The 72,089-nt window shown below is 40.4% G+C and overlaps 2 protein-coding genes across 2 annotated transcripts; both read left to right on the top strand.

Moving 5' to 3' along the window:
* The first annotated feature begins 31,083 nt into the window (after positions 1-31,083).
* Positions 31,084-45,743, top strand: CLUL1 (clusterin like 1). The gene is made up of 8 exons (XM_039705969.1): positions 31,084-31,186; positions 32,512-32,660; positions 34,315-34,482; positions 36,439-36,883; positions 38,140-38,277; positions 42,306-42,520; positions 43,625-43,795; positions 45,656-45,743. The coding sequence occupies exons 1-7, from the start codon at positions 31,084-31,086 to the stop codon at positions 43,790-43,792; spliced, it is 1,386 nt and encodes a 461-aa protein (XP_039561903.1). The 3' UTR covers positions 43,793-43,795; positions 45,656-45,743.
* A 2,087-nt stretch (positions 45,744-47,830) lies between these two features.
* Positions 47,831-56,339, top strand: TYMS (thymidylate synthetase). Its single transcript, XM_039706173.1, has 7 exons — positions 47,831-48,110; positions 48,407-48,480; positions 49,756-49,930; positions 52,044-52,145; positions 53,371-53,546; positions 54,894-54,965; positions 55,838-56,339. The coding sequence occupies exons 1-7, from the start codon at positions 47,939-47,941 to the stop codon at positions 55,973-55,975; spliced, it is 909 nt and encodes a 302-aa protein (XP_039562107.1). The 5' UTR covers positions 47,831-47,938; the 3' UTR covers positions 55,976-56,339.
* The last annotated feature ends 15,750 nt before the right edge of the window (positions 56,340-72,089 follow it).

Below are 72,089 nucleotides of genomic sequence, written 5' to 3'. Positions count from 1 at the left end.
TCTCCAATTTCTGTTGTGTTGAAAGAATTTATCAGACTCTTTACTTCCAAAACAAACAGGAAATACTTGGATGGGAGTGACATACCAGATCTTTGCAAAAAACAGGAGACACTGTGATCAAGGAAAGAGGTTTCATTCAGTGATAGAAAGCAGCACACAGTAATGATTTTAAGAGATAGTAAAACCCAATAAGGGAATAAAATATTTCAGCTGTGTTGATAGTTTTTATTGCATTGTGCTATGTTGTCATCTGCTAACGGCATTATTGAATAAATTGCCATAAGTTATAAAATTTATTTTAAAATTAACACAAGACAAATAGAAACATAATTTCAGAATCCTGAAATGAATTTTCATAATGTATGCTGAAATATATTTTCTTGAAATAGTGCTTTTCTTGAAACATTTGTGCTGAAAAAGTTTGGGGTGGAGTTGATTTGTATCAACATATTTTAAAATGTTTCAAAGTTTGATGAAAAGAGCACTACTGCATTGGCAAATATTTTGATGAAAAAGCCAGCCTGTGTTTTAGGTACTGTTCTAAGACAGGATGGTAGTTTATTAAAACCTGCATAGGAAGGAGATGAACACATTTCAAGGACATGTGCAGACATGGATGCAAATATTGCTGCTAGTTTCCTGAGGCATGGGCCGAGCTGCCATTAGCCTTAATGGGAAAGATGCTATTTACTTTTCATGTTGTACAGGAGTGGGTATTGTTTAGTTCTTTAAAAGCCATTAAATATCTGCTTGAACTTCAAATGATCATTGGATCTGCTCATTTTAGAGTAGTCCTACTGCTTTTGCTCTTTCTGATGGTGCTAACTCTAGAGAGCCTGATAAGGAGGAACCTTTACAGATGTCCTTTGCCTTCAGCTTTCACATTCAACAGCTTGGAAGACCAGAAGCCATGGCTGAAAACCTTGCCTTCCTGAAATCAATGGGATACGTGCCACTGGATTCAGCAGAGTCGGGATTTCACTGCATGTTGAGATTACCTCTATTTATTTATTTATTTTATTGGCAGGAAGGAAAGCCGTGCAAATCCAGTCCAGTTAAACAAACATCTGATGGGTTTGGATGTGTAACTCCTGTTTGATGCTATTAGAGGCAAATTGTGCTGGGACCTGCCTGTACTTGCTGCAAGCAGGCTGCAGAGCAATCACTGATTCATAACAACACACAAAGTTCTTTGAAAGCCAGAATTTCCCATATATCTGTAAAGAAATAGTGTTGCAACACTACACTACTTTGATCTATCAAAGATCACTTTAGAGAGGGGAAGGAGATTCTATTGTATAATGGAGTAAACTTCATTCACACTCTTGTGCCCATATGCTGATGCTGACAAGCACCAGGAGGGGTATATACCCAAATAAATGCATTCAGGCATCCAGATATGAGTATCCAGGTAGTCTGCCTGGGACTCCTTGGCAGGTAGGACAAAGGATGCCACCTATGAAGTCCTTCCCACGTCCTGATTTCTTGTTAGATTGGTGGCAGTGATGTGGGTCTGTATGTGCCTCTTTCATACCATCTAGAAATCAGGTCATCAGTTATTCAGGCTGGGCACCTCCATGTCTCCCAGTCTGGGTGTCCTGGGGAGCTGCACACAGACCATCTGGGCTCTTCTTTACTGCAGTTCTCTACACGTTTGATGCAAAATTCAACACACTTTTTTTTGTTTACAATTGTGTCTCCCAGTCTGGGTGTCCTGGGAAGCTGCACACAGATCATCTGGGTTCTTCTTTACTGCATTCTCTACACGTTTGATGCAAAATTCAACACACTTTTTTTTGTTTGCAATTTTTTCAAGATCTATACAAAATTCAACTACTTGTGAAGAGATACAACCCCCTTTCACTTACTTTGCTTTGAAAGTGGCTCTGTTCTGCAGCTAAGAATAACTTTCCCTTTCAGGGAAAAAGATCCATCTTTTAATGGGTCGTTTGTCAAGATTGCAAAACCTCTCTGAATAATTCCTATGTTTATATATATTTTTTATATTACATCATATTGAGAGGTCTCAAGACATATTTTTACTTACTTTGCTTTGAAAGTGTTCTGCAGCTAAGAATAACTTTCCCTTTCAGGGAAAAAGATCCATCTTTTAATGGGTCGTTTGTCAAGATTGCAAAACCTCTCTGAATAATTCCTATGTTTATATATATTTTTTATATTACATCATATTGAGAGGTCTCAAGACATATTTTTGTGAGTTTATGCTATAAAGAATCATCTCTTTGAACCTAAATGCTTGGCTTTGTGATTATGAGACACACATTTGATGAGGCCCCTGGTGCTAAGCCCTCCAAGATGAGTAAAAGACATTACTTTTTGTCAAACTGTAAACATCACATACTTTTAAAAATATATTGGATAAAGAAACAAGACAGTAAAGAGGTATCTTGTATCTGTTGCATGTGAAAAACTATGTGAAGTGGACTAAATTAAAAACAAAACAGATAGCATTCTATTGCAGGAATGAATGAAGGCTTTAAAAATGAAATATAAGAACAACCTTCCACCCACAGAACCCAGTCCAAAAGCAAGATTTTGATTTATTTGATTCTACACATATTTTTGTCATTAAGCTTTGTAGCATATTTTAAACTTTTGCCGTGCTGTTATGCATGTTAAGACACTGACTCCCACATGGTGAGCTAATGGCAAAGAAAACACTTGTGGCACCAGGAAAAAGTGAAAGTCTTCAGCATGGACACAGAAGACTTAAATGCTCTCTCTGGCACATTCCCCTACATGAAGATGACACCACAGAGGATTTCTGAACTCTTCTCCCCTGTCTTAGGACACCTAAATGAACTCCTTTCAGTCATAACAGCAGAAAGGAGGACAGATTGTAACAAAACCACATTAAAAGAAGAAAGGAGGAAAAAAAAAAAAGGAAAAGTGAGCGAAGATCTTTAATTTTAGATAGCTGGGCAGACTTAGCTGCAGAGTTTTGGAATAAATAAGTCAAAACCACAAACGGTCATGAAAAAGAAGAAGAAAAGCTGTTGATAGTATCAGCAGAGTTGCATTAGCTGAGTATGTGCATGTGTGCATGCAAACATCAGGATTTCCAGGAAAAGAGCCCATACCCTTCTACAGAGCCCGTTCACATCTGCTGGAGTCCTACCACTGCTAGTACCTGCCCCAGCTCCTCTCTTGGAAGGCAAGAGGCTCCTTGGACTTCTTATTTTTAGAAACAGAAAAAAACATAATGCAATTTCTAACGAATATGCCAAAGTGTTGTCATATTTTGAGAGGCACAAATGGTAATTTTGGGTGCTATATAAAAATTAGGAGTCAATTATATCAGCATTTAATTAACTTTTTTATTTATTTATCTCACTTAAAGCTTGGCCATCCTATAGATTTGTTTACTCAGCTGTGCCTGTCCTGGGCCTGAAGAGGTGCAGAGATCAAGACAGCCACCCTACAGGAGCTCTTTTGAATTTTCTTCTATCTGGCACATGCAGTTTCCTTCAGTGGTGGGAGAGGTGGGACAAAGTGATCTGCAGCAGCACAAGTCCTTGGCCATTGCTCATCTCTTCTGTGCCCCAAGAGGGAGAGTTCCTTGTATAATATACCAGACAAGTACCAGCTTCTGGAGCAGAATCCAAGAGAGATGCAATTCCCTCCTAACCTAAATAAGTTGCAGCTACAGAGATGCCCATCTTCACTTCCAAGCAGAGCTATTTCATCAAATCTGTCCTACTTCCTTGTGGTGGAAGTGCTAGAGTTGTTGTGTTGGCCTATGGCTTTACAGAAAGCAGCATGAAAATAAACACCCCAAACTTACAGGCTTGTCCATACAAACTCTGTATCAATTGTGAGGTTTTTCAATCAAGCACTTTTACTGTGTGAGAAAAAACTCCCTTCATTGGTGAAATCTGTGCCTTCACTAAAGGTGTTTGCCAGTGCTATCACTCCTCCTTACTGAAGTACCATCTAACGGGTTGAGGGAGGAAAAAAGAAATCCAAGGATCACCTTGCCAAGGTAGTTTTTATTATGGTCAAATAGTATGAGTAGACTCCATACAGGATTTTTTATTTTCTCCTGCTTTGACTGCTTGCTTGTTTGAATCTGTGGGAATATGTGTGCGTGTGTGTGGTTTTTAATTTTTTTCGCAATCATTTCACTGTCTCCTTCTGATGTCTTGGAGACCACACATTAGGGAATACTGGGTGTAGACTAATTGTAAGGCTTTCCTACTAGCATGAATCTAAGCTTGAAATCCTTTCTGCTCTTTTATTTTTCTTCCCACAAGCAATATCAAAATGCCAACAGGCAGGGAATATTTTCTAATATTCTCATTTTTCATATTTATCTTGCATCATCCAATACACTCACATGCTGGAAGCAAAAACCCATTAGTGTATGGGACAAGCCAATGAGTTACTCTGAAGTGACCTAAGGGCTGCATCCTGGTAATAATCCTGCAGTTGCCTTCTATTTTCCTGCAAGGGTTGCAAGTAGGAGCCCACACCAAGTGGAACAGCAAGATCATGGCTTTGAGAATTTTTTTCTGATTTTTTAAGGTGCACCACAGTGGAGGCAAGATCACTGAAACACAGGCAAAGAAGGAATGAAATGCCACGGGAAAAAGAAAGGAAGATGTGTGTGCTTGGTTTAATAAATGCATCTTTGCGTTATGCTCCTTCAAAGTGCAGTAAATGAACACGGCACAGAAATAGTTCTTCATGTCTCCTTTAGATGTGGGATATTTGTTAACATTGTTAGATGGACACAAAGCCAGATGGCTTCATTTTGAATTGTTATATGGTGTTCTTTTTCCACTGTGCCTAACAAAAAATCATTTATGAAGCAAAAGCAAAAAAAAACCTCCTTATATTACGTAACTGGTAATTCGGCCTCAAAAAGAAGAAAAGAAAAAAAAAAGAAGACATTTGGGATCCCAGGGAAATATTATTGGATTGTTGGTGAAAATTTATTGCTTAAGACAAACATTGGATTAAATGACAACTATTATAATGGCACCTTCGTGGCCAGTACATGTATTCATGGGAAAGTGGTTAATATTCCCTGCAAAGCAGCTGAACTTTTCAGAGACAAAAAAATGTACAGTTTTTTTTTTTTTTTTCAGAGGCAGTTTTCTGAAAATTCACACTGCTGTATGTGCCAAAGAGTTCCGTGAACATCTTCTGCTACCAGAGCTTTCCCAATGGTCCCCAGCACCAAGAGCACAGCCCAGAGTCCATCAGGAACAGTGCTGTTGTGCGGGAAATAAGGGAAACTAAGCAGAGAGGAGCTGTGCATCATGTAATGTGATGTGATGGTGGCAGGGCCAGGAATAAACCTAGACCTCCTGGCTCCCTACCTTGTGATCTCCCTGCTAGACATCTTCCTGTTTTCCTTTGAAAATGTTGACAGCTTACTGGAGAGGAAAATCTACAAACATTACACATTCCACTGTGAAAAAAGGGGCTTTGTTATTTGATATAGGAACTCTTTTAATTATTGAGGTAACTTCACAGCATGAGGTCACAAAGGGCAAATTTGTTAGCAGCATTTATGAGTGATCTGTCCATGAGCAGCACACAAGTCCAGAAGAAATGGCTTGACATGCTGGAGTTTTCAATGCAGTCCCATTCAAGAACATTTTAAGAACAAGTATCATAACTTCTTTGACTGGAAATAGTGAAATTGGTACTGATCCAGTAAGAAAACTGACCTGAATTCTCATGCACCACTTGAATCAACACCAAAAACTGTTCCAGCTCCTGATTCTTTGGATTTTAGTTTCAGACAGACACAGATGCACACAAATCCAAAGAGACAGTTTTCCCTTTAGGAGCCAAAAATTTAAACAAAACTTTGTACACTTCCATCACACTGACTGTACTTCAACAGTTTAACTTTTCAGACAAACACAAACTTGTTATTAGAAGGACCTTTTAAACAACTGGATATTTAATTTGAATGCTTTCATTAGTCACAGAACATTTTTGTTGTGTCTGATGAATATTTCTATTGAATTAGTTCACAACAAGCCAGTTTTGTCTCTTCATTATAATGGGAATATTAAAGGGGTTAGAACTAAAATATGTTGCAGACCAAAACTCTTCACTCCATGAACACCAAACGCACAGTAAAAAGTATTCAGCCATGTAAAGAATATTATATGAAAACCTGATTGTTCTTGGTCAGTCACCTTTTTGTCTTATAACACTTAATGGTACAAGGCACATTGAATTCAGTGCAGTGACAGACTGGGAGAACCTGGAAAGTGCTCTTCTTAAAAAGCCTCTAGCAACAGCCTTCACCTAACAAGGCACAGCACACATCTTTGGGAATTCTGTATCACACTCAGAATTTTGGTTTGGGCCTCAATGAGGCTCACGGGTTTAATGGGGTATCGTGCTGGGATAACTCTGGAATCACTGGAACTTGTAATGAGCTCTGCACCCCTTTTCAAGCAGGTTATACAGTGACTGTGATATTACAGTGGCTGTGCTACAAAAAGATGCATTTTTTTCCATAGCTATATTAAACAAGGGCTACAGTAAGCAGTGCTGATGCAAATGACGACAGCAACTACAATGATGACATCATAAATATCAGCTCTTAAAGAATTCCATAAAGGGAGGCATGGATTTGTATCTTCATACTGGTGATGGAAAAACCCCCAACACACCATGTAGCTTCCTATGTTCAATCAAAGAGTGAAAGATGGAAATTCAGTCCAGCATCCTTCCCATTTCTGGCTGCAATATTCAATATATGCATGTGGGTATGTAATTCCTGGGGTTGATCCTGTACTTCAGATTTTCCTCATCATCTGCCTTGTCCTGGCTATTTGTAGCTCCTGGGAAAGGCTCTGAGGATGGCAGGGTTGGGGCTCCCAGGCACCAGGCCATGCAGTCTGCTGTGCCTGTGTTGCTGCTGTGGTGTCACCATCCGAGATCATGATGAGCTCTTCAGAGCTTGCTCCTATGCCAAGTTGCTAGGTCCTGGCTTGTATGGCCAGAGAAAGAGAGTTGTGACATCTCAGCCAAGAAAACCCTTCTCTACAGGCACTTGTGGTACACTACACAGCCACTACAGCTATGGCATTGCATGAGCAGTGAGTGGGGCATTGGTGCTCAAGTCCCTGTGTTATCCCAGCCTGCCCTGAAAGGGTCTCAGAAGAGCAGTGCTGGGCCATGCTCAAGTTGACCATTCCAGGCTTTTAGACTGGATTTCATGGCTTCATCTTCTCTTGAATATAGAGGATGCTAGGATTTGGCAGCTCCAGGTTGTAGGTGGTCCATGGGACTCATGAGGCTCTTGAACTTTGACATCACAGTGGCACCAGTGTCCCTCTTTAGCACTTTACGGCAGCTCTGAACGTGGCCAGCATGTGCTTTCCTAGCAAAATGATCTGTAAGGGTAGACCTTTATAATCAACCTTAGACATTCCCAAAGAAGGTATGGGGGGGCTGCACATGAGCCTAAGAGCCTGAAATTGAAATATCTCACCCTTGTAAACCTTCATGGTCCTGGCGGATGTTTGTGTGAACACAACACCGCACCTTCAGAAGCAGGGTTTGTTTTCTGCCTTCACTGACCTGAACCTGTGAAATACTTTGGATCTTCTATATCATATAGCAGGGTCAAGCATTTTAATTTATAGAGGGTCACAGTTGCTACTCCCCTTAAACACCAATGGAATTTTTCAATATCCTTGAAGTAAATCCCTTTTGCAAAACAGTAAATGCTAGTATGACAGTATGTCAAACACGGATTTGTTCTGAGATTATTTACTTACAATTAGACAACTGTGCTGGCTCTCAGAGAGACTAGTCAGCAAAATCAACATTATTTGAAAGAGCAGCGGGATGGCCAGTGTTTTAGAATCCAAGGAATGTGGTTTTCATAAATTCCACAGCCTGGTGAGATGCCACAGCACCAGCTAATTTGTTCTTCAAAGTTTTTTGGGGAGGATATTTTACACATATCTACATTTTAAAGGGTTTCCATTTTGTGAGGAAAAAAAGCTCTCCATTTTAAACATTGTGAGATGGATATTTTCCTATTAAGAACAAAGTATTTTCCATCCTTCTCTTTTTTTTTTCTTTGACATATGTGTATGTATACACCTATACAGCTCTTGGCAGGGCAGGGCAGGGCAGAACATGAACATAGAATCAGCTGTAGCTGTAGCAGCTGCCAGGAGTGAAATTACTGAACACAAAAGGACAGTCTGCTTGCAGCTCCAACCTGCTTCAGGTGACCACTAGCAATTTTGCATCTCACACTTCAGACTCTTCTTTGAAACTGCCTTTTCTTAATAAGCATTCCCTGTAAATCCTAGCTGTGTGGTTTGTCCATTCCTCAGCTGAAAACAAAAGGTACAGCCTATAGTTACATGCAGGGAGGCAGCTTTTAAGCAGACATTCTTCCTGGTGTATGTTTTCAATAAAACTTTAATTATCTTCTTTGCTAAAATGGCATGTTTGTCTTTGTGGACACAGAGTAGTTCAGCACATACTTGTAAAGAAGGGCAGGGACAGCAGAGAAGCTGCAAAGCCCACTTGGGAGTTAAATGGGTGTTTGGACATCTTTTACACACACATTGAGGGGCTGGCTTTTGATTTTGCACAACCCGACAGAGCAAAGGCAAAGCAGATGTAGAGAGCTCTTTTCCAGTGCCAGGGAGAACAGGAGACAGCAAATGGAGAGCTACTGGGGCAGAGCATCTGGATGGGGAAATGACAGTGAGCTGGGTGCCTCCCTTGCCTGGGTCACTGCTCAGGACACACAGACTCACTGCTGCTTTTGCTGCAGCCTTCAGAGCAGCAGTTTTGGCAGGGCCAACCCTTCCAGGGATCCCTGGTGAGACCTTTGTCCCTGCCTGCCTCTGCTCTGCTGTCCCCTTGCTCCCCACAGCAGCCCTGATTCTCCTGCCTCTTCTTTGAGACCATTCCTGGCCTCTTTTTTTTGTGGCCAGCTTGCTACACCCTCAGTGCCTCTGCTTATCTACCCATACCACCATTCTTTAATTTTCTCTGCAGAGTCAGGAGTCTGTATTTGTAGTATAAGAGACTCCATATATAAGTAATATTCTGGGCATTGCCATTATTTTTCAGCTTCATTAAAAACACTCCATGAAATCCCCCGAGTCTGATTACAATATCCCGTTAAGTTTTACTCAGTCTTTTCAAAATTTGCCTGACACTTAAAATCTAACTTCAGCATAGCTTCAGTATTTCTCATTTATCTCTCAGTGATGAATTCTGTGAGGAACCACATTCCCTCCCTTTCTATATCCATCACAATCAGTGAGGACTTGGCTCCAAATGGAGGAGAGCAGATAAATGTATCTGATAAAAGACAGCAATGCTTCACATCAGGTGTGTCAGGTAAGGAAGTACAAAAGAGAGAGGAAATCAGAATTTTTTCATGTATGTTACAAAGTGCTTTTCAAGTTGATCTTAAAGGGTAAAAGTGTGGGTGAAAAAGACAGCAGATTTTCCTTCCGATTTACACATTTGTATTCACTTGATAAACTAGGTACAGTCTTGCTGAAACATTAAAGACATTTTTTGCACTCTGTGTTCGCATAATGATGTGGAAACGCATGCCAGAAATAGTCTCAAGGGAGGAAAAAGAAACAGTGAACTAGGAAAGCAGGCTCCTGTTAGGGCAGATAATTAGAATATCTGAAGAGTGACAAGATTCCAGTGCCAAAACAGCTTCATTTCACCTTCATCATGGAGGAGGTTTCAGGAAGATGGAATATAACAAAGGCCTAAGAGAATTTCTCCTAGTTTCTGTTAAGCTTTTTGCAAAGAGCCCGTGTGCTATGAACTTTGCTTCACCAGCAGGCTCCCTCCCTTGCTAGTCTTCCCCATTTTCATGGTTTGAGCATCTGCTACTTTATTATCTATTCTTCAGAATTTGCAAGTAGGCATTGTCTACCACCTTGAGCATGTGAAATTTCAGGTGCATGCACCAGAACCAAACCACACACAAGAACCAGACCCAGACCAGCACCAGAGCTGGCTGTAGATGAGAGGGGTTCAACACTGCTGCCTGAGATCCACTCACACGAGCCAGCTCTATTTCACATGAGGAGATTCGGGGGTACAATAACCATCAGGACATATTTTCCGTTCAGGAAAGGAGGAGCCTCTTAGTGCAGATCTCTTCTTTACACTTGGTTGTGCAAGGGAAAGGGGAGAAGGAGGCAGCGGGCAGCAAGCAGCTGAAGAGCAGGAGAGTAGAGGGGATGTGTTTTGCTCTGCTCCATCATGTAGCCCTGCCCTGGTCCATTTGTTGTGCAATTTAAAACTGCCTGTCAGCAACATTATTTATGGGACTGCACAGGCTGAGTCTCAGAATCAGGAAGCCAAATCCAGTTTCCCTGATATCATTCTCCACCCAGACAATTACATTGTTAGCCTTATTTCTTAAGAAAACGATTCCTACGTGACTTTTGCAGCCTGTTTGTCCAAGAGTCTGTGTGTCAACTCTCAAGACCAGTGTGTCATCTTTTCTTAGAACTTTGCCCTGCAATTCACCCATTTCAATCAGATTTAGCTGAAAGACACAGGCTCAAAGTCGCTCGGCTCTCAAACATTTGATTGAACCATTTGTCCACATAGGAAAACAAGAGCCAGAGGAGCATCTGTTCCTGATGGGAATGCAGACAGAGCTCAGCCTTTGTTCAGTCTGGAAGTGGCCATCCAACCCATGCCCACGTGCACGTTAGGCTGGCCAGCTGGCATGCAGGCACGTCCCAGCCAGCCACAACTTCTGCTGCCCAGAAGATTTAGGAACACTGAAACATGCTGGAGGGGGTGTCCATATTGCAGTGGTGGAAGCATGTGGGATGTGAGGAGAATGGAAACGCCCTGTTCCCAAGGACACAAAGAGGAATTGGGGTGATTCACCAAAAGGCATAGAGGCTATGGGGTGCAAATCTCAGTCGAGGCACTTCCAGAGTGTGCACATCTGAGGTGAGGCTCCCTACAGAGCACCTCAGTCATTCCACGGCTCCTGGGCTCAGCATGACCTGGCACACATCCAGCTCAATTGTGAGACAGTGGTGGCACCTCCAGAGCAGAACTGAGCACATGTTTTGCTATTTTGTGTCAAAATGGCCTGGACAGCACACTGGAGATGAACCAGACGATGCATAAATTCACAGACCATAGTTAAGAATACTTAGGAAACAGCACTTTTGATAAAACAAGGACCCAAAGGAACCTTCAAATTGGAAATAGTAATAGGAAGGGTCCAGAGACATGTTGATAGCAGTAAGGGCTGCATTCCTTATCAGAAACCAAGGGGCTCTGATTTAGTCTATGGAATGACAGACATAAAAGGAATTCAAGAGGAATTTTCTGCCTGCACAGCAGTGGACAGAGCATGCAGGAAAAACAGGGAAAGAAGAAAAAGGTGTAGTATGCAAGCATGGAATGAAAACAGTTGTGGAATTTATCTAGAGACTCAGAAAGGGGCACACTTAATTAGAAAGGACTCCTAGCTTCCTTCTGTCCCAAAATGTCTCTCATTTGCCATTAGCAGCTCAGCAGGCGCTGTATGATACAATTACTCATTAAGTAAAGGAATTTCAAACCTTTGCCCTAAGAGGAGGCTGAACTTGTCACTCAAACTCAATCCTGCATCTTTTGATGAGCCTGAGCAATACTCAAACAAGGATCACAGAGCTGGGCTTTATTTTTGTTTTGTTGCAAGTGCCCAGGGATTGAAATGGAGAGTTTGCTCCTGGTTGTAAGTCTGTGTTACACTGCAGCTGTCCTGCACACACCATCCTCCTGCCTGCTCCGTGGGCTGACAGGCTACACTGATCTGCCTGAACTCATTTCCCTCATGAAATACATCAAATACAGCGTCCCCTTTCCTAACAAATCATTAGCTCTGAGTGTGATAACCATATTTTATATTTGGGCAGAAGGGAGGATGTGGGCAATGAGGTTACAGAGGTTTGTGGCCATGTCTGCACAAATGATTCATCTTTTGTATTTTCATACTGGTGTTGCTGTAACTTTTTTGGTTTAAGGGTACTGTTTTATTTTATTAGACTGAAGGATCAAATTAGAAAAATGAGTAGAGCTTTTAGATTTCTCTTCTTTTTTTCCCCACTCTGGCAGCTAGGCTAATAAAAGATACTTCCTCCCTCTACAAATCTAACTTTTCTGATTAAATCTCTACAAGCTAAATACTACACTGATTTACAGCACATTCAATATTATCCCTGTGTGCCACACTTTTCAATAACTAATAAATAAAAATACCAAGTTAATGTACAATCCAAGGCATTTAGAATAAAATCTTGGGATTAAACAGGAACACATGTAGCTCACATATCTTTATTTGAATAAAGTATATGGAAAAACTAACAAAGGTTACAATTTCAACTGATCTGTTTTCCTCAGAAAACCTTGCTGAGTAAGACACTGAAATGTTAAACTTTGTTTCTCTTTCCACTTCTGTTGCTTAAGGAATTTTCTACAATACTGTGGGATGTGTGTTGTAGGGAAAAAAATGCTGCTTAAACATTTCTTTGTAAGTCACTTTGATTCTCTTTTGTTATGCCAGAGATTTACTGTTTCTTTTGACATCACAGTGGCTGCTTTTGCAAGGACTGCCTGGGACAGCAGCAAAGCAATCCTGCTCACTTCCATCCCCATGTACAGAACAAAAAGCTGAGAGACACCAAGTAGTTTTGACAATTGTTTGGTGAATAACAAGGAATTAGTAAAATCATACAAAATTCTCAGGATGGGATTAAAAAAATAAAAAAGAAGGAGCACAGTTAGCCAGGCAAAATACAACTTAAGTTTGTGACCAAACCTAAAAGCAGCATCTCAGGTTTCTTTGGGAAGCCAGTGCCTGGGATCAGGTGTTCCTACAGGACGTACTCTGCAAGCCAAGTTTTCTCCACAAGGCTTGTCAGTGGGGGTGTTTGCTTTCCTCAGTGGAAATACCACCCAAATAATCCAAAAACAGACTGAACTTACCACATCTGATTTTTCATAGGATCCCTTAGTGGGCAGAAGTACTATCTCCCCTAGCAAAGCAGGTTATCTGTCAGGAGGCAAGCCATCACTCTGCAAACATCTGCCCTTTTACAGCAGGGCTACTTTTGTGCAACTCTATGGTTTCAGACAAATCCCACAGAAATCTCCATCAGGCAATTCCCCAGACACTGAACTAATAATGTTCATTGCTCAATATATTGAAATCCAAGCCTGAGCCTGGAGAATGGGTACTTTCCATCTCTAAATACTTCTTTTTGTACAACTGGTTGCAGAGGCACTAGTATTAGAGTCCCTGAGACTTCCACAAGAGCTTGCTCTAGTTAATAAGGCATACACTGAAAAAATGGAAAAGCAGATCCTAGTTTTTGGAAAAGCAGCCCAAAAGCCTTCAGAAAACATATATTACCTCCACAACCTAAATAGATAGAAAGAAAGTGCATTCAGAAAATATGATGAGGAAAGCAGTGAAGCAGGTGGCCTTAGACTTGGAGTTATGGAAAATGTGACAATGAGCAGAAATACCTTTATTTCTGGCATGTTAGGCAATGAAAATTTTCCTGTCCTGACTAACTGGGAAGAAGCTCAAATTAAGTGTGAGCTGGGTGTACTAAGCAGTTATTGCTATATTAGAGCCAATACTCCAGGGAAAGCAGAGCAGGCCTCATCTCTGCAAATATTCTGGGTTACTTGAAGAAGAAACTAGAGAATACAGTGAATGTCTCTGTTCTTCTCCAATTTAGGCTTGGTATGTCATCAGACAGGAGGAGGCATTTACTTAGAATAGGTGCTTCCTGGTGGAAAGTGCCTAATCTCTCAGATTTGTTGTACTTGATGTTTTGATGGTGTAGGATTAAATAAAAATAAAATGCAAGATAATGCACCATATACCAAATGCTCCCAAGGAATAAAAAGCATCTACCTTATTGTGATCCCATTGATAACATGCAGACATTGACTGCAGTTTGCTATTATCAACACAAAAGAATTTAAAGAGAGGATGGTGAACAAAACACACTGTTTTGTGAAAGAAACCCAAAGAGCTAGGCAAGAGGGATGGATTTATGGCATGTGGTCAAAACTCTTTACCCTGTGTGAATGAAGACAGGGTGCTCCTTCAGGGGTGGGAGCGTGGCAGTGTCTCAGCAGTGGACAATGTCACTATTGCAGCCTCATACCATTCAATACCATGCTGCCACCTCGACCCAAAGCATTCTAAAAGAGATAGAAAAGGTAGAAAATCCCATGAACACTTCTCCCAGCCCTAGGATTTCCCCAGGTAAGTTTTCCTCCCTGGGCAGTTCCATCTTTGCCATACAGATAGGGCCAACACATCTTCCTTTGGCATGGAGGGATTAGCTGCAACTCTTGAGGTGAATAATCCTGCCAGTGAAACTGCAAGATGATTTATAGAAAACATCTTTAAAAAACTTTTGATTGCAGAGGCTCTGCAGATATCTTGGAAAACTTGGAATGAAAAATGCAGCCACATAACTGGGTCCCTAATATAGATGCCCTCAGCTACATATGCAAATAGGGTTTTCATATAATCACAAAATGGAAGCTGTCTGGCAATAATTCTCTTTCATTTTGCTGTCAGTTTCTTGGCTACATGGAACACAATGAATAAGAAATGGAAGAGCAAGACCTTGGAGGATCCAGTTACAAAGTAAGAAATAAAAAAATTATGTGCTAAGGGTATACACTTGGTATTTCTGACAAATGTCCTCATTTAAGTGGACTTTTCACGTGATATGAATAAATGTTGTGAGCTGTTGACAAAAGTAATTTTTTCTCTTTTATCCATGACATGAAAATCCCTTTTCTATTTCTGCAGTAAGTCCAAACACCAAGGATAGCAGATGCTCTTTAACCACAGGAAACAATACAAACATTGAGTAAAGTACACTGCTTTGTTTGTTTGGGGTTTTTTTGTGCAAAGAGCGACTACCTTAAGTGCACATAACAGAGTGACTACAACTCCTTGGTTGCTTCCACTTAGAAGACTGTTGCTATTAGTTTCTCTTTAATATTGACTAGTGTTGAAATAAGTAGATCCTAAGGCTTTATTCTCTAAACTGCTTCCTGCTCTGACAACAGGTGTAAGTCAAGATGTATAAGGGATAAGAGAGCACTTTCCATGGTTATTTCAGTCCTTGATAATGTTTACTGGATTGCCAGAAGAGGATGCTTCTGATGAGGTTACACATGTGAAGATTCTTCTGGCAACCTCTCACATTGGTTCCTCATAGCAGAAGTGAAAGCATTTCATTGAAGAAGTTTCGGTTGAAATGTATCTATACTCATGTCTCTGAACAAAAAAGGAAATATCATGTATTAGCTCTGAAGCTAGAACAGGAAGGAAGCACTTCCTTGAGCTGAAAGGAATGGAAAGAGTACTTCCCCATGTGAAATTACAAGGAGGCAATGTAGACAGTAGCTATCAGCAAAATTGAGCACATATCGTTCATTTCCAAACCCACTTCCGTTCTTCAAGAAAACTGGAAGTGGATTTTGGGCACAATCTGACAATTAAAACAAGCACTATTTTCTAATGCTGCTGTATCACAGAACAGGACTTTTAATCACCATTTCTTTGGAAGCTGTTCCATTCTGAATTACATGGGAGTCTGTGCACTTCCCAAGTGACAAAAAGTCCTAAATCTGTTTGCATATGTGAGAACTAAAGTCTGACTTAGACACCACAATCCTTGTCATGTGTAGCAAGAACAGAGATTAGCTGTGATTTCAGTAGTGTAAGCCCTTTGTTATCACAACGATTATACTTCTAATGAGAAAGCATAGATGCCATGAGATGGCCACAAAGATCTGTGGCAACTCTATTGAATGATTTTATTGAAACAGGGAGATCTGAGTGCCCTATAGCTCCACAGTATTATGACAGTTGTTAAGGAAATAGGGATCATTTGTCCATTTGCTGCATCCACATTCCTAACATGAGAAAAATATTTCAGTGATATTGTTAATATTTCGGAGGTATGCAAGCTAAACCACAGGTTTTTCTCTTAGACCCTTGTACTCTGTGTGGCTCACACAGCTCTTATCTAAAATCCAGATACTTGGGACCTTGGGAATGCTTCTCCTAGTTGCTTATCTGTATGGTTCCAGCAGGATACAGATAGCAGCTTTCAGCTGCAGTTTGTTGCCTTGGCTGGTGGCTAAAAGATATGTCTAAAATTAATGTTAGGCCTTTTCTCTTAGGTAGAGATTTTGTTGCATTTTTGTTTGTTGAGCTAAAGATTCAGAGATGGAAACAGTTTCTTAGGAGAGCTCAGAGGTAGAAATTTCTGCTAGGGAAGTTTTCATGAATAAGTGCCTGGATTTCTCAGTACTGCTGCCTATCTCCTGGAGAAACTATATGCAGAAATATCTAAACTGACTCCCTCTTGGAGCCATTGACGCCTTGTCAAGGCTGACCTGGTACAGAGGCTAGACAGAGATAAAGAACAAAGTAGGTATTTATTAAAAGGACTCAATGGATACACCTTGGGCAGTACCAGAGCCCATCCAGGGCTACACCCAAGGTGAACCCAAAATGGTCACAAAATGAATGACTGGTCACAGGGCGTCTCACTTTTATAAGTTCTGGTCCATTTGCATATTGGAGTTAGTTGTCCAGTTACAGCTTTAGGTCATGAAGTCCCATCCTTCTTCTTTTTCTCTCTTCAGTCCACAATGTTTATACTCTTGGGGCTGAAATTTGAGTCAGTTGTCCTTGGTACCAAGCTAGAAAAGGAATTGTTTTTTCTACTCTGTCAAGAGAGCTTACTATCCCCTAATATGAAGCTCAGAACTACACACTAAAGCAGTACAGAAGCTGAAAAATATAGAAGCTAAAACTTAAGGCATCACCAGAGACAAACATCCATTAGAGCTGGAGAGGAATACCATCACAAAAAAAAAAGAAAATTATATGCAAATGCTGTCAGTGGGTGCATTAAGTGGGTTTAGCTTCTTTACACAAGGCACTGTAAGATTAAGAGACTCATGTTATGGCTGTAGGAAATGGTCAACAACAGCAAAGCATGAGTTCCCATCAATCATGGTTTGGATGAGGCTGATAAATTTGCATTTAGTTAACCTATGTTAATGTAACACCTGATTTTACCTCTTTTGCAATTTTATATCCTACCACAGGACTGACAGAAATCAAAAGTGTATCTGTGTTTCCCAGTAATCTTAATTGCATCAGATTGCATTTAATGTCACCACTGGCAGATAGTTTAACTACAGTTGTGGCCATATTCCATGAGAATGTCAACATCACTTCAAACTCCACCTAATCAATCCATAATGAAGTTTTCTGAAAAAGTCTCAATCTCATTGATTCTTACTTTTTTTTTTTTTTTAACCATGCACAATACTCCTTCCCAAACTGAAGAAATGGAGAGTAAATTACCACTACTGTATTTTAATTTTGGAAAGATTAATCTGATTTAATGTCTTCAGTATGGATATATGTACCTGCCCCCAATATTCCAGACAAAATTTAATGGAAAATGATGCCACCTTGGCTATTAATAGAATGAGTTCAGCTGATTAGTCAAGCTTAACCTACTTGTTTTGACAAGGTTTTTGAGTTTACTTCTGTTTAAACAAGCGTAGAAAGCTTCTCACTGATGTTTATTAAGTATAAATCCATATTTTTCTGTAATAGCAGTGAAAAGACACAAATACTTCAAAGGATCAAAATAAACATTTTAAAGTATACTTTGCAAAGCAGGTGACCCATGTTTGGTCTGTTTCCTCAGATGTTGTGAAAATATTCAACCCATTTAATAACAGGAGACATTCCAGCACCAAATTCCTTTGTTGCAAGTGAGCAAGAAATACTAATTTATATATTTATAGGTAAAAGGATGGGCATTTTTAGTCTTAAAAACACAATTTAATGGAAGGAGCTGCATTACTACTAGGAAACTATGAGTTGTAACTCTATACAGTAAACTTAATAAAATTCTAGATAGTAAATTCAGTTAAATTGATCTTGAAGAAACTGAAAGTCTAAATGTTAGCCCAGGTCAGATGTACAGAAGAAATTTAAGAAATCTAACCCTACTGAATTTACCTACTGAATTAAATGTGCTGTCTAGATACTTTGTTTTCCACCAGTTTTCCTGTTTCTCCGCTATATCCCCCTCCCTCAGACAGAGACAGCCAAGGAGACAATTAAGCCCTTGATGGAGGAATGTCACTGAGGCAGGAGAGGACAGGAACCCTTTCATTTGGTAATCCATAACAGTGGCTGGCAGAACAACAGTTCCCCTGGAGCTATGGCTCTTACAAAAGCAGCAGATGAGTTCCTGTACAGCTCCTACAGCTGTCCTTCATCTCTCTTGGTCTCACCACCCAATTAGTGAAAGATACATCAAGTCATGCTTCCCCTTGTGGGTTTGAGGTTGCACCTATGCCTGGATCCTCAGAGCCAGTACCTTGGCTGGGTAGGCTGTGCAGGCATGTCAGGGCTGGGTGCACAGGGGAGATAGCTGCTGGTGCACATCAGTGCCTAACATCAATCTGGAAACAGAGCAGAGCCTGGACACAGAAACTGGAAGTGAAGACAGCTCTGATAACTTACACATTGCCTAAGCATCCTCATCTGCAAAGAAAGCATTAGTTATGAGTCTGAAAGACACACTTATGTCCTTAATGTCCCAGTTCTCTTTCAGCCACAGCTCTGAACTGTCAGACTGCATCTTACCTGTTCTGGCTTGTAACAACAACCAGCCCTGTGAGGTGGCACAGAGGAGCAGGGGTGGCACCGACCAGCTTTCAGGTCTGCTGGTACGGAGAGGAGGGCAGAGGAGGAGATGTCGGTGCAGTCACCCACAGGCAGCTCAGCTCCTGGGAGAAGCTTGCTAGAGGCAGTTTCTAACATCTGGATTGAGAAACAGCTGTGATTTGCTGATCTACTTAATTGAGATGCCTCCCTGGAACTAACTGTCTCCAGAGGAAACTCAGCATCTGAGCAAATAAGACAACCAGGAAGGATGTGGTATTGAGATATATGGAAGTCAGGTCTCCTGTCTCTCTGTCCATGTGCTAAACATCTTTCACATCATTCTTGTACCCTGCTCCTTCACAGGGTTTATAACAGGCAGTGTGAGTGCTGCAGCCTTGTGGTATCACCATGTGGAAGCTGCTAGCTCATGACCAGTCCTGTGTCTCTGGTTCTGGTATTTGAGCTGATGGACATACATCCATTTCTCTGTCAGTGAAGTGCTCTTGCCCAGGAAGCATTTCAGCATTTCTATGTCCAGTCTCTGTCTTCAAACACCAAATTTGCCCTTTGAACTTTACTCCAGTCCAACAGTGCCAGGATATTATATTTAGGCTACTTTTTTTGTTATTTCGACCTCTTTTTGGTACCCCACGCTGTTCTGCTCTCTCCTTGGCTGCCAGCCCTATGGCCATGGTCCAGCATTTCTCTCCACACTCCTGTATCAAATGCTCAATTTCCCCTGCTAAGCCTGCTCTTGAAAAAGCCTGTTTCCCCTGTCCTCTAATCAATATCTATTTTCTATGAAACTCCATGGGAATGCCTGTGAATTCCTGATAAATGTCTCTCCCCTCCCAAATGTTACTTTGAGTGGTGAGGAGGAAAGAAGAGACAGAGGAGGTAGGGATAAGCAGAAAAACAAGAAATGATAATGGAAATACTTTACATTCCTCCAAATGCATGAAAGTGTGCCTATCATTTCACAATTAAAAGTGGGATTCAGCTGTTGTTCCCCAGAGTGTTGTGAAATGACAGGCAGCATTTTTGCAGTTTAGAGAATTCTGAGACATTTTTTAAATGTACCATATAGCAAAGGCAGCCATCACTGGATTTTTTTTTTTTTGCCAAGATAATTTTCATCTGTATGTGCCAAAGTTATAACTTTACAGGAAAACACAACAATTACAAATAATATAATTGAAAACAAATGCAAACAAAGTATAACTCACAAACAAGCAGAGGAAAAAAAATCTCTCTCTTATGAAAACAGATTATTTTATCAGCCACAAGTAAATTTTCCAGGTTAGTAATCTCTCTCAAACACACACAGTCCTGACCAGCTACCACATTTTTTGCTCACATGTACATAATTAGTGCTTCATGTTTTCTAATGCTTCTCTATCACACCCAGTGTCCAGGAATGTAGTCTCCTCTGCTTGACAGTGCTTGAGGCTGAGCCAGAAGACCTTGGGCTCTCACTTGTGCTCTGCAAGGGGTCTTTGTTATCATGTCTGGCCAACCATCTACCTCCCTAATTTAATATACCCACTTTAAGTAAACACACCCTCATCTTTATACTCTTTAAAATTTTTGGTCTCATGTGGGAATTTTGAATTGCCAAGTAGAACAGGGTTATGTCTCAAATTACCTTTGCCTCATAAAGTCCTGAGCTTTTATATTCCACAGATGGAAGGTGTAGAAGGCAAATTTACCCACAAGGACACAAACTCACCATATGCAAATCTCCCTTACTGTGACTATAGATAAAGATAATAATAATAATGCCAAGCTGGAAAGGTGTGTTATTGTAACTTGTACAAAATAAAATACTCCTTATTACCCAACTAACATTCCAAAATATCTTATTATATAAGTGAGGTTATATTAATGACACACAGATAACTGCTTTATAAACACCTCTCTTAAGACAATGATGACTTCCATTTATCTGCAAAGATGCATCTATCTCTCAGTGGTTCTATATCACTGCATAAAGACGAACAGGAAAATCACAGCTCAGTATTTAACAAAAAGCCCAACATTTAAACTGGGATCACCTCTGTTCTCTGCCATGAGAGATGTAGGCATATTTAACTTTGGTATTTAAGGTAAAAGTGCACAGTTAATTGCTCCCAGCACTCTGCCATATCTTAGGTCTAAAGCTAAGAGCTTTCATAGTGAAATCTGCAGAAGCTCTGGCTTAAAACTGCAGAAAAATATTACTGCTATGAACTAGATCTTTAGGGCGATTCCAGATGTGCTTCTGGCCTAAAGCATAAGTCTTTTCTCATTTAGAACCCTTTAAATTATGGGGATTGATGCTGGTTTCATTCTGGGAAATGGACAAACAGTGGTGAAACAGCTTTTCTCCAGTGACTGAGTCCTGTAGGGCCCTATAGTACACCCTAAATTTTTCCCCCATAAGTAGCTATAAATACTTTTAACTTCAGCAGGCCTTTCATACAGAAAGCTGAGAAGAATATCTCCTGCTAATATCTATAGCTAATTGAGCTTTCACACATTAAATTTCTGTGAGGATGCTGTTACTAGTCCTTTCTGAATAGCTCTGCTTGTGGTCATTTAGGTGCATGTATTTGCTGCAAGCTGAGCCACATTCTTTTTGGACCCCTGTTGACTCAGGCATAGTCTGTACATTGAGTTGAAGTCTTGTTCATGCAGAGTGAAGTCAATACAAGTATTTCCAGGGGCTCAGATGGGCTTTGATGGGCCCTAGCCCAGGACAAGAGTTTACAGCATTTGGAGCCAGAAAAAACTGAGTGAGGTCATCTGGTCTGGTCTCTAGCTAACCACAGGATATGCAAGTTTAATCCAGATATGACAGTATTGAAATAACATTTTTTTTTTGCCTTAGGAGATTAGAAATTCTCCATGTGCCACAGAGAGGAGAAATGGAGGTCCCTCTGTCACAGTGTGGCACCCTGGCTGCTGGGACTTGCTCAGGAGAGAAGCTCCTGGATGACTCCAGCTCCATTGACAGCCACGGAGTCACAGATGACTGTGCAGGACAGTACTCACTTCCTTCCCAAACCGTGAACAAAGCTCAGGATTGTCAAACAGCACCAGGAAATTTAATCAATGCTATTTCCTATCAAACTCATGAAAAAAGAGGGTAAGCACAAGTCAGGCTGACATACTATAGAGCCAGAAGACTGCAAATACCAGCCAGCTTCATCCTCTCGTGATGTGTGTGTATGTATAGTACTGTATTGAAAAGAAATATGGATGTACTAGGTTAAATCAGAAATATGTCCAGCCAAGTAGTACTTCCAAAAGCAGCAGATGCTTACAAGAGATACAAAAAGCAGAGCAATATAAAATCATCTGTCTCATAATCAGTGGTTTAGGAATCTTTTGAGCCTGAAGGTTGGATGTGGACCAGTTTGCTGCAATAAACTGGTGGAGGTGTCTCTTCTCCAAGAATTGCGCAATTTAATTTTTTTTTAACTCCTTGAATTTACTCTCAGAATCTAGATTAATCCCCTTTTTCTTTGAATGGCTTAACCCCATCGTAAAAACCTCCCTGTGAGGGTAAATCCACACCCTTCTTGTAAGCTGTCTCAGTATTTTCCTCACAGCTACAAGGAAATGTCTTATTTCAAGGATGAATTTTTCCAACTCAAACTTCTTAGTGCTAGATCTTATCATGCCTTTGTCAGTGCACTTGAAACTGAGGATGGAAAAGAGATTTTTCTCCTTTCCTTCCTCTGTTGTACTGTATCCATTTTTAAGTGACAGCCATGCAGATTTTTAAAATCCCGATCCACTGGACCACTTAATCTCAAGATATGCTTAAGCACGTAAGTAATCCCATTGACTTCCATGGGACTGCTTTCAGGTTAAAAGTTAAATGCATGGTTAAGTGCTTTGCTTGAATAGTATTTAAGTTCTTTCTAATTTCTCCTTTACCTTCTTTCCTTGCTCATGCTACTTGATCTGCAGCGTTGGAAGCAGTGTTTCAAGTAAATTATTCAGTATGGGATCACATAGGTTACAACACAGCAATTTCCATTGCAGCTTTTGTCCAGCACTGAAGGAATTCTGACTGATGGATACCAAGGGCTTTTCTTGATGTTATTTTCTCTGAGGATCTAATGCTCTTCATTCTTGCTAATTCCCTCTGCTCCCTAGTTTATTTGTTCAGCAGTGCCCTAAACAAGAAAGGTTTCCTTCAAACAATAGGCTGCTTTGCACTCTGTGTGTGTGTGGTTTACTGAATCCAGACCCAGTGAAAATGTACTGGTCTTCAGCTGGTATGAATCAGAGCTGTCTGCAGAGACCAGGGAGCTTTGCTTATTTACTTCAGCTAATGATCTGACCTGTTGTCTACGGTTTTAATATATAAATGTGTCTATGTGTGCAGTTAAATATGCCCAGGCAGAGGAACAGGCCTTCAAACATCTGCTCTTGGAATATGAGATATAATATTGGAGGCACAAGGGCAAAGGCTGGAGTGAAAGTTCATTCCTTTGTGAGGTCAGGTATGGAAATGCATAATGTGGTATCGCCCCCCAGTATCAATAGCAAAATACTTCTGAATAATATTTGCAACATAATTGTGCCAGAGCCATGGACATTTGAAAGTTTTCTAGCACAAAATGTGCTAGAAATGCAACTGCATTATTGACGGATTTTTAGTAATAGTCACTGGCCATTCTTGTGCCCTACATACACGTGACCAGGGGTTCTGTCTGCTTCTTCAAACATTGTCAAGCAGCCATTTCAGATCAGCCAGGAACTTGGAAGTTAAGTATTACCCAGCTCATGGTTTCAATTATTTTCTGGAGATTTCTGTATCTGTTCTGTTGACAAGATTCAGGGCCAAACCCCTTCTATAACATGGTGAGAATATACAGTGAGATTACTCTTTAAAATATAGTACTACCCCAATATTTCAGATTTGCATACCCCAACTATCCTTCCAGCAGGTGAAATTTCATGGATTTCTTCATTTGGAGAGAGCATTTTGTCCATTGTGCTAAATATTCATAACGAGCCTTTCTTCTAGGATTTTTTAAAACATACTTTGTCTGCAGAAACAAAATTCAAACATAAGGAATAAGGAAAAAGGAATCCCCACAAACCACAAACCACTGTCCACAAGGTAGGATGTGTGATGCTGTGCTGGATGCTATAATGTAGCTGACCCAAAACCTAGGTGAAAATCTAGCATGACTTTGAAGTGTTAATAGCTTAATGCTAAGTATATTATTGTGCTCTGTAGGAGTTTGCTTTCATCTTTTATGAGTTTAACACTTTATGTTTTCAAAAAGATGATGATTTAAATGTGGTGGCTGCCATCTCAGCTGACTGCAAGTTGTGCTGGAAAATGGCAGACTGGATTTTTTACAACTTGAAATAATTTCTATATTTGTTGTGCTGTAAGTATGAATGATCAGACCCTGCCAGCTTCCATGCATGATAGATATTGCACAAATCCACACTCAGCAGGATATCCAAGTCTTCCATTTTGTCTTGTATCATACATGTCAGAGAATCATAGAATCACAGAACGATTTGGGTTGGAAGGGACCCTAAAAAAATAATCTAATTGAACCTCCCTGTCACAGGTAGGGGATATCTTCCTATAGAACATGTTGCTTCCTGCTAGCTGAGGTGCACACACTCACTGTGCACACACAGATCTGGACTGGTGAATTCCACAATTCTTTTCTTGCTGTTTAGCATTTTACTGTACCTGAAAATGTATTGAAGTGTGGGCAAGTCCCCCCATCTTTCCCAGAATGGCTTCATACTGGAGCTGAAGGAAATATGAGGAACAATAAAAGATTCAAGAGTTATCCTGTTCTGCCACATGTGTGTCTTCATGGGATTCCTACATTATTTTTGTGTGCAATAACAATTTGGCTGTTGGTAGAGGACATAGATATGAATTCATATACTTCCAGTTGGAAACATTATTCTGGTCTGTGTCTCCTCTGACATTCTGTACTTTGTGGTGTTTCCTATTTCAACTTTCTTTTCCTTTCTGCCTTTTTACTTCATTCATAATTCTCATTTGCTCTGAACTCTTTTATTTTATATTTTTTTAAAAAATTCTCCTCCTATTTGTCAGGTCTCTGTAACTACTGGCATTTTTTTTCACAGTGCTTTAAAAAGCTTTGAGTTTTGAGGCAGATGCACAGGGAAGGGTACCAGTTATATAAAAGGACAGCTGTAAAAACATGTGCAACGGCAATTAAGCAAGAACTCTTAGAAGCATGAGGTCATTAATCGTAATTGCAATAAGGGTCTTCTTAGAAATTGTCCTTAATATTTGAAATGGAGAAAATGTCAGCTTCAGGAAGCATTCCAGCTTTGCTGGAATCCACTGCTGTGCTACTGCAAGGAAGGGGACTGTGTGTGTCTGATTATCAACTACATGAGGAAGCTTTATATTCAGACATCCTTCTTTGGGCTTGCTGTCCCATAGCCACTGGAGCACGGTCCACTTTAAATGCAGCAGAAAAAAGAGGCCAAGCTACCAGGCAGAGGATTATTCCCCAAAAAGGCAATTTCCAGTTTCTTCATTGAATATTACCGAGGTCCCATCCTGAGTGCCTTCAATCCCTTTCCAGCAGGTTGGGGCAGCTGCCATCTTCAGGAGTTGTTCTGCACCCACCTCACAAACTGGTAACTCAGTCCCCCCATTTCAATAAACTCTGGAGTTGTTTTCAATAATCAGTCACTCTTTTAACTAGGTGATACAAGCTGAATGACAAAAATATGCTTAAACAAACCAGATGAATACACAGAAGGAACCCTGTTCCTTTCAGTTGCAGGCTGAAAGCCGATATATTACATGTCTGCATGCAATAAAACATTTTTGTTTTAATGTTCCTAGGGAAGCTTGAAACTAAACCTTTGCAAAACATCTGGTTCAAAACTTCAGCATTTTAATATTAAATGCTTCCTGAAATGTGTTTGTGTAACTGTACCATGCAGGTTTGCCTCATAGCTTTCTGATAAATTGTTTCTAGCTCATGTTGTTATCTTTGCACTGACTTTGATATCTCCTGCTGATAATATAATGTCAGTAATAGTGCTTCTCCAAGTTTAATAGCTAGCTGATATCCTTAGCACAGATTCTGAAGACAACTGCAAAGTTTTTAGCTTTCAGCTTCATACTGTCTTTCATTCAACCCTAAGGTTTTAACTTTTTGCTTTGTAAAGTGAATTAAATTTTTGTTACAGTTTTGTCTTCCCACATATAGTCTTTGGTATCACCACAAGTCCCTTCTGTAATGCCTCTGGATAAGGTGGGAAAAAACTTTTCATGGCCCTGTGAAACAAGAGTTGTCATGTTACTGCTGGGACTGGTATTCAGAACTTTGTGTCAAAGCCCTGAAGGGCTTGGAAAACAAAAAAATTCAGCAGTGAAGTGGATGATTTTTTTTCCACACCGAACTGTCATCTTTATCATCCATGGATAGACAAGAAAAAGGAAATCAGAAGAGGCTCATGCATTTTAAAGCATGCCTTGTGAAGTTGGTCTTGCTGACCCCAAAAGCTGTAGCTTAATAATTCCAGCTAAAGTCACATTAACTCTCAGTGTGATGCTCTAAGTTTCGCAGGCTGATTTCTGCCTTCTGCTGGTTTCGTGTTTGTGCTGAGCACAGCGCAGCGTCCTGACCTGGCATTGCCTGACCCTCCTCCAGACAGGGTAATTGTGTCAGGCTGACTCTGAGCTTCAGGGCTTGTGAACTTTGGGATTCCTTCATGCTAACACAGCTGTGCTACACTGGGGGCCTGAGCTGGTATTTTTGCAAGATGTGTAGCTTACACTGACTGTAGCTGTTCAGCTCAATGCAGCCTCAGCTCCTCTGTCTGAAGCCTTCCAGCATGACTGAGAGCACCTCAGGAGCATGCCTCTCCCTCTGGGCCAAAGAAGGAGCCTTGGTTCCTAACTTCAGGTAACCAGATAGAGCTCAAACACAATGCAGAACTTCAGGAGGCCTTCGGGAGCCTTTGCAATACAGGAGAAAGCAGAAGGCACTCAGGGGCTCCTGAAGCACTGGGAAGGATCAAAACAAAACAAAGCAAAACAAAACACGAAACGAAACAAAACAAAACAAAACAAACTTTTTCAGCACAGAAGTTAAATTCTATACCCTTAAAACCTGTACCAACTTTTAGCAAAGCTTTCTGCATGCTTTAGATTAGCCATGTAATTACACCACAAACCCCCACAAGGATTTAATTTCAATTGAAAGCAGTAGAACTAATAGTGTGCTTACAAATAAAACTAATTAAGATTTCATAGAAGTAGGGACTATTTCATACAAATACCAAGAGATTTAATGTCAGTATATAGCACTTTCCATGACTCATGGAGTCTATAAATATGTACAGGTATTTTCAGCTTGATCATTATATGTCTGGCCTAGCTCAGAAAGAAATGCTTAGGAAATGTGTAGCATAGTAGGAAACAACTCTTACAAACAGAAAATAATTGAGTAAATATCTAACTGGAACAAAATCCTATAGCTGATGTACAACACAGGAAATTCCATTTCAACATGTTTCTTGATGCTTAATCCTGCCAGGTGGAATGGATCAACAAAAAGGGAGAAGTCACAGTACATGGTGAAAAAATGTTGCACATTTGTGGAGGTCATCCAACGGGACCTAAGAAAAATCCACAAAGCAGCTACAATTCTCATTGCTCAAGTTCAGCTTGGTTCAAGCTCAATGTCTATATATCTTACTACAATTATTTACTTTTCAATTTATCAGTATCTTGCAAAAAAATTAACTGAAACTCCTTTTCAAGTTATTTCCCAATTTTTTTTTCAATGGATAAATATTGTTTCAATTAAAATAGAGTAGTAGTGGAATAACAGGGGTAGGAAGTTGTGGTAGGAAAAAAGACACTTTCTACAATTAGCTCCCAGAAGCTTCTTCAGACTGTCTCTAGTATGATTCAATATTAGAGGAGTGCCTTATTAATTTCAGCAGCATCAATAAGCACTGAATCATCTGTTCATATGACAGTAGGAAAAATTGAAAATGTCAGCACAATGTTATGACATGACACACTATACTATAACTGATCAAAGCACTCAAATTCAGAGGAAAATAAATTAAGAGGAGACTGTTGAACATGGCAGCTGAGATGAAAAATGGAGATCTCCATAATAGGTCACTGCTAATCAGATTCAAAATGTTGAAAGAAAAGAGAGTGGATATTTCACATGAAACCTGAAGGTATTATTGATGAGATTTTTGTTTAATTAAATTCAAAAGAGAAATGAGAGAGGAAAAACTTTTCAGAGTAAGCATGGTTAAGAGCTGCCTTTCAGGAACAGGGTGTTGGTTTCTTAAGTGCACTTCTAAGATTAAATTTAACAGACATACTAGCTCAATCAGTTTTGTCTTTGGGTTCCTTACACCTCTTCTTTCAGCCATTAGATATATATGAAATAACATGAGAGCAAAGTACTAGGATTGTAAAAAGAAATAGATAGATACAGTAGTGCCTATATCCATGTGGTTACATAATGGTTACAATAAAGTATGAGGAGTAGCACCTAAGATGACGCAAGACACTTTGCAGTGTTCAAAATCAGCTGAATTGAGAACAGGAGCTCAACACACACCAGGACTCTCTGTCTCAGCGTCAGCTTAAGGACTGGCTTTGCAAGCTGCAAGTGTGTGTTGGACCAGAGACTCCCCAGGAGACCTTCAGAAAGCAGACAATTCTGGGAGTAAGTGGTGGGATCTGTGCCAGAGGCATTCTCCAGCCTCTTGCCCTGGGCCAGGAGTGCTGCTCTCCCTCCCCACAGGGCTGGGGCTGCCTGCTTTCTCACAAAGTCCTGTGAACTATGAGTGATGTGTTGAAACCACCCTTTTCACTCTAGGCTGAGTGATGTTTTCTCTATACAGTCAGATTCAGAAAGACCAGAAAATGAATGCTGCTAGTAAATGAATATTAGCAAAGAGAAACGTCAAAAATGACTGGACAGTGAAAGATTAAAGTCTTTGTTAGGATTCATTATACATGTAGGCGAATGGCACATGTTTCACAAGTGCCTGTAATTGATTGTCTTCCTTTGTGCAAATGTATTTTCCAGTTTCACTCTCTCCTGAGCTGAGTGTGAGGTTCAGAGGGGAAGAGAGAGGGGGAGAGCCGCTTCTGCTTCAGCCCAGGACCTGGGGATCCTTAACAAACAGTCACCAGGGCATTGCAGGGTCTGCAAGGGTGCCTGCTTGGTTTTTCCACAGAAGAGAACTTGAAATGTTTTGGGTAGTGATAAGTCTTGGTCAAGGAGCAAGCAGAAACTCAATGATACAGCAATTCATATAGATTACAACAAACTACACATTCCACTCCATAATTTTCAGAAAAAAGTGGAGCTATCCTAATTTTTAATGCAAACTGGCGACTTGCAATTCCCATTAGAGCCAATAGATTCTCCACTCTTTCTGGTAATCCTAAAATCTCTTGCCTAAGCAGCATTAATCATGCTAGATCTTAGCCATCAATCATCAATCGGCTTTTATGAATGATTATTAAACAGAATAGAACAGAATGTCTTAAAGTTGCTGTTACAGACTGTGGGCTAAAAACATCCACTCTCCCCATCTCCTCTTTGACTACAGTGGAGTAATATTCCTGAATAACACAAGGTGGGATATGATTTGCTAACAGTACCTGTCCATATGTTATATTGAGCACCTGTTAGTATTTAAATATCTCATTTCAAAGTATCCAAAACTTTGTACAAGTCAGATCTTAGGCATATTTCACAGACATGGAGAACTGAATAGCAGTAAGTGCTATTAACCCCCAAAACACTGGTAAATACAATGACATACTAAATGTTAAAAATTGCTTATCTCATTCCAGAATCTGCTCATATGCCAGCCTGCATGTGGGTTCCTAATTTTTTTCAACTCCTGTACCTTCAGAAGGTGTACAAAGAAGGCCCTTACATAATGAAGTGATTTTTATAGCAAGCTAAAACCATGCTGAAGAGATTAAATGTTGAAAGCTATTTTTAGCCAAACTAATGGTATCAATTTCACTAATAACATAAGCTGCAGGTGTCTCCTAAAGTAAGAAGTAAGACGGTGGAAAACCTAACACGACAAGAGGCTACTGACTACAGAAAAGTAGCAGTTCCAAATTACATTAAATCAGGCAATTCTGCCCAACACTCCCCCTGGTGGTTTTGCTCACAGAGATGAACGTGAAGTCGCATACAAGCAAAATCCTCCAGCCTAATGACTAAACGTCCCGTTAATAGGATTAAGTACCTTCTCATCAGATAAGTAGAACATGGCAAAATCCCTGACAATCCCTGAAATAAGTTCAGAACACAGCCCAGCCCCTTCCTGACGCAGGGAGCAGAAGAGGTGCAAAATATTAATGGTAAATATACTTGGGTTTTTTACTTTTCTTTGGTTGTGTGTTTGTATTTCTTTGCAGTTAATTGGTCTTTCGCTGTAAACATAAAGGCACAATATGCAAGTAAACTGTAGAAGTAAATCCAGGCTATAAATAACTCCAGGCTTTTAATTTACATATGCTCTTGTGGCTGATAATTGCATCTCCAAAAAGGCTATATTGGCTAACTACAAAGCATCTGGATACTGTGCTCACTTAATCAGATGAGAACCATAAAGTGCAGTTGCATAGTTTCTGGAAAATAAACCTTTTGCCTCTGCTCTTAGGAGGGAAATAAAGCAAATGGCATTTCTTTCTCTTATTTTATAGCAATTTCTTTCATTTGCTGATCTGTTTGTTTACAAAATTGATCTAATTGCTGATTTTTTGGCACACCTATTGTTAGTCTCTTACATTAAGTCATATTCTGAAGGACACTGAAAGGAATTGCATGTTTACAAGAAAGGGAACAACATTCCAGAAACTTCCCTCTTTAAAACTGGCAATAGTGTTTAGCATGAAAGTATTTATAATATGAAATAAGGACACAATATGAGATCAGCAATTAGTGCATTTCACAAAGTAGGAAAGGGACAGACTGGACACCATAAGCTTTTGATTTTATATATACATGTCCTAATTCTGTTAACCACTGTGCAAACTCAGTGGAACTCATCTAATTAATCTAAATAGGTAATTACAAATGAGGTCAAGCTTCTTACTCACATATTTTCACCAAGAGGAGCACCTAGGTACATGCTATACATATCAGAAACCATAGTTAGAGACAAAATTAACGGGATCTTGCAAAATACTTGGTATTATAGTCAGTATTTATATTTACTTAGCATACCTAGACATCTGAGCTTCCTGACAATATTTGCACGTAACTGCACTGAACTTTTTCTTGAACAGAAAGAACATGAGGTCCTCCTGGATATTTATAATACATGTGCTGTGTCTGAGTGGCCACCAGTGTGCACCGACGAAGCAGGAGGAGATGAATCTCCGGGACAACCTCAAGCGTACGTATGCTTTTCCTGCCGGGATGTGCTGGAATCCCCCAGGCCCCGGTCTCCAGCCGGGTAGGGCATCTTGACTTCCACACTCACTGGCATCAACAAGTTCCACTTGCATGTGTGGAGCTTAGAAACCATAATAAAGTTGACTGCATGCCTACACACACACAACAGGAAGATAAGAACAAGCAGGATGAGAAAGTAAAGGGATTAACAGATAAGCATCACCTGCCAAAAGAAAAAAGTATTTACAGGATTTTTATAGGTTATTTGGTTTCTTGAAGATCATCAGAATTGAAACCAAACCCAAAATTCAGTTCAACAGATTTTGAACTATTTTGTTTGTTCAAATAATCTTTGAAAATATTTCCTCTACACTTATATACTTCACCGAAAAAGGTGGCTTTTACAAACAACTGAAAATTACTTAATTTAGAAAATAGCAGCAATTGTGCGCGCGCACACACACACACACACACATCTCAAAGCATGGCTTTATTTTGGGGAGAGAAAGAGGATCAGGCATTAAAAAATCCTGTGCTTCAGTCTATGTTGACAAGATTTCTGTAATAAACAAACAAAAAGTTAGGGGTGAGGAAGAAAGATATAAACGAAGAAGTGATCAATGTGTTTTTGGCAGTCTCAAGGTAGAGATGGTTTTACTAATTTTCTATAGTTGCAGTGATAGTCAGGGTATTTCCACAAAGAAAACAAATAAACAGATAAAGGGCAGGCAATCATGCAGAACTTGAAGGTGCAATGCATGGGCCAGCCCAGGTTTTCACCAAAACTCTATGGTCATTACTTCACAGGAAGTCTAGAAATTGTATTTTTATGAAAACAGCTTGCATGCACTTGTATTCTACATTTTCAAAATGTACAGGGAACCTGTCACACTTCTACCAGATCAAGGACAAATAGAAAGGTTATGTCATTAGAAAACTGATGAGTGATCCTTGGGGATATTAAAAACCCAGAGTGATGTCCTGTGCAACCTGATGTAGCTGATCCTGCTTTGGAAGGGGCGGAGGGGGGCAGACTCAATGATCTCCAAAGGTACCAGCCTCAATTGTTCTGGGATTCAGTATTCAGAAGTGGGACAGATGAATATATCTTTTGAGTTACATACAACTGATCCTTGCAAAAGCTGTGGGCTAGATGCTTATCTGATGGAAATTGTCTTGGCTCAGTGTCATTCAGCGTTCACTATCTCAGATTTGGCTCTGCCACTGTAGGGAAACAGAGATATTTCATTCTCCATCATCAGTGCATGACAATTTGCAATAGTGTTAAAATCTGATTAAGTCACTGTATAATTTGGCTTTTTTTAGAATTATCTGAAGTTGGAGAGAAGTATGTGGATGAAGAGGTAAAGAAAGCTTTGATTGGTATTAAGCAGATGAAAATTATGATGGAAAGAAATGAAGATAAGCACATAGATCTGATGAAAACCTTGAAGAAGAGCAGTGAAGAAAAACAGGTAACATAAATGCATTTGTGGGGGTTTTATGTTTATTCTGGGAAGAAGGTAAACCAAATTGCATGTACAAAACAAGCAGTGTACATCTTTTCATGCGGTCACAGGTTTGAGACAAAATCTGCTTCTGCCCCTTTGTCTCACTAGCAGAGGAAAATTGCAATACTGCTTGTTTCTAAAAACCTCATTGAACTCATACCAAGACAACTGCAGGCCACTGTAGAACAGTGTTTTATGCAGAAGGTCCAGCAGCTCTGCCCTCCATATTTCTATACTCCTGGGGCCACAAGATGTTCTCCAGCTTGCTCTGCAAACTTCAGACCTGCAGAAGAGTATCAAAGCCACAAATGATAATGTGCTCTAAAGAAAGTACAGTGAATCAGGGAAATTTCCAATGTCTTAGTGCAATGCCTAGGCTCAGAGCCATGTGCTCAGATGATCTGAAGAAACTCTATATTTAAAAAAACACAAATATCCTAACTTAATTTCAACAAAGTTGAAGGAAAATTCTCTCCTGGCCCAACATCTGGTAGTTAGTTTAAACTAAAATAGTACCTGATAGCTTTCTAAAATCTTAAGGAACACCAGTGCACTCCCACAGTCAACACTCTTGTTAGATCTTACTGCATGATTTAATTTACACAGGACTTACATCCACAGTGAGAGTTCATAAAACACTGAATAAATGTATTAGAAAGATCAGAAAATAACTGAACATAGATTATGAAAACTGCAGTAATTTTCTCCATCAAGCACATTCTGAAGCAAGTTTTCTTTTATGTGAGTCTCTTCCCTATTGGAATGCTGACAAAAAGGAATAAGCCCCATCAATTAAAAGGTTTCTGTCATACTTAGAGAGAACTTGGAACATTGTTTGGAAACCAAAACTATTGAAATATGTTGCAATTGGAGAGAGAAATTGATGATGTGTAATCTGCTTCAACAGGAAGAACTTTTTCCATTGTCAGGTCTATTTCAAAATTGCTGCTTCTGATCTGCTCAAATTTGTGCCCTAACTGATTAAGCAAATAGAAGCAGCATTGTAAAATGCATCTTGTTGCCCTTCAGTATGGAAGGAGTGCCTCACACTTCCACAAGAGCAGGAAAAAAAATCCCCTTACTACAGCCTTTTGATTAGTGCACTCACAAACAGCAAAAATGCTATATTTTTATCTATTTCTGCATTAGACACACTTTATGGCAAGGACCTACCCTCATGAAATATCAGTCCCTTAAATGTAGAGAAATGCAACAGCAATGGACTATTTGTGGGACAGATGAATACTGTTCAGATGATATGGAGAAAAAATAACACGAGTTGAACACATGACCATGTGGGAGGCTGAATTCTTACACAGAATGATGTGTGAGTTTTTTTTCCTTAACATCAAAAATCCTGGTAGACTGTAGAGATCCATTTGTTTCTGTAGGCTGTGCCCCCTGAGAGAACAACATCAGAAAAACCCTATAAGGAAAAGGTTTTCAATTTTCAGTTTCCTTCATATGTGACTGCAGCTGAGAAGGCAACCTAGCCTAGTGGTTAGGGATTAGCAAAAACAGGAGCCATAAAGAGCCAAAATGAGTGATGAATGCTGGGGTAAGTACTTAGAATACTAATCTGAATATTGCCCTCAACTGAATATTTTTCCTTATTTAGCAAGCCTTGCGACTTATGGATGAAGTAAAGGCAAGACTGGAAGAAGAGGAAAGACAATGTCAAGTATCCTTGAAAAATCTATGGGATGAATGTGAATCTTGTTTAGAAAGTACCTGCATGAGATATTACACAACTTGCAAACACGGTGTGTCAACCTTTAAGAGAAAGGTAGGAAGAAACTTTTCGTCTGGAGAACACTGTTGAGTTCACCCAAATAGACAGCACATCTTATTTTCTCAATACCTAGGTCTGCCAGTTATATCAGATTACTAAAATTAATTTGATTTGGAAGGTCTGGAAATATGAAGTTATATGGTAGAGATTACATGTGATTATGGTCATGGAATGCTGAGCCAAAATGAGTTCAGTTGCACCCTGGCAAGATTCCATGGAAACTGATGACTCTCCTAACTCCAACAGATTAATTCCAGATATAAAATGTTTTCTGTTATAGTGGGACTTGCATAAAGGTGCTCTATAACTGTTTGTGAAGAATACCACATAGATTGTTTATGGTCTGTGTGAAAACCAGCAAAGTTAAAAGTGTAGATGTAGTTAGCAAAATTACACAGGGGCAGAAATCACCTACTTATTACACCATTCCTTCCTACATTTATCTTAAATAAACTCTTTAAGTAACAAACAAAACTTTAAAATGCTTAATCTCTTATAATTAAGGAACCTGTCAGCAAAGGAGATCCCCCTAACTCTACTAGAAAGAAAATATGGTTTCCTGACTGGCCCATTATTACTACAAAATTTAACAATTGTAATCACATTTCTTTGTTTGGCCATATGCTTTAAGCACAACAAACTTCTGAAGCAAAACTGTAATTGCTGCTACTAAAATGTTAGCCACATTCCCTAGCTTTCACCCCTCCCATGTACTAAAAAATACAAAAACATTAAACGTGGTGTTTCAGACCACGTGGTGTTTTAGAGCACAGGTGTTTAATATTTGTGCATATTCTTAAAATAATTCAGGTTAAAATGTGGGAGATATTAAATTTAAAACTATTTGTGATACTTTTAGCTTTTTCAGTATCACTAATGGGTAGCTCATATAAATGTTTTGGATTTTCAAGAGTCTGCAGGTGCTGCAATTACTGCAGTAAAGTTATATATATTGCATTGTCCCTGTCTTTGGCCCTTTTGGTAATGTCCCCCATCAGTTATTTGGTTTACTTGAAGCATACAAAGTAAGCTGTGTTATGACCTAAGTTATTTAAAAAAAAAAAAAAAAAAAGAAAAAAAAAGAAAATAAAATAAGACAAAAATGATAGCTGTAGCTGAGGACACACAGACAGCAGGAGCAATACTTGCTTAGGCTGTTCCTGCAGTTTCACACTTCACCTTCCCTCTAAGCTGCACTAGTGGTCATATCAAGCTGATGAGTCTGGGGTTGTTTTTTTTTTAATTAATATATATATCTTTATGTATATCTGTCTGTATCTATCTATATCTATATATGTGTGTTTTAGCAAGGTGCTTCTTAACCCTTGTCCATTTTCTAATGCCATGGAGTGTGGCTCAAGAAGCCACTCCACTGGCTCAGGACAAAGTAGTGCCTTAGAGTGGGGAGCAGGGAACCAGTGGCCGAGACCCAGGACCTGGAACTCTGTAATAGCAGAATGGACACTTGGCCTCTTACATGATAAAACCATGGACTCAGAGCCACTGCTTTATTGATTTTGCTGGTTTCCATTCACACAAAGACATGAGGATTTGCCCAGGGGTGAGAGAGGGGAGGCTTTTTACAAATCAAGGTGAGAACAATCACCTTCTGCTTGCTACGCCACACATAAGCAGACAGAAATGTATCTCACATCTTTACAACATAAAGTCCAAGCTGCCTGTTGGAAGAAACCCAAATGCTGACAATAACTTTGAGCCCCCACAGATTAAAGGGCAACTGGCAGAATTTTTACTCCAGATCTGATTTGGAACTAATGATTTAAATTGAATGCACGTCTTAAGTTACTTCAGAGAATACACTGTGTTGGCAGCTATTAAGAGGGCATTGTTTCTGTGAGTATTTGAAAGAGAAAAATTAGAGACACTTACCTGAGAGATGAGAAACTGATAACTTGCCTGTCTGCTGATCTGTCTCCTTCTTATACACAGGTTGAAGATTTTTTGAGGAAAATACCTCCACTCATATTTACTTTTCATGAGGAGCAAGGAAGAGACATCCAGTTTAATGAAAAGCCTGAGAAAGAGGATACTCAGCTATTAAAGATGGAAGATTTATTTAGCCAGCTATTATCGGATGTCGGCTCAATATTTGACAGAAGTTTCATTTTTTTCAAGCGCATGCAAAAAGAATTTGACCAGTCTTTTCAGACTTATTTCATGTCTGACCTGGAGTTGAGTGAGTCCCCCAGTATGCCAGCTTTACCTGAGGTCACCACCAGAAGTGAAGGCCCCCAGAGAGGCTGGGGCATGCCCGGCTTCTTACAGACAGTTTTTGATTTCAGCAGGACGGTGTTCGAAGGTGTCAGTGAGGTGATCACCGACGTGTTTGATGAATACAGAGATTACAGAAGAGATGTGCCAGAACAAACCAAAGGCAAGTGTTAGAAGATTGAAATTGCCTGCACTGTCAATGACATCAACCCCCTTGGGATGGCTAAACTACAGCGAATTACTCAGTTTGCAGTATGTGAGTGTGAGATACGTAAGGAAACTCTGGAGACTATGGGTCAAGGATAGCTATCAGTTAAATGAACAAATAGAAGTCACCTAGAAATCTCAGAGAAATGTTGCAGGGGGACTTAGGGGTCCTACACAGCCTGATTTTAATGGCAATTCTCAAAGCATTTGCAGGAGCTCCTCAGGAGCACTTAAATTCAGAGTAGATGCAGGTTTTCATAAGGCTGACCAACAGATTTAATCTCAGCATTTGTCAGGATATGATTTGTATCATCTCTTATTGACACGGTCACCAATTCCAAAAAATTAGGGTAATTCTGTGAGATGTCAAGGCATATCCCTGCCCTTGCCAAATGATGTTAAGTTCAGCTTGACAGCTGCAAGTCCCGTTGGAGGCTAGAGCAGCAATGTAATTTGACAATCAAATACCTAATCAAAGACCAGCCATCAGGTTTTCCAGTGACCAGAAAATTCTGGGCATACCATTGGCGATGACACTCAGTGAAGGGAAAGGACCCTGGCCGACATTTAGAATACAAATAAGCATCATATTTGACTATTACAAACAGGCCAAATACATGCTGGTCCTTGTCTACAGGGAAATCACAGTAAGCAAATGCCACAGCTCTGAGTGGCAGGTGCATAAACATTATGTGATCATCAGGAAATACAAAGTTAAGTGACTTGAACAGTGTTTTTAAAATTTTTCTCTATATCATAAGCCATGTTATCTCAGAAACAGACTTGGGTACTGTGTTCTCATGTAACTGTATGTGATTATGAAACATCTTGACTTCTAAGGGTCAAAAAGATCTTACCAGAACTCACATGTTATTGAAATATTGTGTAATAATATTAGCAATTGTTTGGTTGCATCTGGGGAATACACTCCTAAGTCTTTATAAAGAAATATACTACAGCATGAATTCCTTGAAAGAAAACACTATTTGAATCTTCTCCTGACTTTTACTTTTTAATAATTTATTCATTTTTTTTTTTTTTTTTGGGGGGGGTGGGGGGAGGCAAGTGGAGGGGAAGGGAAGAGAATTTATGCAAAATACTTTGGATTAAAGATAAGAAATTATATTCTAGCACTCAGGCTCGGTAATGAATGCATACTTATAAAGACTCTAAGTTTAACAGCAGTCTAAAAATACTATGACTTCATTCTAGATCCTGACAGAAGTGGCATGTTTTCAAAAATTGTGTCAGGGCGCCAGAGACTTCAGTGCAAGGAGCTCCGGGAGAACTCCTCTGGATGCCCACAGTTTCATGAGAGATGCCAGAAATGTCAAGACAATCTTTTACATGGTAAATAACTATTTTCCTTTTTTTTTTAATTTTTCTTTCTGTAATGCATTGATTACTGGTTATAGATTTTGAGGTTTTAATTTTCTACTGGAATTAACATTTAACATAGTCACTGAGTTTTTACTGTAACCACGGCTACAATAACCATTCCTCATTCCACATGATTCCAATTTAGCTTTCCCCACTGTCTCCACAGAGTGTCAGTATAGCTCAGTTCTTAACATACCGCTGGTGCTCCAGAGACGTCCCACAGCCTATAACAAAATATACAGGTATTTTTTCAGAGCTGCAATCCTGTAGAAAAGCAAGATGTCAGGCGGCAGTCAATCCTGCCTGGGTGAAGCAGTGCTGAGCAGAAAGTGAGGAGAAGCTCAAACTCCTGACAGTCGCTTTTCCTGCTGAGAAGCAGGTGCAACCTCAGGTATCATTCAGCTCCTCGCAATGAAAGCAAGTGCTGAAGAGCCTGTAATTACTTTTCGTTGAACCCTGTCTGCAAATAGAACTGACATGAAGGACAAAAAGGGGACTTCATGTCAGTACAGAAGGAGCGGCAGGGCTCTGTCGGGCTCCATCCATGGGCACCTGAAAAACCTTCAGACTGATCACCTAGAACTGCTGTCTGGACTCTCACTGCAGCATAACATATCTGTCTTTCCAGAGTTATTTAGATCCTGAAATCCAAGGAATATGCTTAAACATAAATGTCTTCAGTATATCTCCAATGTGGCAAAGAAACGTCTCTCCAGTGTGGCAAACATCAATGAACAATGAAACACTTTTAAAAGAATATCTGACCACTTATCTTTTTATCTACACCCATGTATTACACATACTAGTTTGTTAGTGTACCATCACCTTGAAGGTGCCCCTTGATAATCCAGTTTGACAGAAAAGAAATTGAATTTTTACAGAGCAATTGTTGTATTTTTTTTTATTTAAAATCCATATTTTAGTAAAGAAAAAAAACAGCAATCTTCAGTTCTGAATTTGCGGCAGATGGTTCTGGTCTCATATTACTGTCTAGCTATTGTAAGACAAGTATTACGTCTTAACACCCAACAGGAATACAGGTTTTCTTGTATTAACCTCTGCCACAGAATCATATAATAATTTGGGGTTAAAGGGACCTTGGTCTAGATGACCAACCCTCCAGAAATCAGCAGGGATATCTTCATCTAGATTATGTTGCTCAGAGCTCCACACAACCTGACATTAAATGTTTCCAAGGATGGGACATCTACCTGCTCTCTGGGCAACTTGTTTCAGTGTTTCACCACCCTTATCGTAAAAACTTCTTGCTTACATGTAATCTAAATCCACTCTCTTTCAATTCAAAATCATTACCTCTTGTTCCCATCTTTCTTACAGGCAATAAGTGTCCCCAGAGACTTCTCTTCTCCAGGCTGAATAACCCGAGCTCTCTCAGCCCATCCTAATAAATAGGAGAGGTGCTCCCAGCCTCTAACAGTTTTTGTGGCTCTCCTCTGGACTTGCTCCAACAGGTCCATGCCATTCTGTGCTGAGGAGATGCCAGGCATCCACGAGAGTCGCTCGCTCACCCTCCTCTGCTACAGCTGGGCAAAGGAGGAAAAAGAAAAAAATTAATGAAGGCTTCATGAGTGAGATAAGGACTGGGAGAAATATTTAAAGGCCAAAAAAGGCTCAAATTTTGTTGTGAAGTGAAATTTATTACTAACAGAATCAGAGGAGGGTAATGAGAAGTAAAATAAGCCCTTAAAACACCTTCTCTCCCCAGCCCCTCCCTCCTTCCCACCAACAGCGCAGGGCATTGGGGTTTGATCAGTTCATCACCGAGATTTTCCTTCTGCTCTGGGAGGGGAGTCCTTCCCATGTGACGCCCTGGAGTCCCTCCCATGGGAGACAGTTCTCTGTGAACTTCTCCAGCGTGGGTCCACTCTCAGCAGCAGCCATGCTGCACCTGCTGCAATGTGAACTCCCCCCACGGGCAGACAGTCCCCCAAAACTGCTGTGGTGTGGCTCTCTTCCCACGGAGTGCAGTCCTCCAAGGACAGGCTGCTCCAGCCTGGAAGCAGGGGCCTTCTCTCTCCACCGGGTCTTCCATGGATCACAGCCTCCTCCAGGCATCCACCTGCTCCAGCATGGGCACCTCCCCCACGGGCTGTGGGTGGATCTCTGCATCCCCCATGGATCCCCAAACCTGCTGGCCATGATTCTTTTGACGCAACCCAGGATGTGTTTGGCTTTCTGTATTGTGAGCACACATAGCCAATTCATGTCCAGATTTCCATCCACCAGCACCCCCAAGTCTTTCTTGGCAGGGCTGCTCTCAATCTGTTCATCTTCCAGCCTGTGCTGATAGCAGGAGTTGCCAAAGCCAGCTGCAGCACCTTGCACTTGGCCTTGCTGAACCTCATGAGTGTCAACCATTGGATCTTCCAGACATGATGGGAAGCTTCCAGCAGCTTCTCACCATCTTTGTGGCCCTCCTGCTACCTAAAACCAGGCTGTGCCAAACCAATAATGAATCCAGACCTGGATGAAGTACTTCAGGGGTCTTATGAGAGAAGAGTAGGAGGGCAAAATCACCTCCCTCAACCTGCTGGCCATGATTCTTTTGATGCAACCCAGGATGTGTTTGGCTTTCTATACTGTGAGCACACATGGCCAATTCATGTCCAGCTTTTCATCCACCAGCTCCTCCAAGTCCTTCTTGGCAGGACTGCTCTCAATCTGTTAATCTTCCAGCCTGTGTTGATAGCAGGAGTTGCCAAAGCCAGGTGCAGCACCTTGCACTTGGCCTTGCTGAACCTCATGAGGGGTTCACCTGAGTCCACTTCATGAGCCTGTCCAGGTCCCTCTGCATGGCATCCCATCCCCTGGGTGTGTCAACCACACCACTCAGCTTGGTGCCATCTGTGAGACTGCCAAGAGTGCACTCAATCCCCCTGTCCATGCCATTGATGAAGACAATAAAGTGTACTGGACACAATACAGACTCCTAAGGGACACCACTTGTCCACGATGTCTTTCTGGGCATGAAGCCATTGACCGTTACCCTCTGGGTATGACTATCCACACAATTCCTCATCCACCAAACATTCCACCCATCAAATCCGTATCTCTCCAGTTTAGGGAGAAGGATGATGTGGGGCACCGTGTCAATGGCCTTACGGAAATACAGATAAATGACTTCTCCAACCCTTTCCTTCTCCATTCCTTCTCCATGGAATCACTCCATCATAGGAGGCCACTGACTGGTCAGGCAGGACTTGCCCTTGGTGAAGCTCTGCTGGCTGTTCTGAATCACCTCCCTACTTTCCATGTGTCTAAGCAGAGCTTCTTGAGGATCTGTTCCACAATCTTTCCAGGCAGAGAGGTGAGACTGACAGAGTGGTAGTCCTCAGGGTCCTTCTTACAACCATTTTTAAAAAAATCAGTGAAATATTTCCATTTTCCCAGTCACCAGAGACTTCACCTCTCTTCCATGACTTTACAAATATCATGGGAGTGGCTACATCAGCCAGTTCCCTCCGGACTCATCAGGTCCCACAGACTTAGATATGTTCAGGTTCCTCACGTGGACTTAAAACTTCTCTTACAGTGGAAGGAACTTTGCTCCCTCAGCCTCTGCCTTGCAGTCTATATACCTGGGACAGATTCATAATAGAATATGAGCCAATAAAATAACCCATAATCTATAAGAAGACTATATAATCTATAAGAAGACTAAATTGCTATATGTAAAATTTACCAGATCTTATTTAGCATTAACAGAAAATCTATTGCCGTGAAATATTAAATAAACTTTATATTATATGATATAAACTTGCTAAATGACTTCAATATAACAAATGGGATAATGCATTCGTTTAGTCATTGAGCCTAAACTAAATCTACCATAATCAGTAAGAAAAAATTATTCTCCTTTTCTCAGCATTATTTAAAGACCCATCCAAACCATGCCTTCTTGCTAGGCTTTTTTACAGTTTTCATTTCTTCAGACAGAAAAGACGAAGTACAAGACATAACAATGTCTTTTCTAACAGATTGCCCAAATGTTCCTGAGCTGCACATAAAGTTTGATGAAGCCTTTAAGCTGGTTAATCTCTCAGGGGAGCAGTACGAGCAGATTCTCCAGGTGGTTCGGCATCACACGGAGGACACTTCCTACTTGCTGAACAAAATGAAAGAAAGATTTGGGTGGGTGTCTGAGTTATCCAACATGACCATTGGACCAGAAAACATTTTCAACATAGTTAAGGTAAGGGTTGTCTTTTGAAGGGAGCTATTGCTGCCTTTAAACTGCCTTTTGCTCATGTTTACGCTCCTGGAGGCTGTGGATGTTGATACATGTGTAATGTTTGGCTCTACAACATGACTTCCCTACTCATCTTGAATCTGTATGTGCTTGGTAATCCCTCAATGAGCTGAAACTCCTGAGATTAGAAACTATTTTCCTCTAAATCCTTTTAGTCTGATGGATGGCTGACAGGCTAACCTGAATCACTGTCTGATAAGAGTAAATTGACACTAGCAGGTTTGACTGGGCTCAGATTACCTTCACAGATAAACTGCACTGCACCAGTGACTAACACATCCACATTGGATCGATGAATGTCTAACTGTCCGTGTCTGTACTTACATATTCCAAAGTTCAAAGAAGGCAAATGCTATACAGATTTTTGCAATGGAAGCTGCACACGCTTGACAGCATCGGTCAATATGTCAGTAAATACATAATTATTGATTGTGTCTCACACACAAAGACACATCCAAGGTAATTTCAATCCATTTTCCTGGGCAAGGGACAAATCTTATTCTCTCTTCTAACTCAGAAATCCACTCATATATAGCCAATTACTACTATTATTACCAGAACTTTACAGAAAATGATGGCACAAGCCACCAAAAAAAGCACAAAATAGGAACAGGAGACAAGCACACTTTCCCAACTGAGTCTGAGATGAGATATCTTTTCTAGGAAAATAAAGCTACAGAACTAAGTCTGATTTAGAAAAACACACAGGAATGAATAAATTGAATCACACAAATGTATTGAATTTAGTGGGACAGATTAGAAGTTTTCATTAGGAGAACAGAATCTCTTTATAGATGTAGCTCATGATATAAATATTAACATGCAGTTCTTTAATATGGTCTTGGCAGTGCCATGTCAGCTCTTTCCACCACCTACATAAATTCAGACACCCACTGTCTTTTCAGAAGAAAGCAGTTTAAAGAAAGTAGACAAGTCTAAAATATTCCCCTTTAATTTTCCCCTATTAAAGAGAGTGGGAACAGCAGGTATAAACAAAACTGAAAGCACACAGCAGTTTGTGGTGTTTAAAGTACTGATCTCTTGTAGGTGGTACCTGGGGATCCCTCCAGTAAAGATGAAACTGTGGTAGATGTGAACGTTCTGACTTCACCTACTTTCACCATTAAAGTTCCTCCCAACTTAGATCCCAAGAGTCCTGAGTTCATCGAATACATAGCTGGGAGAGCACTCCAATTGTATAAGCAGAATTTTTAAGTGGTAAGTTCATTCTTTCTGCTTTCACAGAAAACGCACTTCTTCATAAGAGGTGTTTACATTGCAATAAACTTTAGTTGGAACAAGATTCACTCATGGTGTATACAAGACTGCCTTCTCAGAAAGGACACATTGAGAAAAACACAAGCGTTATGGAAAACACAAACAATCAATGTTCTAGCCTGCAAAACACAGACACGATGATATTAAATGATTTGACATTATGGAAAACACAAACAAACAATCAATGTTCTAGCCTGCAAAACACAGACACGATGATATTAAATGATTTGACTTAGATAACTGTGAAACCCCCCCCAATCTTTAACTAACAGCTGGGATGAGGTAATGTGATAATAAATATTTCTTCACAAAACAATTGCCTCACAACCACAGTCCAGTGTCTTGGCATCGAAAATCATGTCTTTGTGTTCACTCATCATGAATGGACTGGAATTACCACTATTCATTATGGTTTGGTTTTTTTTTAAATTTTCAATAGTGTTTGAGAGCATGCTCATATTATTTTTAATGATAAAAGAGGGCAAAGTGAGAATCACCACCAGGGCTTGGAAGAGCTGTCTTGCCACAACATTTCTGCATTAGCAGCAGGCTGCTCAGTGTTTATTAAGAGAGGCTGCAGTTCAACTTGCAGGATCATGCACAGAAAGATCCTGCTCATGGGCTTCAACCAGTTTTGTAGAAAGGACACACAAGAAGGCTCTCTCCTTGTTTAAGACATTTCAGGAAGAGGAAGGAAGAACCAGGCAGAGAGGCAGGGAGGACAAATGCTTCATGTTCTCTAATACCACTGGGAATTTTCAGGAAAGATGGAATGGTTTTAGGTGGCATCACACTACTGTGAAACTTGTAAACCACCCTTCCCTGTGTTTCCCATCAAGGAGACTCTGGAACACACAGCTTTAGTGACCTCTGACTCTCAGAGTTGTCTCTCCCAGAGGAAATAGAGCCACAAGACACTTGAAACTTCCAGGCAAATCACTGCAGCATCCCCAAATCTTCTCAGAAGGACCAGATTTGGACATAGTTCTCTTTAGATCATAGCTGATTTCCTCAACTAAGCAATTGAAGCATGACCTGCACACAAAGAAGTCTCAGGAGTCAGGGAAAAAGCAGTCAACGTTAACAAAGTAGATTAAGAAAATTTCAGCATTTTGTATTATATCTGTTTATTCTTTTGAGTCAGAGGCATACTATTTCAGCCGATGAAAGAAATCACTCCCACCAGAGAGACTGAGGTGGGTTGCAGAATCTAGACATAATGAAATAAACCATGTACTTTGCTTAGGTAAATGTTGGCAAAATTACATGCTGATATTTATAGATAGATGAAATAAAATGCTCCAACACTTTCTCTACAAATTTTCTTCAAAATTCTCTGTAATCTATATGCAGTTACAAATATAAATGATAAATACTCTTTCAGATTATAGAATACTAATCTTCAGGGCCTAATGAGGCAATAATTATTTCTGTAATTTGATGATAATTTTTAGCCTGAATCTTAGTCTGATTTTCCTGTGGGTATATCTTGTGTAGCCATTTAATACCTGGGAAAAGTAAGCAGTGTTAATTTCAAAATCACACCACCATTCAAGTTTGCACAAGGCTTAGAGTACACGGAAATGTAATAGATAAAAAAGAGTTAAAACTTTACAAGAAAACTGGACAGACCTATAAGAACAGAAAGAGAGAGAAAAAGAAAAGTTTCTGTCTGATTTTTATGTTATACATGTTTCTATAGCAAGACACTGGTACATTCCACATATACTTACTTTTCTAACATATTTTTCTCCATTCAAAATGAAAATGTATAATCTTTCTTCTTTTTTTTCCTCCTAGGGAAGAAGAAGTGTGAATTCTTTCTTCCTGAAATAAAGTATATGCTCCTTAGTTGAACTACCCCTATGCTCAACATAGCTAACTGTTAAATTTCCATGGTTAAAATAGCTGCATATAAATAAAATGTTGCTTAGTAAATACTGTGACATATAAGCTATCAACCAAAGACTGTAGAAATCTTTTAACTCAAACCCAAAACCAAATCCATTTAAATATTAGTATATTTAAATAAAATGTTATTTATGTTGTCAGTAAGTAATCTTTGATAACAAGCTATAGCTCTGGTTATGCAAAGATTTAAGGACATAATCAGCTGTAAGCATAAAAGTAATTTCTATTTGCATACTTACATTCAAGCACATTCTCAAGCCTTTTCAAGACTGATCCCTACAGATGTTGCACATTCAGCTAAGTCTGAATGAACCAGATTTCCATCTGCATGTAGCATATTATTTTGCAATGAAAATATTCAATTTTTCTTCCAGTTGCTTTTGAAGCTTATTGTGTACATTAAATGACTTATCTGAATATGCAGTAATGAGTAAGTCTTCTGCCTTTGGCATTTCTTACAAACAGTTGTCTGCCTCTAGACTTTATTTCTTAATTAATTAAAAGCCTTTATCAGCAAAGAAGCTTGTTTCTCCCTTAATTATACATATCAGCTTTCAATTGTATTTGTAAATTATAATAAAGGTTAAGGAAACTGACATATCTCTCAGTTAGAAGCAGAGCTCTAAGTGATTTGGTATCATTTGCCATGCAAAGCTTTTCTAAGCATTTTTTGCACACAGGTATATGCACCATTTCCATCTGTAGCTCTGCTGAATGAAGCATGCTAATTTCAAAGTGTACAAAAACATCTATATCAGATGTGAGCACTGAAAAGTACCCAAAATATTCATTCTACTCACACTTCATGTTTTCCTTTATTTCTATACACACACATTAAGTATACAAATTTATATGAGTAAAAAGCTATTCACTCTTTTAATTAGGGGAAAAGATGATTTTCTGCCTGCTACAAAGAAAGGTAGCATTTTCTAATCCACAGTCCTCTGTGCTCCTTAATTTCCATCACATATACCTGTATTTCAGGCCCCTAATCATGAGAGATTATCAGTCATAACTCCTGTAAACACCTCACTTGTCAGAAAGCTGGGCTTTATCTTAGAGATAAGTGACTCTTACAAAATTCTTGACTTCCAAGAGATACTAACAAAGAAATATTCAGAGAAGAAATATTCAGTTTTTTCTGACTAGCAGAGATTATCCTAGAAAATGTTCAGAGGACACCATGTTGGGAACAATTGCAGTCAGACACTGGTCGGGATGCAAAATGACACAGGGACATGGGAGAAGCCGAGATCAACATGAAGAGACCCAATAAACCCTTAGTGAGCAGCAAATGTGCCAATAAAATATGAAACAGGAAGCTGACGACACGGCATGGCATGAAAGGGACCTGGCTTTGGCAGCTCAGGTCAGGGTGGCACTGGAAGGAAGGCACTGGACATGGAAGGTGAGCTGTGCAGGGCCACTGCAGCAGGGCAGCCAAGGGAGGCTGGCATAGGGCTTTGGCCCTTTGGGATATCCCGCCTGGGAGGATCTAGTGAGAGATGCGTGCAGCCTGCCACGCCCAGATGAAGGCTTGCTCAGCTCCGAAAAGGCACGCCTGAGGCTGCAGAGAGAGGCAGAAAGATGACAAATGTCCACAGCACGCTCCAGCACGGGACAAACCTGGAGAGTGCTTATGGTGCCCCTAGAGCAGAATGAAGTCACAGAATCACACGGGCAATTAAGCACGAAAAGAGCTGAGTTCCTCTGAGCGCATTGGGTGCAGCCTTGGACGGAACACCACCATGGCACAACACGCCACCACGTCTTTCCTCAAACACCTCCAGGGACGGTGGCTCCACCGTCCTGGGCAGCCCATTCCGATATGTGATGAGCCTTTCTGTGAAGAAACTCTTCCTAATATCCAGCCCAAACGAGCCGCTATTGTTCGGGGCACTGGCTCGGGCCAGCCTTCCCTCAGGGGGAACAGCTCCGTGCGGGACCACAGCCGAGGGCGCCCGGGACCTGGAACAGGAAGGGGACGGGGACAGAGGAGGGGGATAGGGAAGGGGCCGGGCGAGGGAGGAGGTGGCGGTGGTGCCGCTCCGCCCCGCCCGCCCCTCGGCGCGGTTTGGCGGGAAAGCGGGGCTTTGGCGGGAACTGCGGGCTTTGGCGGGCTCGGGAGAGGCGCGCAGCCGGAGCGCAGCGCAGCCGGAGCCCCGCGCCGCCATGCCCGCCGACGGGCAGCTGCTGAGCGGCCCCGCCGCCTGCCCGGAGCCCGGCGAGCAGCAGTACCTGCAGCAGGTGCGGCACGTCCTGCAGCACGGCCACCGGCGGCAGGATCGCACCGGCACCGGCACCATCTCCGTGTTCGGCATGCAGGCGCGGTACAGCCTCAGAGGTGGGCAGCGCCGGCACCCCCGGCCCCTGAGCTTCCTCCCTGTCCCTGCTCCCTGTCCCTGCTCCTGCCCTCTCCCTGAGCCGGGCTGAGTGTGGCGGTCTCACACGCCGGGGCTGTCCCGCTCCCTCCCACCCGAGGGATCCGACCATGCGAGCTACACTCCTCTCGTAACTCCTTATTTCATATCCCAGCCTCACAAAGTCGGGTGGTGGCATTGCCCTTTGTGTGGGAAAAGCCGAAGTCTGCTCACCCTGGCGATGGCTGGGCCCCGCTCACCCTCTGGAACTCTTTTCCAGATCAGTTTCCACTGCTGACAACGAAGAGGGTGTTCTGGAAGGGAGTGCTGGAGGAGCTGCTGTGGTTCATCAAGGTTCGGTATTGGGGTGTCCCTGAGGGTGGCAGGCCCGAAAGCGGCACAAACACAACCAGCTGCTGGGCAGTGGATTGAGGCATTTGGGTAACTGCAGATGCTTCTGTTCCTGTTAGAGAAGTGCAGCCTCCTAATAATGTGACCACACATGGAAGGCCATCGTCTCCAAGATATTCTGCATTTTAATGCAGACTTTTGCTAACAGTGCAATCAGAACAGTTTCTCTTCTATTTCTTCTTAAGGGAGAAAATTTGAAATAGTGAGGTCTTGGACTAATTTGAAGATACTCCACAGCTATAAAGCCTAATGCAGTCTCTTTGTGTTTAATCAGAAATAATAATATAAGGCAGATAATAGGCAATTTAATGATCTGCTTTTTAATATTGAGGTAGCTTGATTTGAACAGAGACAAGCAGCGTGGAACCATGGGTGATGTAAGACTGATGTAAATACTAGACTTTTTAGTAGCAAAGAAATGAGATCTAATAGCTGCACCTAGTAATAAAATTCAACTATAGTTAGTTCATTACAATGTAAGTGTTCCCTTCTATGTTGTGATGTTGTGCAAGTGTGGGAGAATCTACATAAGCATTTGCTCGATACCAGGACTCAAATACTAATTGAATTTTTAAAAGCTTTTGGTTTTGTTTGATGTTTTTGTTTGGTTTGGTTTTTTGGTGGTTTTTTTTTTTTTTGTTTTTTTGGGGGTTTTTTTTTATTATTTATTTATTGATTTTTTTTAATGTAAAAGACTAGACACTCCCTAAACCAGCATACTTTCTGTGTTGGATTTTTGAGTGTGCTCATTTGGACATGCAGGATTCAGTGACATTTTTCTGGGTTATTTTCTCATTTTTGTCACTTTAACAAAAGGATTTTTAAGACTTTAAGCTTATTATAGGTAGCTTGGAAAAGACCGTGCCTAGCCCATAGATTTTTTGTTAGTCTATTTTCATCAATCTGTAAAGTAACATCTTGTTCCCTGCAAATATGAAATGACATTCCACAGTTGACCTTGAGGCTGTTTGTGCATTCACAAAGTGTGAGAATCCTGAGTTAAACAACAGCAGTGTTTAACTCAGCAACTTCAAACTCCATCCCAGTGTGTTGCTCACAAGTTTTGTTTGTCCATGTGCAAGAACCTCATGGAGTACATTAATTAAATTCCCCTTTATTAGTGGGGAAATACTGTGGACTAGCAAACTTAATACAAGTGTTTTAAATGATGCCCTCTGTGTTGGAACTAGGATGCAAACTTCTCACTGTGTTTTGTAGGGTTCCACAAATGCCAAAGAACTCTCTGCAAAAGGTGTGAAGATTTGGGATGCTAATGGGTCGCGTGAGTTCCTGGATAAGCAGGGTTTCAGCACCAGAGAGGAGGGTGATTTGGGACCAGTGTATGGTTTCCAGTGGAGGCATTTTGGAGCAGAATACAAAGATATGCACACAGGTAATGACATCCAAATACAGTCTTGAGTGCTCAGTGAGACAGCTGGGACACATCACTTCCAGAAGCCTGTGTAGAATGGAATGTTCTTAAACATTCACAGCAAGCTGATAGCCAGAATAAAAGTGTTTGAGAGAGTTAATTTAACTTCTTTTTTTCCTTACTCAGTCTTAATGATCCTGAAAGATGTAGCTTTGTATACTAAAGTTTGGTATTTGTGGAACAGATGAGTCACAAGGCACACACTATTTTACCTAGAGCAGATGTGGTTGCTCATGGCTGGAAGGATGTGTGTGCTGCAGTCCAGAAACCTGAGCTAGCTCCATTTGATAACAGAACACAGGCTGCCATCTCTGTATACCAGTGCAGAGTCCATGAAATTGTTGTGCTGGAGAGAACTGGCATCAGTACACTACATTCACTGCAGGCAGTGAAGAGAAAAATGTTTCCATTCTGCATCTGGAACAAGGTAGGGTGTTTCCACAGCTGATGATGCTGTGGACAGAACAGCTGTGACAAGTTGTGATGTGATGCAGAACCTGTTGGTATTTTCAGTGGAACTGGTTTATTAAACTGACTCTCAAATGTATTAATTCCTCTTTTCCAAGTCACTGAAGGAGAGGTTATAGAAAATGCTTAGAGGACTGCCATTAAGAAAAAGGTGTCAAAAACCAGATTGTCACTATCTGGTGTGATTTTTTTTTACTTGGATTAACAACATGGTTAGTTATCTAGGTGAGGTTTCTTGTTTGGTTTTTTTTTTTGTTTTCAGTACAGCCTCAAATTGCAGCTCACTTTATTTACTGATATTAGACTTAGTATTGGCATGTTGACCACTAGCAGAATACAGTTTTATGGTAACACAAATGATGCAAATTGTGAACTGACACATCTGAAAACTTAGTTTCTCATCTTAAAAAGTCTAAGGCACAACATAGCATGGAAAAAAAAGAACAAGATAAATTCATACAGTTTTCCTTACAAATATGTTTCCTTAAGTTGCATTACTAATGGATAGGTAAGTAGCTTCAGGAACTAACATAACCATTTGACAAAGCTTCTGGCACGGTAGTGCTGGCAGAAGAGTTCCCTGAGATGCTAATTGTGTATTACTACTTTGTTTGACAGCTTGGGTCTCCCTGTGACCATAATTTGGTGTTGCTGCAATAAGAGTTATTAGAAAAAAGTAGTTACCAGCCATGCAGATTGACTGGCATAAGTCAGAACTATGATTAACAACTAATGACTTTTTTATTCTGAAATCCATTCTAATGGTCAGTTAATTTCAGAAAATTTCTTAGACAACTGGTATTGAGCCTAAAATTCAGCCTGTGTCATTGGGTGAAATGTAATATCCTGTGCTACACATTATTAAAGTTCCTTTCTGGAGCTAAATGCTATAAAAACTTTTCATACATGACCTTGAGAGTGCTAGATGGATGCACTTATTCATCTGTCAAAACCTCTCTACTTTTGAGTGTGTAAAGAATGCTGGCACCTGGCACACTGGTCTGGGCATAATTTTTTAAATATATATAAGAAGGAGCACTGTAGCATGCAAATTGAATGTTTAGAAAAGCATTTTAATCCGGAAATGCAATAAGAAAATCAGTCTAAATACCGTGACTGACTAGGTGGTAAAATCTTGTTCATTCCAGTACAGCTCTTGTCCTATTTAGGTAACAAGTCATCATGAGTGATAAAATATCATGCTTTGTCCAGCTAGTTTTTTTGTATTGCACCTTCTGTTTCTTGGGTTTTAGTGATTATACAGACTTTTTAGTTGGTCTTAAAATAAATCAGTTGGTTGAAAATGGAATAAATGGGAATGGTCCTATTTCAGTGGGTGCTAAAGGTACTCAAAGGACACAGAAGAATTGGGGGGGACATACAGAAATATCATCATGAGAATTTTGCAAGCTCTGGACCATCCTAAGAAAGACCAAGAACAGCTATGTTTGGATGGTGCCAACTTATTAATCATTTCAAAGTTGCAATAAAATCTTCAGAGGCTGTAATTTGGGTGTCACTTTTCAGTGGGACATGGGCTGGCTGTTAAAAAAATACCATGATTTGAATCTGTCCGGTTTAGGTCTTACTTGTTCTATTTCTTCAGATTACTCCAACCAAGGAGTTGATCAGTTGCAAAAAGTGATTGAAACGATCAAAACCAATCCAGATGACAGAAGAATCATTATGTGTGCTTGGAATCCCAAAGGTATTGAACAGCTGGCATAAAGTGAATGTGGTTGCACATTATATTGCTGTGTGCTTTTACATTATATTGCTGTGTGCTAAATTATGTTCTGTTCTGTGTCAACAGTCGGTTCCATTTGGTGTCCTTGTTCATTCTTTATAAAACTACCAGGAGTGCAGTAAAAAATGGCCAGGGGTTATAATCTTGATTCTCTTTCTACTTTATCCTTATGTTCAGACCTCAAAAATAATGAACTGTTCCTTCAAAGTTTTCAGGTTAAAGTGAGGGATTCACCAGTGTCTTTGACATACAGTTTATTCAAAGACAGTAATTTTAAAAAGGTAAAAACACCCAAACCATAAAATCTATATTAAAGCAATGTGTCGGGCTTTTAGCCATGTAATCTATTGTAAACCCTTAAAACTAGAGAACAAAATATTATTTGTGTTGTAATCTTCTCCTTGAACATGGATTCATTTGATGAACCTATATCATACCAATGATAGGGTCTATTTATACATAGATATCCATTCACTCTGTAGGAATTTCTAAACAAGAGCTACTGCAAGAGAATGTTTAACTTTCACCAGTGATAGACCTGTGCTCCAAAAAACTCACACAGCATTTTCCACTGTTCTCTGAAACAGTATGCCATATGCTATTGCTGTTATTTTCAAGGGTAAACATTCTCAGAAAATACCTGGTGAAAGTTTTCTTTGCCAAGCTGTAATTTTACTCTCTGCATTTTTTAAACATAGAAAAACACTCAAAAAAAATCTTCTGGTTTCTGATTTTTTTAAAATGATCAATACTTTTGTATCTCAACAAGCACATTGCAATGGAAAGAGAGTAAGATGAAGCAGTTGGAATTTGCTTTAGGGTATATGCTTAATTTTACTCTTAATGTCTTCTTTTAGGGAATTCAACTGTCTCACCAAGGTGAGTAGAAATAAACTGCTGTGCAACATTATGGCATAAGTCTGTTCTGTGGAATATCTGTTAATGACTTTCTGGTCATACAACCCAGGGAGACAGCTTGTCATGACCTGGACTTAATTGCTTGGGCAGCATGTACTTACAAACAAGAGAAAAAGCAACAGAATGACAGTGCAGTTGGCTCTCTGCTGTACCTCATTACATGCTTGTTTAGGTTTTGCATCTTCTACATTTATCATTTATAACACACTAATGCTGTTACTGTTTTCTTTCCCCCAACCCACCCCACCTTCTGTACCTCAATTCCTAGATATTTCCCTGATGGCTTTGCCTCCGTGCCATGCCCTTTGCCAGTTCTATGTTCTAAATGGTGAATTGTCATGCCAACTCTATCAGAGGTCTGGAGACATGGGACTAGGAGTGCCTTTTAATATTGCCAGCTATTCACTGCTCACGTACATGATTGCCCATGTCACAGGGCTGAAGGTAGGCTATTTAATCATTTTATTTATTCTTGTCTGAGAAATGAGGGACTAAAAGATAAGGCTCTTCATGTCATGCCCAAGAAAAACTGAAATGAGCATACTGTTTGAAATCTTGCTGAAATGTGTGTAAAAAAGAGCCCTGTGAAATGATGTGAATTGCCTCTGGTTTGTATGGGCAGTTAGACTCAGCAATGTAAGAATTTTAAAATTCAGGTTAAGCAGAATATTCTCTCATGCCTTGACTGTGTCAAGACTGCCTGTTCACTACTCTTAGAAATCTGAACTGAGTGCTTGTCCTCATGGGATAGTAATGTACAACTGATTAGATTTTGTAGTATGGGTTTATTGGAAGTGAACAGTAGCTCAGCAGTTGCTGTCAAGGTTGTAATTTGGATATTCTGCCCATCTGACTTCCAGCTATAATTTCAGCTGTGTATTTCTTTGATTTCCTACTGTAGATGATTATGTAGAGTGCTAGTATGTGCTGAAGTAGCTCCTGCCCTGACTTCAGAGCTGTATTTTGTAATTTGGCAGAGAAACTTAAATGCATGACAGTCTTGTACAAGGAAAAACCCCTTTTCTTTAGGGCATGTAAAAAATTATACTAGAAAGGCCTTCAGTGCCTAATCCTCCGGCCACCAGCAACATGAAGTGGAACTCCTTAAAACAGGGCAATAGGGAAGAATCAGACTTCACAGCAATTGCAGAAACTAGTGCAAGGTACTAAAGAAAGTGAAGATTAACGTTACGTGCAGCTGCTGCCTCTCAGCCACTTCCTCTCATGGCTTGCGTGGTTTTCAGTGTAACACATCTGAGGGCTGATCAACATTGGTCAGAGGCCAGTAAAAGAGCTGATGAAAATTCCCCATGTGAAATGCCATTGCTCAGGAGCTGCTAAGTCACAGAACCTGCATGCTGTGGGTGTTTGCCTGTGCCTTACACCTCCACTGCTGTTTGGTAGTGGCTGAGGCAACTGCTCTGAAGCCAGCTTTGGTGAGTTGTACTTACTAGAAGTGGAGTGGAAAAGCTGGATGTCAATGCTGCACCTTTCTTCTGTCTCAGTGAGCAGATGAGTATTGCCCTATTAATTTACCAAAGCTACTGTCACAGAAGGATTTGAAAGATAATTTTTTTGGTAAGCTAGTGGAAATTTCATTATATTTTCCGTTAATTATGCATTAGTCAGAGAAGCTTGTGTCCTTCACAGCTTTCAAGGATAACAATCCTGTACAGAAGTGGCAATTCCACACTAGCCAGATGCTGAGAATCAATGCTGTAAGCATTGTAATGTTTTGCTTTCTTGGAACCTGACTGTTTGAAAACCACATGTATTCTTCATTCTTTTCAGCCTGGAGAGTTCATACACACCTTAGGAGATGCTCACATATACTTGAACCATGTGGAACCTCTAAAAGTCCAAGTAAGTACTTATTCTGTACTCTATCCTTTTATCTGCCACAGTGCTTATTCAATGCAAAATTACCTTGATATTTGAAATGTCCTTTTGCAGATATTAATTTTTGTGGATTTTTTTCTCATTTCTATCCTAACAACTGTAATGTCTTAACACCTGTTCAGTTCAGGTTGCAAACAGAAATACAATACAAGCATGTTTGAAATGTACATCTGTGTACTACTCTAAAACCAAGAGAGAGCCAGAATCTGCATTTTTAACTTCAAAAATAATTCCACCTAGTCCTAATAACACAAGATAAAACGTCTTTGTAATATATCAGAAAAGGATCACTTAAAATTCACAGAGTTAATCAGTAATACTAATTGGCTGAGAAAGGCTACATTTTCTTCAGGAAGTAATTTGTTGCAGTAGGATAAAATCAGTGTTTGATTTGATTAGACTAAGCTTGGACTGAATGTCCTCATTATTAGTATGGTTCAAAACCATCCAGAGAAGCAGTTATTGATTCAGACCCTAACGATGAGAAGTGAGAAGCTGTAGAATATTTGATGCATGTTTGGGTCAGATTTTCCAATTTAATTTTCCCTGAAAGGAATGTAATGTGTAACCATGAGAACTGATTTGCCATCTGAAAGTACTTGCAGTGCATTTGGATGATCAGGGAATTCACCTGAAAATTATGCTACTGCTCCCTGTGAAAATGCTAAGGTAGATTCTACCTAACTGTCTTGGGATTTTTTTCAATTTTTTTTCTTAGTGTAAGTCTTCTTGGTGGGAAGGGAAAGCCTACATAGTGCATAATCTGATTTGAGATTGAGAAGACAGTCTCTGCTTTCACGTATTAGCTTTATACTGTAAGCTTGCTTTTATTTCAGCTTCAGAGGGAGCCAAGACCTTTCCCCAAACTCAGAATTCTTCGTGAGATTAAAGACATCAGCGACTTCAAGGCAGAAGACTTTCAGATTGAAGATTATAATCCTCATCCACCTATTAAAATGGAGATGGCTGTCTAATGCTATAAACCAGCATTAAATATTAATGTGGAAATGTACCTAAGCTACTTAGTTTCTCTAAAGTGGTGGAGCTTTTGTATTCTTCAAAAGGTATTTGCTTTATTGTTAAATAGTCACAGACCAGATTTGCCTTCAGTGCTACCACCCTGTAGTTGTACAGGACAGATGATTATTCCTGATATGCCATGCAGATATTTAACCCAGTTTTAACTTTTTAGAGAGCTGCTTTTCTACACATTGTTTCAGTTGCCAGTGGCCATTTCTGTTACCATACAGTTACTGTGTGTGAGTAGCACAGGCTTGCATGCTTGATTTGGTACTGAAAATAAGAATTTGTATGTGTGATAGAGGATTCCTTCAGGGAATTGGGAAAATTGTTAAATATATTCTAAAGAGTGTATGTTTAATAAAGCTTTTTTTAAAAAATCTCCTTGAAGGCATGATGCATATTTAATTCTGGTGTGTTTTTTTATAGTTAGTAGTAAAAAAGGGTTGGAAAGCAAAATGTCTTGGAGGGTAACATCTGGCAAGGAAAAACAAACTTCCCATAGTCTTCACACATGGACCATCAGGAAGGCAAAAGAGTTTAATGGAACCTTCATGGAACTGCAATCTCTGCATAATGTTGCTGGTTTTTTTTTATTCCTCAACCCTAAATTACTAATTTGATATAAATCAAAGAGAATTGCAGTTAAAGAGAGGTTACCAGATAATATTAGTAATCAGCTGTCTGTCATCGTTTAAAACCAGATCCCACAAACATATGGACTAATTTTGCAGCCTGGAGCAGTAAAACCTAGAGATCATAGTATTTTTAGGAATGGAGTTCATTAATTAAATTCCAGCAGAATTCAGCTTTCAAGTCTCCTTATCCTTGTACCTTCTGCAATAACACATTAAATTCCTCTTCAGCAATTTAATTGTGAGTAGATATGTGGTTAATATTCATAGGATAGGCAATACATATTTGAACATGTAGAAAAATGCATAGTAATTTTTTGTATTAATTTTAAAGTCAATAAACTGGTGAACATTGGAAAAGTGTACAATTTCAGATAATTATAAGAATTTAATAATCAGTGTGCTTTCATTCAGGGTCCTGCATAAGAGGACCATTGAATCATTCTTAGACCAAACTCATCATAACTTTGAAAATTGTACTTGGTATAAAAATTATTTGCATATGTCATTATGCTGATTTTCCTTCTACTGATCACTAATATTGAGAGTAATTTTTTGTAGCACAAAAAGTTATTCTCCTTTCCTGACATTTAGCCCAACACAAGAAGATTGCACAAAAAAATCTCTGCCTGTTGTAAGCACACCAAATGTAAAGAAACCACTGCTTATTAGAAGGGTTCTTAATATTCACTGCAGTGCATTATTTGTGAAGAGTGATGATCACACAGCTCTTTCAGCTTAGATCCTGTGAGAAGCTTGGAATGGTCAAACCTCATCCTTTCTGAGGCTGCATTAAATGGATGCTCAGTAGCCAGCCTGCAGCTGAACGCACTTGGGTCTTTTCTCAAATCACTGAACTCACAGGTAGTAGCAGCAATTACCACACCTGAGAGCTTTGTCACATGCTTCTAATAAATTTCATCTCAACTCTACTAGTCTGATATTCTAAAGTCACTCACTTCAGATGGTCCAGGTGTTATATTTTCATTAATGGTATGTCCCAGCTGTAGCTGTCAGCCACTTCTTACCATGTGCATACTTTTATAAATTAAAGGTTCTTGAGTGTTCCTACAGCCCTTTAAAGTACAAGGAAACAGATTAAGCTGCACATTCACTTAACAGTTCTGCCTACACTTAGCAAGTCAAGTTCCTTCTGCTGGAATCCACTTTATGTAACACTGCAGATAAGGTGGATTCTGCAGGACATTTTAACAAGTGTAGTCAGACAGGATGTGAAATAAAGCTGGCCTCAGGGCTTTACTAGTGGGAATTAGCAGTCTCAGTGGTTATCCAGGACAGGAATACCTAGTCAAGAGAAGAATTCACAATGGGAATCATTTACTTCTCTTCATAAACTGCAGAAGAGTTAGGTCTATGGACATACATAGCATATATAAGCAGACCAGTCTCTATAGCTCTGGAAGAGTTCCTAGTTTTTAGTATAGGAATTAATTACAACTTCACTGTTTTCCCTTTATCAGCACAATTGACTACCAATAGCAGTTGGAGTGAAGCTTGTACCTTGAAGACCAAGAAGGTTTATGGTGCTCAAATGATCAGAAAGATGTAAAAAGCATTTCAACAGCACACTTTGATGTGAGTAAAAATAAAAATACATTTAAAAATTTGTAGGTATGAGAATTCTAGGAGCTTTCATGAAAGAATATGAATATTCAAAGAATTTTAACATACAGAGCTAAACAGGAGGTACTCAAGGAATTTTGATTTGCAGAATGTGAACACTGCTCGTGCTGCAAAGATGATTACTGTGACCTCAGGCCATATTCAAAGCAGTATTTTAGACAAAACGTGGGACATTGCTTGATACTTTCAAGAGATGTATCCTTGTATCATTTCTCCACTTTCCAAGGGTCATTCAACAGCTCAGAGATAGCAATGAAATTTCTTACCACTTTGGTCAAATATTTACTCTACTCCACCTTCTTAAACGAGTTTTGTAACCCATTCTATTTCTGACATGTTATGGTATGTTGCAAAATTTGCCTTATTGCAGTATCACAAAGAATATTAGTTATCTGATTATGGTAGATGAGGGGTCAGAAAAGAAAGAACTGCTGAATTTTTGAGACAAACATCCATCCGATCAGCCATCAGAATCAAGTCTTCTAATGAGCCTGACGTGGTGAGTTTGTCACCATAGTGACTGGCACCTGTGAAGTGTCTGAATGTGGAATGCAGCCCAGGTTTCAATGCCTTTTTTAAAACCACAAACAGTTCACATCCACCTGCTTGAAGTTTAACCCACCCTTCTAACTTCCCTTTGCAGCCCACAGGAAGGTGAGCTTGTGGGGCAACAGCACCAATACATGCTGTGGCCCCCATGTAGCAACATGTTTTTTAAGGGAAAAAAAAGAGTGATCGCCATAGCCAGTTATTCTCTTTTTTATACAACTAACCTGTTTGCAAGCCTTTCAGATACTCGGATATGATCAAACATGATCAAGTGCTGGACTAATTGACAGAGGCCCCCAAATCCAGACTAGAGATGACGGCCACACCAATACATGCTGTGGCCACCATGTAGCAAGATGTTTTTTAAGGAAAAAAAAAAAAAAAGAGTGATCACCATAGCCAGTTGTTCTCAGAATTTTTTTATACAACTAACCTGTTTGCAAGTCTTTCAGATACTTGGATATGATCAAGTGCTGGGCTAATTGACAGAGGCCCCCAAATCCAGACTAGAGATGACGGCCACACTGGGACATGCAAAGCTTTTCGGTGTATAATATGAAACAACAAAAATTACAGCAGTGCATGCAAGCTTATGCTCAGAAATCACAATCATGACAGCTGAAGAAACTAATCAGACTGCGTTGAAGGATGGGAAGAGAAAGATTTTCTCATTGCTGCTGCATTTTGCAGAGCCTTTCTCTGGAACTTTTTGGCCATCAGCAGCAGAGACAAGCTTTCATTCACACTTTCCAGCCTGCAGCTGTCAATTTGGAGACAACTCAAGGCCCTGGCTTGTAGAAAATGTTTAAGTATCACTCTGTTGTGGCAGTGGAAGGGAGAAAATGGAAAGTTGAGACCTGGAGACTCCCAAATTAACATATTATAAGAGCTGCTGGCAACTCATACAAAAGCATTTGTACAGTGTCCCTCCTGTGTGTGTCTCTATAAATCCAAATCATTTACATTTAAATGAGAGATCACATGAGAATTTGAATGAACTTCAAGGATGTTGTCAGTATTAAAAATCAGCTTATACTTGTAATGTCAAGAACACTACACCTGACACAATGAACTGAGATACACAATAAAAATCAGTGTGTGCCAAAGGGCATAGTTGTACTGAACTGAGTTTGGAAATTACTGCCACTTAACTGGATGTTAAATTCTGCAAGTGAAACTGAAGTGAAAATGCCAAGTGAAAATGGCTGCTCCATTCCAGACCACAGACATGGGCTTAATGCGCACAAAGGCACACCGAGTCTGTAGTGAGACAAATATATTGTCTCAAATATTATGTAATGCTCACACAAACTGATTGGGCAGCTCTCCCAGATAATTGCTTCACACACTCCCTCAAAATCTTTTTGGCATGTAGGCTCCTTTGGGAGCCAACTCACACTCCTCTGGTCATCTAACTGTGTCCAGAGGCAGGAACTAGGGGCACTCTGGGGACAGGATTCAGCATGCCTGGGACTGCACAGCTTTGGGATGTGCTTGCCTATGTGAATGAGCAGCTATTCCCATTGTGAGGCAGCTTAAGTGAAAATAGCAATGATTCTGCTATAGGAAATCATTCTTCCTCCTGGAGACCAGTCCAGCCAGATGAGACATGGCCTTGTAGCTGAGATACGCTTGGATAAGGGTCAGGATTCAATTTCTAGCTGTGCTACAGATTTCCTGTCTGAAGTTGGACTAAGTTGTTCTGTCATTTCATGCCTCATATTAATTTCCTGTGTTTCTAGTACAGATAATTGTATCCCCCTTATTCACATGGGAATTCTGTGGATAAATATGTTAAATACTTTTGTGGTTCTCTATGCTATGGTGAATGCTATGGTGAAAAGAAGAGAAAGGCTATATAAAACATGCAGTAAAGCCAAAATTCAGGACTGGCCTTTAATTTGCAAAGCAAGCCTAATACTAATGTGTCATTCAAACCCATCCTACTAGATATTCATTATAAAATACCCCCCTCTGCAAATAAAGTGTCCTATCTACTGGTAGACAACAGTGAGAGTGAGAAGTAAAATTAAATATTTTAATAGCAGGGCTTGGCATGAGAAACTGGCAGCAGAGAAATTATGCTAATGTCATCACTGTTGTTTCCAGTTGCTGCAGAAAACCAAGATTTTGTTAATTCACATTGTTTGGCTTGGTAGATTTGGTGTCAATACTTGGCAAAAAGTTGGGTGCAGAAAAACTAATTTACTTTAATCTGGAGACTGGTATTCTGAAAGGTATCAGCCTGTCTGCTCACACCTTGCTATTTATTGTATATCTGGGAGTTAGTTCTGGTCTTTGGACTCATTAAAAATATTTCATGCAAAAAGTATTTAAATATAGCTGATGGCAGTGATTTACTACTAATGCTAGCAATGAGTTTCCTTGGGGGAAAGGACAAGTTTCACCCTTTTAAAATAGCTGCAAATGTACCAGACAAGTTCCTCTTAAGCCCAGACAGGGCACCAAGTGCACTGACAGACCTCACCGTGACCAATCTCACCTGGGGCTCACACCTTCTGCCCATGGCCCTTAGTTTCTACCTGGGTTGCATGGCAGGTGTCCCTGCCTCCAGCTGTGCTACAGCTGTGGATGTGTCCGGCCATGGAACAACACCCCATCCTGGCTGGACACACACCCTGGGCCCTGTCTGACCATGGTTCTCCTCACTCCCGGCCTCTGCTCATCCCCACCCTCAGGGAGATGAGGCTGGGGCCACCTCATTGCCCCCTGCCACTCCTGGAGGTGGGACAAGCTTGGCTGGGAGGACTCTGCCCTGTTGCTCCCATGGGGTTCCCCGACAGCTCCCAGTCCTTGGGAGCAGCTGGTCCCATGGCACCCTGCCTGCCAGGCATCTCAGGCTGCCCCAAGCCAGCAGTGCAGAGCCAGACCTGCAGCTGCACAAGAGCTCTGCACAAACAGAATTTGCCCTACAAACCTGGCCTGACTTTGGGCTCTGACCCTCTGTTGTGGTGTAACCCCAGCCAGCAACCCAGCACCAAGCAGCCGGTCGGGGGTGGGATTGGGATTGGAAGGGGAAAAGCTGGAAAATTCATGGTTTGAGATACAGACAGTTTAATGGGGAAAGCAAGAGCTGTGTACACAAACAAAGCAAAACAAAGAATGAATGAATTCACTGCTTCCCATGGGCAGGCAGGTGTTCAGCCATCTCCAGGACAGCAGGGCCCCATTACACATAACGATTATTTGGAAAGACAATCGTCACCACTCCAGATATTCCCCTTCCTCCTTCTTCCCCCTGCTTTATACACTGAGCATGACACGACATGGTCTGGAATATCCCTTTGGTCAGTTTGGGTCACCTGTCCCAGCTGTGTCTCCTCCCAAACTCCCAGGCACGCCCAACTTCCTTGCCAGCATGGCAGTGTGAAAAGCAGAAAAGGCCTTGGCTTTGCACAAGCCCTGCTCAGCAATAACAAAAACATTTCTATTTTATCAACCCTGTGTTCAGCACAAATCCAAAACACATCCCTTCCCTAGCCGCTGTGAAAAAATGAGCTCTAGCCCAGCCAAAACCAGCACACCCTCCCACAGCACAGGCCTTGCCCAAACACTGAGTCTGACTGAGCCCCTCACAAGGGGGACTTGATCTGCAGGGGCCATCTGAGAGTCCCCACTTTGACCCTCACCCATAAGCCTGCCAGGGTCTGCCTGAGTCCTCCACCTGGCTCCAGCAATCCTTATCTCTTTCCCATTTCCGTGTCCTTGCCCTGGTTCTGTGTCCCCTGCAATACCCCCTACACCCCACAGCAACTAAATTCCCCTTCAGAGGAATCCCATCAGAGCACACTTACTTCTCTGTTGGGTGAGGGGACACATCTGTCTTGGAGGGAGCTCCAAGCAGGAGCAGCCCTGCTGGCCCTGCCAGCCTCACTAAAAGCCCTTTCCCATCATCCCTGCCCTGGGACCCATCTCAGCTCAGGACACAGCTCCAGCCCCTGCCTGAGCTACCCCGGGGGTGATCGCAGCTGAGCAGAGCCATGGACCTCACTGGTCTGGACCTAAACACAGGCTGAGCCCTGCTTGACCTGGGCCTGACTTCATCACCATGGGCAGGCTGGCAGTCCTGGCAGGGCTCTGTCTGACCCTGGTCTCTGTCACTGGGACAGAGCTTGCCCTCAGAGCTGTCTTAGCACCATGACCTTGTCTGGTAACCTTCCCAGTTCTGGCTGTTCCCTCAGACCTGCCCTGCCAGCCATGATCCTGGCTCCCCAGCCCTCCTGCACCCCTGGCAGTGCCTCTGGTACCACTGAGAGGATGACTTGCAGCTTGCTAACAGCATGATTTCCTGCAATGTTGATATTTACAGCTGAGTTAGGGCAGCACAAATAGAGTTGGTGCAATTAGAGGAGCCTAAACCACACTCCTGCATATATCCACTGCAGAGTCATGTCTACACATGCACTGCTGAGCAAAACACTGGCTGGAGCATCAAACCCAGAGAGCAAAGTGAAAATGGGAGCTGGGTGATCATCCTTGGGCTGCAGGGGATATCAGCTTCATCAGCCCCTCAGTGCTCTACAGACCACATTGTCCAATCTGCACTGTTCTGCACAGGTGTTATCCAGGCTGTCTCTTGGACCTGCAGCGTGCTCCACAGAACAGCATGGACTTCATCTTTGCACCTTGCTTCTCTACCCTTCATATGGGCAATCACAACCACAGGATGCATTCTTTCATATTTCTCACTGATGTAGGAAGATGAAATTTTAGCAATTACTTTCATAATAATAGTGAAAAAAACCCCTAGATATTTCCAGGTTGTTCACAGAAATTTCATGTGGGAAGAACGAACCAGGGAGATAAGGTGAAGAAAGGCAGCCTTGGTAGGGAATAGCTGAAATAGAGACGAAGTAATTTTCAGCTTTAGTGTTTAACTTCACACAAAGGAGTTTTGGCACATGCTCCAATGGTTATGCAGTAGATTCATTAAGCAAACAGTAATTAGGAAAAAGCCCAAAGCACTTCTACATATACTCACATGTTCTCTGGTTGCTGCACCAATTCCTAGCACTGTTAAGGCCTGCAAGGAAATAAACATTCAAGACTTGCTTCTGGTTTGCCGAATTCCCAGTGGAGTTACTCAGTAGCACAAAGGATGGAATAACAGCACAGTGTTTTCTATATGTTTTATAGAAAATGTTACACATGTTCTAAAACTTTTTACTGATTTTTTTTCTGCTTTCTCCTGTCCACAAGCAATGTAAAGAATTATATAACAGGGTGTGTGCAGCAGTAAAGAAATACACACACAGTAGATCTGGGCTTTAACAGTGCTGCTAAGTATAGCATGTTGGGAATACAAATTCTGAACCAAACTTCCAATTTCACTGGAAACCACACATTTAGAAAAAAAAAAGTCCATTCCCATTCATACTAAATGTTGGCTGCCTTCCTTATGCAAGCATTGCAGTCCTTTCACATATTTTTCTAGAAAGGAGCTATTTATTTAAACTTAAAGGAATACAGGTGCAGAATATGTATTAAAATCCTGTAGCAAATACATTTAATAGTATTCTGAATCACTAGTTCGAACTGAACTCTGAATATATGAAGGAACAGTACCAGCATTACATCAGTACTGGCGTCACTGTAGTATTATTGAAATAAAATATTAAACCTCCAAGCTTTGAAATAGTTGCATGTCCCATCTGGATATGTATATGCTCATCTGGAAAAGTTGGCTCCTTAATACATGAGGGTTTAAACTCAGCTGGTTCAGTGACCCACTCTATTGCTTCCTTTATTTCCCATTTTTGCTTTGCATTCAGCATCTGGGATAAGAAAAATAATAATCAAATACAGTGAGGGTTTCTAGAGAGTTATTTTTCCTGACAAACTGCAAAATTTTTATGAAGTGGTAGAAATTCAGGAAATAGAAAGCAAATGAAAAGTTGGAATTGCTGTTCTGTCTGCATTGTACTTTTGGCTATGCTTATGCAGTGTTGCAATGACTGTGTCAATATCCAGACTAGGTTCAAACTAAGCAGATCAGGACCTGTAGGAAGTAAAGCAGTCTTCTGTGGGAATGAGTATATCTTTGGCAGCATATATTTAAGTAAAGCACCCTAAAACATGGATATGGCTGCCTGAAATTTTCAGCAGAAAAGCTTCCTGACAAAAAAAAAAAGTGCAATGGTTTAAATAAGATGAGTTTTTGAAGCAGCATTTCTCTCCCACACAAGGGAAATTTTTTTCTATAAAAAATGATTCATCTGAAAATTACATCATAATTCCTCTGCAGGCTCTTCAGGTCTTTGCCATTCTATATTGACAGAGTTCCTGGTTCAGCATTCCATGATTTATGGCATCCCATGAAAGCTTTGTGCTGCACTGCAGCACTCAGGGTAGCTCAGCAGTGAACATGTGTCAGTGAACATGTGGGGCAAAGAATCTGATCCATAGCAGTCAACAGAGTAGCCTTTCAAAATAAAAATTAGTGACTTCCATCTGCTTTTTCATTTTCACTCAAATATTTTAGTTTGAATAAGTTCTATTCCAGCTTATTTTTGGCCAAATATTCGTTAAAAATTATTAACAGGCTTTACTCTGGAAACCTCTCTGGGTGTAAAAGCCACTTTAAATCTTCTACAAGACAATCCTGGTAGTGGGGCTCCCCCGCAGACTCAAATTTCTGGCACAGAAATACAGGTTAGAATTCATAGTAATAAATCTACTTCAGCCATATCCAATACTGCTATTTGTTGAAATACCTCAACATTTGTTGATATCATTATTCAGGATTTGAAGAAGGAAAAACCCAATATTTGTCAATAACTGCATGTAAGAGATATTTCACCTAATGGGTTTTAAATAGAAAATAACATAGTATAGCAGCAAAAATTGATATTCACAGTTATTTTGTCTGGCCAATAATTTCTTGTATAGATCTCAATCTGTAAATATCATCCTCTAGATGATCACCCACTTTTACTTTGATATGCATACTTGGAACATGAAATAGATCACTTCTGAATGATTAATGGGGCCATAAACTGGAACCCATAAAGTAGATTTTACAATTATAGCATGACTGTCTTACAGAAAGAACTTCCTTGTTACTTCTCCTCCCTTGTGAGTAAGCTTCATCCTACTCTGAAAATGAAGCGGCGATGGCGTTTTGTAAGTCAGCGGAAACACATTAATCTTCACTTGTGACCAGCCCTCAGCTTTTCCGCACCACTCCTGTTTTCCTGCAATGCAGCATTATGCAGCAGTGGAAGGGGGGAGTGTCTGGGAGAGATACAGAAGCAAAGCCATCACTGCCCATGTCACAGACCTGCAAGAGTTAGACTAAGCCCGGTTTGTCCTTTCAACGCAGAAGACACAGAAGTAGAACACCCAATTCAAGCATTTACTGTACATTATCCAGCTTTCTCTCAAGGCCCGTGTGTGCAACTGCAAGCAAAGTTAGATCAATTAATTATACATCTCCAAATAACTCCACCATGCTGCATCCAGAATAATATTCATTTACATGTAATTAGAATAAGTTTTTTATTTCTTCCTCACAAGTAGCTAGAAGAAACCATCAGAAAATGAGATCAGATATATCAGTAACTTACAGCTGAACCAAACTCCTCATCCCAGCTGTTACAAGTAATAAATTTTTCTAATCCAGGTATCAGCATCCCATAACTTGGCAACAGTATTTCTAGGTATACCAAGGTGTATATTTTATGAAGGAAAAACACCAGCTATATCAACTTGATCTGACACCAATGAACTGAGACAGGGAGTCAAGCACATGCAGCTCTCTCTGGCAATAGGCATGCTGTTTATGAAGGACGCCAAGGCTCCTCTGCTCCTGACAGTTCCCGAGTATCCCTCAAAGTGATGGCAACCAGAATTTCTAGATTAAACCAGAATTTATTAAATTTTGAGGTTCATGTTGACTCTGAAGAAGATATCCCCTTTTCTCATCCATGAAGTTATCCCAGGATAAGGGTACTGTGCTTCTCAATGTATCTATCCAAGCACGGATTTCACGTACTTGCATTAACACTCCTAATGATCATACTTTTGGTTAGTTCATAGCACTCCCCTGAGAATCCCTATGTGCATAATCCCCTTGCATAAACTAACAACAGCTGCAGCTATGCAAACTCACTGTTACACAGAATATACCAACAAAGAAATTTCCATTTCTATGTTAGTTCCATGGTTATATCATCATTCATAAACACTCTGCCTAACTGGGAAAATCACTGAAATGCTATTAAGCCCACTTTTTTACCTCCCCAAATGGTAATGATAGATTTTCAGTCAATCCAGAAAAACTTGTAAGTGTTTAGGAGCAAGCAGTGAGAATTGATCATCATCTGTTAGCATTTCCCCATCACATACTATTTAAAATCTTATGGCTGTAAAATTGAACATTGAAGCCTGTTTTAACTGCTGGTCTGAGTTGCCCAGCCAGGAATAGGATCCTGCATAAGCCAGATATCCATACTTTAACATTTTCTGTTCTGAAGGAGATAATAATTACAAGTGAGGCTGTGTTTTAGTCAACAGCATATTATTAAATAATGCATCAAAGAATGTTATTTGGGTAAACTGAAGGATTGGAGATGGTTTTACTAATTTATTTTTCCCAAAACCTGGCATTTTAATCAAATGGATCAATTGGGCTGAATAAACCCTTCCCTCTTCTCCCTAGCTATTTTATTGCATGAGAACAGCAGAGCAGATAAATCCTTGGAAGAAGCAGAGATCAGCACAAGCTCGTTGCTAACCCAATGCAAAGAGTTATATGGCAAAACATCACCACTATGGCACAAATCTAATGTTTGACATTGCACTCCTGGGACACACAAGAAAATGCCAGCAAACAGCAGGCTTCATCTCACACAGTCCCCTTCCCACTCTCTAAGAGATGCAAAGTAACTGTTTTCATCAGGTACAGATGTATTTAAGCTCACACCTTTCTTTTTCTCCCAAACAGACCGTTTTGGAGTTTTTCTGCAGGGGAACAAGAATGAATATCAAATTACACTGAACTGGATCAAATTCTCCTCACACTCCAGGTTTCATCATTACTGTTGTTCCTCCAGCCTGTCAGTCTCACAGGCTGATGGTGTGTTCCTGACAGAGTTACTCCCATCAAAACTGATGAAACAAGTCCAGGATTAGGAAAATGAAGGGTACCAAAACTCCAGCTTTGAAGGAAAGATGACTTACCACAAGCTTCCTCCTCTGGTAGCACACCAGTAATCTATCTGTATTCCCTGCAGAATAGCAAATGCTGGCAGCCTCCTTCAAGCATAACATATAAAATAAAAAAACCCATAGCATGATAAAAAAGTATGATGAAAAAAGATTAAGTAATGCTAGTCACTTGAGGGTTGGCTGTCAATCTTTTCCCCATTTTTCTGAAGCAAGCAGGGAGTTGAAACACCAGATATTCTAAACCTTCACAGCCCCCTCCCTCATCAGCTTGTGTTGCACTGCCAAATGTGTGTTTGCCTAATTTCATGGCTGTGAGTAGTTGATAATAAGCCCTTTTCAGCTTCTTTTTAAACTCTATCCAAGCAGGAGTAAAAGATTAAACAGGAAAGCCAAGTCACACTATTTTGGCTGTCAAATTAAAACAGAGAAGCCCCCCTATTCTCATAGCTCCTGTTCTCAGAAAAGGAAATACCTAGTAATTTTAGAGCAGGATCTTTTAGATCTTAATACTGAAGGGAATGTTCCCCCCAAAATGACTGATCACTTCAGCAAACAAATCAACACATGAAGGCCAAGCGTTTACTAGCAGACCATGGTAGCACAGGCAATTAAATTACCAAGTTTGTAGTTTTCAGTAAGGAGTTGTTTTTGTGAAAAAGCCCCCAGCCATTAAAAAAGCAAAAACAAATTCCCAATTATCCCAATTAGACTTAAAGAAAAGCAGCTTTTTGTCCAAACCCTAAACAAAGACCTACAGATTAAAGCACATTCTTTAAGTGCACAGCTTCCTGTCACTGTAGACATCAGTCCCCACTGCTGGCTGTGACTTGAGAGAGGGCAAAGAGCAGCTGTAGAGCTTCCCCAGGAGAGGGGCTAGTTTGCATCTCTGCTCGAGAGCAGACACTGGAAAAGGGCATGTTGGGAGGGAAGGACTTCTCTGGGCAGAAAGCAGCACTCCCTGCCAGTGACACAGCTTCTCTGAAATGAGCTGTAAGACCATTTCAGTTTCGACACCAGCTAAAACATGTACTCTTCTAAAAGGGCCCATTTCCTTTAGACTTTCTGACCATGTAGACCTGTAACTTTCACATAAACTTGAAAAGAAAACAAATTAAATAACTGGAACCACAGTGATGCCATAACACGCAGATGCTTTTTTCTTTATGATGAAATGTCACACAATGCAAGTAACATTTACATTTGGCATGCAAAATTAGTTCCTGACACCAGAGCAAAATGGTTCTCAGCACCAAGCAAGAACATTTGACACTTTCTCCTGAAAATCATTAAGGATTGAGCATCCTTCTTAGCCTGGTTTCATTATGGAAGCAATGTTGGTAGAGTGACTGTTAAAAAAGGTGTGGAGAGATAATGACTGTGGGTTTGTGGGAGTATGTAATTCATGAGGACATGAAAGCTTTGCCCACTGAATTTCTTTCCTTTATTACAGATAACAACAAACACTACAAAAATTGCCAGTGGAAAACATATCTAAGGTTAATAAAATGAATATGAATGAATATATATAAAGTTATTACAAATTAATATCTGCCATCAATAATATATATTATCAAAAAAGAGCATGGTATCAATTAATAACAACATGAATCAGTACTGTGGTACAACCAATGGCAGCAGCAGCCAAGTACTTATATACTATTTTAGATTACTATTTTAGGTTACTGTTTATCATAAATGAAGCAGATTTATTAATTATATAACAGCAGATATTTTTCTGATTACTTATATTAAGATTTATGCTATTGATATGAAGTCAATTCACCAGATTTCAAAAGCAGCAAAACCATCTCAAAAGGTAGGAACAGCCTGGGGGACCAATCCTTCCTGAAAGAGAGGAGGAAAGACCTAGACATTAAGAGAGCTGGTAGAGTCCCATTTCCAAAATGATCTATATCACAGACTTTTTTAGCTAGGTGTCCCTGGGTAGAGCCCAAGTGTTCATGAAAGGTCATGTGGGATTCAACCAAGAAGTTCTCAGGCTCATTTCTGGATAAACATAGAGTGATTTAATAGCACATAATAATAAGAGGGAGTGGGGCATTCAGCAGACAATAGATCCTGTTTAATTTCAATTTTTTCACAGACAGTTGGGGATGCTGGTTTTGGCTCTTTCAGAGTTATTCTTTTTTTCAGACTGTTTTCCACCTTCACATGACAAATTGTTGTTACAGTCTCCTTTTTTGGTGCTTATCAGTGGTATCTCTGGATTTTTCTGGTTTCTAGGTACCTCAGCTGCACTTCAAAGAGGCCAGCTGCCCTTTTCAAGGAGATTTTTCTCTAGTTCACAGAGCTGGTCCCCAGGCTCACAATTCCAGGCAGTTCTCTCTATATCAGTTTTTTTGGAGCAGACATATCTTTTGTTCACTAATTTTCCTTTCTAACCAGTCTGTCTTTATGGCACATCACTGCCTAAAAAAGCTGTTTTTAATAAATAGTAACATGTCAAGTATGAAAGATTTGGCTCCCAGATCAACAGCATATTCCGTAGGGAAGCAGCTAAAAGGTGAAAATCTCTGATTATAATATGTGAGTAAGAAAGATGAAATCAAGAGAAGGGTATATGAAGAAACAGGACTCAGCAAAAATATTTTCTTTCAGAAATGCCAGAGTTCCACAAAATTACTCTGTAATGTTCCAACCAATTCCACCACTAAGCACTGTGCAGTGGCTACAACCTTCCATCCTGCAAAAATTAAGCAGGGGCAGAGTCTCCAAGAACTCAGCAATGACTGTATTTTATTTGATATTTTAAGGCAAATCATATGTATAGATTATTTCAAAATCAAGACCACATGCAAATGAGACCAACCAGGATTTCTCTGAGTGAATGAGCATTTTTACACTGAGGTCCTATGAGTGTCACCTTTTCCTCTTGTTTGGCCCACAGAGCTTTCAGGACAGCAGCTACAGCCAAGTGGACAGTGCCCTTCTCTGGTCCAATCTACTGAGCAAAAAAATGTAGAGCCCTCAGTGTCATCCACAGTTGTTTGATACTCACAGTTTCTGTTAAATGATATTTTGTTCCCCACGGTTTAAAAGACTGCACTGTTGATAACACAGCAAGGGAAAAAAGTCACTGATACTGGGAAAAAACAAAAACAAAAACAAAAACAAAAACAACAAAACAACCATATTGGTTAAAAATTTCAAAAAAAGAGAAGGTGCAGAAATGCGCAATTTGTATCAAATACCCCTCTGGAATTCTGACCAGTTGCTTTCACACTGGCTTGCCTGAGAACCACGTGTTCCTAATTTCTAAGAATGCAAATGGAACTATTTTATTCACAACTTACATGTTTGTTACCATCCTTTGCACAATGGCACCCTAAAATACATCTTACAGCAGAGTTGCCTGTTGCTGCTAAATTGTCTGTTGCTCTCTGGAGAAGCCTTCAAAGTTGTTGACAATTTCTATTGACCACATGAATAAAGAAAGCCTTGACACCACATATGACTGACAAGCATAGCCGAATTTACTGCCTCATTACATCCAAATGCCTGTAACAGAAGGGCTGTGGGTCCTTTCCTCAGCTGGTACTTTGAGAATTAACCTTTTCAGACAGTCTGTGAATTTGAACTAGCAGCATGGCACCATTCATTTTGCGCCCAGACGTGGGTGGCCACTGTCAGTTTAGTTGAGTGGCCATGTTTCATCTTACACTTCCTGTTTCCAGATGCTTACCCCTTCCTCAAAAAAAAAAAAAAAAAAAAAAAAAAAAAAAAAAAAAAAAGAAGAGATTATGAACGTTATTTTGTATCACCTCCCACTCCACTGGCAGTCCAAAACACTGTTAAGGGGACAAGCGGCCATCAGATTCCCTTATCCTGTGAGGAAAACAGCATTTCTTCAAATTATGCAGCCTTTACAAACCATCTCTTTCCAGCCACTGCTGCATCTCCCTGAGTTGTTTTGGTACTTGCAGTCACATTCAAGTTCTCGTTTCCTCATAAGGCATTCTGTTTCTGGCAGTGAGGTAGTGGCAGTTGTGCTCCAGCTGTTTCAAGTCCCCAAGACTCAGGGCTACATCAG

Source organism: Passer montanus, unplaced genomic scaffold (assembly GCF_014805655.1).
Source record: "Passer montanus isolate IOZ18808 unplaced genomic scaffold, ASM1480565v1 scaffold19, whole genome shotgun sequence".
Taxonomy (NCBI): domain Eukaryota; kingdom Metazoa; phylum Chordata; class Aves; order Passeriformes; family Passeridae; genus Passer; species Passer montanus.
The sequence above is the reverse complement of the archived record's forward strand: the minus strand, read 5'-3'. Positions and strand labels throughout refer to the sequence as shown.

Bases quoted from the DNA above. Each gene is read 5' to 3' on its own strand.
- TYMS (XM_039706173.1), top strand. From the start codon at position 47,939: ATGCCCGCCGACGGGCAGCTGCTGAGCGGCCCCGCCGCCTGCCCGGAG. The intron at 52,146-53,370 runs GTATTGAACAGC...CTCAATTCCTAG, and splicing joins GTGTGCTTGGAATCCCAAAG to ATATTTCCCTGATGGCTTTG. The intron at 54,966-55,837 runs GTAAGTACTTAT...CTTTTATTTCAG, and splicing joins TGGAACCTCTAAAAGTCCAA to CTTCAGAGGGAGCCAAGACC.
- CLUL1 (XM_039705969.1), top strand. From the start codon at position 31,084: ATGAGGTCCTCCTGGATATTTATAATACATGTGCTGTGTCTGAGTGGC. The intron at 36,884-38,139 runs GCAAGTGTTAGA...ACTTCATTCTAG, and splicing joins TGTGCCAGAACAAACCAAAG to ATCCTGACAGAAGTGGCATG. The intron at 42,521-43,624 runs GTAAGGGTTGTC...GATCTCTTGTAG, and splicing joins ACATTTTCAACATAGTTAAG to GTGGTACCTGGGGATCCCTC.